The 72089-nt window shown below is 40.5% G+C and overlaps 1 protein-coding gene and 1 long non-coding RNA gene across 3 annotated transcripts; one reads left to right on the top strand and one right to left on the bottom strand.

The window, feature by feature from the left end:
* The first annotated feature begins 29340 nt into the window (after positions 1–29340).
* On the top strand, positions 29341–29682 carry LOC120401182 (histone H2B 8-like). Its single transcript, XM_039530837.1, has one exon. The coding sequence runs from the start codon at positions 29341–29343 to the stop codon at positions 29680–29682; it is 342 nt and encodes a 113-aa protein (XP_039386771.1).
* Positions 29683–40491: 10809 nt separating this feature from the next.
* LOC120402114 lies at positions 40492–61843 on the bottom strand. 2 transcript variants are annotated; one of them, XR_005596988.1, is made up of 4 exons: positions 61738–61843; positions 60863–61021; positions 41644–41794; positions 40492–41162 (listed from the first exon to the last, which is right to left on the bottom strand). It is a non-coding gene; the product is annotated as an uncharacterized LOC120402114 (long non-coding RNA). The 2 variants fall into 2 exon arrangements; XR_005596987.1 differs by lacking the exons at positions 40492–41162; positions 41644–41794 and adding an exon at positions 49133–49310.
* Positions 61844–72089: the final 10246 nt, after the last annotated feature.

The raw sequence follows: 72089 nt of genomic DNA, 5'->3' as shown, positions 1-72089 counted from the left end.
TCGAATTAAATGGCTTCCTGGTGTGGACGGTTGAGCGGTTAGTTCGAAATAACGCTGCTAAATTCGACTTAAAGTCCAAGTGTAGACCAGGCCTTAATGTATTAAGCTTAGACTTGCATGTTTTTGCTTTATTTTGCTTGGTGACTTTGTTCTGTATGTTATTACTTGAAACCACTTAAATCCTACTTTTTATACTTAATGAAATCATTTTTGTTTATTAATAAACCCAGAGTAAGTGATTGATACCCAGGGGAGCAAACTCTCTCTATCAATGATATAGAGGGTGAACAATTTATGAATGTACCCTGTATAAGCTTTATACGGAGTAAAACAGATTTATTTGGGGTTTAGATTCCACTGGGCTGGGTGCTGGAGATAGGTAACCTGCTGAGTGGTTTTCAGTTAAAGCCTGCAGGTTTGGGGGCATGGTTCAGACCCTGGGTCTGTGTTTCAGCAGGCTAGCGTGTCTGGCTCAACAAGACAGGGTTCTGAAGTCCCAAGCTATCAGAGCTCAGAGGTAATTTCAGCACATCAGGTGATCGACCCAAGTGGATCTCTGTGACCGAATCCGTCACATAAACTTTGAAAGTGGTATTGTCAGATATTTTTGAAATTAGAACTAAACATTGGTGCTATGCACTAGATGCCATCTAGGGAAGTTAAAAGAAACTGCAATTTCTCTCTTGATTTCTGTTTTTTACTAAAAAGCAACTGTGCCACCTCCACAAAAAAATTGGACTTTTTGAACTCTGATAAATGCCTCTGTATTTAGCATGTTGTAATTCAGCTACCTCTACTCCAGTTCATTTCAATTTTGTAGAAAAACTCAGCCCAAGGGCTAATGTTGCAGTTTTAGGCAAATATAACTTTTTGGGGGGATGTGGGGGTGGGGAAGGAATTTAGAGGAGAGAAGAAAAAGATCTGTTCTTTTTATTGTTATCTCATCCTCCCAACATGCTTCCACACTGTTTGTCTATTTTGTCCTCCTGTCCCATCTTATGACACAAAGATTGTAAACTTTCTGAGGTGAGGACTATCTTCTTTGTTGCTTTTCTGTTCAACACCTACCACAATGGGCCCCTGAACCTGGACTGGGACTCATATCTTACAGTAATAAGAATAATGGAAAATCTAGAAAGTACACTTACAGGTTTAACTATGGACTCTCTGTTGTTGCTCCCTAACATATAGAAAGAGAAAAGGAGTTTCAATGAATTTAGACTATACTTGTCCTCAGCATGTGTAAAAAAAGTTGGTGACAAGGAGTTTAGTACTGGGGAATTTCGGGGCCATGGTTGCTTTTTCAGAAAGGTGGGTATAATCAAAACAAAATGAGAATGGTGCCAATGAAAATGAAGGTTTGGGGGATTATTTTTAGTAGGAACTGGAAATAGACTGTATATGTTGAGGACTAATGAATCAACTATGGAAAATAAGATTATGGGCCAGATTCAATGGATCTATGCTAACATACCACCTGAGGATCTGGACAGTGGCAGAGATAATGAGGGGGTGAAGAGGGTGACCGTCTCCCCTGGTGCTCTTCAGATATACGTGTTGCATCTTTTCAAGTACATTATGCAATTGACAAAAGCAGGGGTATGACACAAATTTTCACATAGGGCTTGAGTGCAAGTCCACCTCTCACTCACTAGTGGCAGTTCCTGTCTCACAGGGCTTGGCCTGGCTTCCTGCTCCAGGCATTGCTGGGTGCACCGGGCAGTATGGTGTTGTGACCCCTTGTACCATGTCATAATGCCCGGATGCATCTCCATCGTAACCTGACAATAAAGAAAGTGGCTGACAAACATGTTCATTTCAGGCCGAAAGCAAATCACAATCCAGATGTTTACATACTGTTAGCAGTGCAAAGTGATAAATATAACCTAAGGGTCAAATTCTGCACCACTGCTCATCCTAAGTAACTTCACTAAATTCAGCATTATTATTGTTAGAGCTGCTCATAATTTTGTATGAAATTCCCATTGGAAATCTTTCACCAAAATCAAAAATTTCTATGGGGAAACATCAGTTTTGATGAAACATTTCAATTTTCTGATCAGGAGACTCCAAATGAAAACTGTCATTTTGAATTCATGTTTTGAAAAGACACTGCATTCATTGTTCAAAAATGTTGATTTGGAGTGACATTTTTCATTTCAAAATGTTGATTTAAAACAAAATCTTGTTTTGAAATGTCATTTCAAAATGCCAACTGATTTTGTTTAAACCAAAAATGTAGAAATTTTGACATTTCCCATTTGTAACTTTTCAGAACTTTCTGTTCTGGGAAATTTTTTAGGTATTCAGAGTGTTTTCTTCCACTTCACAACAGAAAGTAATTTCAAAATGTCAAAATTTCCTGTGAAAACAAAATCCCATTTTTGACCAGTTATAATTATCTCATTGTTATTCTCTGATGTACCCCAGAACAGCAGTCCCAAAGCACAAGGAAATTGAAGCAGGACCCACAGGTGGGTGGTCAGTCAAAACATGTAATAACCATGAACCAGTTAAGTCAGCAACAGTCTGAACAAAACATAACAGTCCAAATGATGGTGCTGTATCAACATGCCCTGAGTAACTCTACACACCCAACACTATGAACACATAGGAACAGAAACTCTAACACTGAGTTTAAGAAGTAGAACCAGGAAACAAACAGGAACAGGAAGCAATAAGCAGGAAGGCAACACATAGACACAAGTCATCACACTTATATTACAGTAGAACCTAGCTATCCCGAGTGAGGTAAAGGCCCTATTGTGCTACATAGATTCATAGATTCTAGGGCTGGAAGGGACCTCGAAAGGTCATCGAGTCCAGTCCCCTGTCCTCATGGCAGGACCAAATACTGTCGAGACCATCCCTGATAGACATTTATCTAACCTACTCTTAAATATCTCCAGAGATGGAGAATCCACAACCACCCCAGGCAGTTTATTCCAGTGCTTAACCACCCTGACAATTAGGAACTTTTTCCTAATGTCCAACCTAAACCTCCCTCGCTGTAGTTTAAGCCCATTGCTTCTTGTTCTATCCTTAGAGGCTAAGGTGAACAAGTTTTCTCCTTCCTCCTTATGACACCCTTTTAGATGTCATAAGGAGGAGGGAGACTATACTGTACATATATGTATGCTGTACATATACACAGAAGAGGACAGTCCCTGCCCCAGACAGGTGGCAATCTATGTAGAAAAGGAGTAGTATGTATAGTCCCACTTTATAGATGTAGATCTGAGACATTACCTGACTTCTGAAGGGCACACAAGACCTTTGCAGCAGAAGCCGGAATTGAACCCAGATTGCCCAACCCCTTGTGCAGAGCTTTAACTGCACTAGGTTAGATGGAGTGTAAATCACAGTAGAATTGGATTGTGTTTACTTTGATTATGAATACCATTATTATGTTTTACAGTTATTTTTGTTATGCCCAATTGCACAGCCATTGGTGGCTACTTGTTTTCTAACGAGACCCAGTTTCTTGGACCACTTTGAACAGAAACTTCCTAATGCATAGTTAAATGCATGATACTGAATGAGGTCATTTCCAAATACTTTCTACCTCCTGATAACAGTCTTTATAGATGCATTCTTTTATAAACCTCAGATTCACTTCTGGTGGTTCCCTGGTTTTCTGTCTTTTTTTATAAGCTGACTGTGGCTCAATTGAGGAACTGGAGCCCTGTTTATCAATTCTTACATATAAAAAAAATTGTCAGCAAACATATTTTTCAAGTGTTATAATAGTCTAAAAAAAGAAGCCTCTTTCCCATAAAAACAGCAGTGCTTGGCAGTGCCTGGTGTGGGAAACCACATCTCGACTCCAAGTCCAAAATGCTGACCTGACACCATTAGGGTGTAGCCTGTACTCAGTCTCTGGTTTGTTTCATATGAAGATTTTAACTCTCTCACTTCTAACTGGAGCTGTGTGAATAAATGGATTTTTTTTTGGGGTCACTGGCTGTTTCAAAAAATCAAAGCACAATATTGATTCATATTGAGCCAAACCAACATTTTCCAGATTTTTTGGTGAATTGAAGAAATTGGAAAAAACTTCATTTTGGGTTGACCAAAACATTTATCTTTGGTATTTTTTATTAAAATCAAATGAAATGAAGGGCTAGATTAACAAAACTGGAGAGTAAACTTGGGTTCAAGTCCCTGCTCTAGAGTGGGGATTTGAACCTTGGTTGCTCATATCCCTTGTATGTACCTTAACTAATGGGCTATTAGCTATGAGGGGCCCACCACCTCCGTCTCTGGTTTTGTAAATGCTGCCTAAATCCCCTTGTGAATCTAGCCCCCCAAAATCAAAAGTTTTATGATGACAGTGCTGAATAGGGTTGTTTTGACATTTCCAATCTTTTTTCCAGCCATTGAAATCGACATAAATTCACAAAATGTTTTGGTTGACCTGAATCTCCTTTTATTTTAGTTTTAAAAAATTGTGTGAAAAATGTCACCCAGCTCTGCTTTTGACATTATGACAGACCAAATTTTACATTTCTTACTCAGGACCAGATTCTACCATTTTTACTCAGCCTGACCCCGAGTTGGGAAAGCATTTAAGTACAGGCTTTACTTTGAATACACATTTGGGATGGAAGCAATATCTACAGTTAACCATGGCCCGAAATGGTTGCTGGGCTATTGAGAAGCATCTTACTCTTCAATTTATTGTATTAAAATTAACTGAACAACTCACAGGAGTAAACTACTGATCAGTGTGAGTATTGTAGAGATGGAAGAATTCTAGCTCTTAGTTCTTGTTATCTATTACGTAGGCAAATTTTCCAATGAACTCAGAGTTTGCCCAAGTATAAATTGTGTAGAGTCATCAGACTTTGCTGCCATCTTTGTATTGTATTCAAAGAGATGCTATGTCTCCTTTATGCTTTTGAAGGAGTCTTCATTACTATTAGAAATTCTGAACTTCTGGGATTTGTAAATCATCACTTTTAAATAATAAAACTGATACTTAATATTTACATAACACATTTCACTTTCAAATCACTATCCAAACATCAGCAAAGTAATCCTCTCAATTTCCCTGTAAGTATTAGTACAAAACATAATCTCATCAAGTTGAAGTTTGGTATAAATGTTAGAGCCTAAAATATTTAAATTGCACCCTCACCCACACACAGGTTAAGTCACCTGTGAGTTCTTTGACCATCAGACAAAGTGGTATAAATAAGAGTAAATCCACTGAGGCCTAAAGAAAGAAAATAAGAATGGCCATACTGGGTCAAACCAGTGGTCCATGTAGCCCAGTATCCTATCTCTGACTGGCCAGTATCAGATGTTTCTGATAGCTGGAGGTTTAGGGATACCCGGATCATGGGATTGCATCTCTGACCATCTTGGCTAATAGCCACTGATGGACCTATCCTCCTTGAATTTATATAATTCTTTTTTGAAGCAGTTATACTTTTGGCCTTCATATCTTCTCCTGGAAATGAGTTCCACAGATTGACTGTGCATTGTGTAAAGAAGTACGTCTTTTTATTTGTTTTTAAATGAAGTGACTTCTATTTCTTGTGTTACGTGAAGGGGTAAATAACACTTTCTCCACACCATTCATGATTTTATAGATCTCTATCATATTTCCTCTTAGTCATCTCTTTTCTAAGATGAACAGTTCCAGTCTTTTGAATCTCTTCTTGTCTGGAAACCGTTTTATACCCCTAATCATTTTCTCATAACCTTCTTTGAACATTTTCAAGTTCTAATATATCTTTTTTGGGATGGCGATCAGAACAGCACTCAATATTCAAGCAGTGGGCATACCATGGTTTTATGTAGTGGCATTATGATATTTTCTGTTTTATAATCTATCCCTTTCCTAATGGTTCCTAACATTCTGTTAGCTTTTTTGCCTGTTGCTGCACACTGAGCAGATGTTTTCAGAGAACTATCCAGGATGATGATGGTAACAGATAATTTAGACCCCCATCATTTTGTATGTACAGTTGAGATTATGTTTCTCAATGTGCATCACTTTGCACTTATCAACATTGAATTTCATCTGCCATTTTGTTGCCCACTCACCTAGGCTTGTGAGATCCTTTTGTAATTCTTCACAGTCAGCTTTGAATTTAACCATCCTGGGCAATTTTTTATTGTCTGCAAATTTTGTCTTCTTGTTGGACACCCCCATTTTCCATATCATTTATGAATATGTTGAATTGCACAGGTTCCAGTATAGAACTTTGGAGGATCCCGCTATTTACCTGTCTCCATGGTGAAAACAGACCATTTATGCCTACATTTTGTTTCCTATCTTTTAACCAGTTACTGATTTTTGTGTAGTTCCCCTTTTTCAAGTGAAATGCAACTGTGGTGGGTTTCTCTGGCATTTTCCCTCCTACAAGGATGTTAAATTTAATTACATTACAGTATTATTGAGTAGATCAGCTATATTCACATCCTGGAGCAGAAACTGTGTTCCACTTACGGCTAAATCAATAATTGCTAGAGCTGTCAAGCGAATAAAAAAATTAATCGCATTAATCGTGATTATTCATGCAATTAATACCATTTATTTAAATATATTTGGATGTTTTCTACATTTTCAAATATGCTGATTTCAATTACAGCACAGAATACAAAGTGTGCAGTGCTCACTTTATATTTTTTTATTACAAATACTTGCACTGTAAAAAACAAAATAAATTGTATTTTTCAATTCACCTAATACAAATACTGTAGTGCAATTTCTTTATCATGAAAGTTGAACTTACAAATGTAGAATTATGTACAATAAATAACTGTATTCAAAAATAAAACAATGTGAAACTTGAGAGCCTAAAAGTCCACTCTGTCCTACTTCTTGTTCAACCAATTGCTCAGACAAACAAGTTTGGTTACAATTTGAAGAAGATGAATGTTCATTTTCATCATCTGAGTCAGATGCCACCAGCAGAAGATTGATTTTCTCTTTTGGTGGTTCAGGTTCTGTAGTTTCTGCATTGGAGTGTTGCTCATTTAAAACTTCTGAAAGCATGCTCCACACCTCGTCCCTCTCAGATTTTGGACGGCACTTCAGATTCTTAACCTTGGGTCGAGTGCTGCAGCTATCTCTAGAAATCTCACATTGGTACCATTTTATCAAATCTGCTGTTAAACGAACATGTGCTGGGTCATCATCCAATACTGCTATAACATGAAATATATGGCAGAATGTGGGTAAAATAGAACAGGAGACATACAATTCTCTCCCCAAGGAGTTCAGTCAAATTTAATTAAAGCATTATTTTTTTAACGAGCATCAGCAGCATGGAAGCATGTCCTCTGGAATAGTGGCCGAAGCATGAAGGGGTATAAGAATGTTTAGCATATCTAGCTCATAAATATCTGGCACCACTAGCTACAAAAGTGCCATGTGAATTCCTGTTCTCACTTTCAGGTGACATTGTAAATAAGAAGCGGGCAGCATTATCTCCCATAAATGTAAATAAGCTTGCCTGTCTTAGCAATTGGCTGAACAAGAAGCTGGACTGAGTGGACTTCTAGGCTCTAAAGTTTTACACTGTTTTGTTTTTGAGTGCAGTTGTGTAACAAAAAACCCTACATTTGTAAATTACACTTTCACGATAAAGAGATTGCACTACAGTACTTGTATGAGGTGAATTGAAAAATACTATTTCTTGGTTTATCCTTTTTACAGTGCATATATTGTAACAAAAAATAATATAAAGTGAGCACTGTACAATTTGTATTCTGTGTTGTAATAGAAATCAATATATTTAAAAATGTAGAAAAACATCCACAAATATTTAATACATTTCAATTGGTATTCTATTGTTTAACAGTGTGATTAATCATGAGTAAAAAAATTAAACACGATTAATTTTTTGAGTTAATCGCGTGAGTTAACTGAGATTAATCGACAGCCTTAATAATTACCTCTCCCCTTATGGGTTCCAGGACAAGCTGCTCCATGAAACAGTCATTTATAGTGTCAAGAAATTTTCTCTCTTCCTGTCTTCCTGAGGTGACATATACTGAGGCATTATGAGGATAGTTGAAATCCCCCATTATTACTGCATTTTCTGCCTTTGCAAAATTCAAAAGCAATTTTTAGAGGCATCCTCTTTTTTGGTAAACATAAATAAAAATAGCTTATTTTTTAAAATGTTATGAATTATTCACAACTGAAATAGAGGTATTATTTTGCTAGTAAGATATGTCTGTGCATAACAAGATATTGTCCCTGCTCCAAAAAGCTTATGATCTAAATAGACAAGAGGTGGGAGAATGGAAGTATTCTTATTCCCATTTCACAGATTGGTAACTGAGGTGCAGGAAGATTGAATGATGTGGACAAGGTTATACAAGATGGCTATGTTAGAGCTGAGAATTCATTACAGCTGTCTTGAGTAAAAGTCCAGTGCATTAACTACAAGTCTATACTTCTTCTGGGTTAGTTATTCCTGTGTTGCTATGTAAAGTATCTTTTTCATTTAAAATATTTTAATTTGATATTCACAGTGGAACTGAGCTTGCCGTTTCTGCCTGCATGGAACTCTTATTGAATTAAACATGAAAAGAAATAATCACACAGTATTAATAATAAACTTAGTTGCCCTTGTGTTATTTAACTTGCTATTAAATTCAATGCATTTTATGCATTGTCCTCACATTGTCAGTGTTTATTATGGCAAATATATATATATATATTAGGGCTGTCAATGAATTGCCATTCACTCAAGTGATTAATGCAAAACAAATTAACTAGATTAAAATAGTCATGATTAATCATAGTTTTAATCACGTTATTCAACAATAGAATACCATTATAAATATATATTATTTTTATTACAAATATTTGTACTGTAAAAAGATAAAGAAATAGTATTTTTCAATTCACCTCATACAAGTACTGTAGTGCAATCTCTTTATCATGAAAGTGCAACTTGCAAATGTATAATTATTTTTTTTAAGATAACTACACTCAAAAACAAAACAATGTAAAACTTTAGAGCCTACAAGTCCACTCAGCCCTACTTCTTGTTCAGCCAATCGCTAAAGCAAACAAGTTTGTTTACATTTACAGGAGATAATGCTGCCCTCTTCTTATTTACGTCACCTGAAAGTGAGAATAGGCATTCGCCTGGCACTATTGCAGCTGGTGTTGCAAGGTATTTACATGCTAGCTATGCTAAACATTCATATACCCCTTCATGCGTCTTTTGTTTTCCTTTTTTACAGTGCAAATATTTGTAATAATAATGTAAAGTCAGCACTCTAAACTTTGTATTCTGCATTGTAATTGAAATCAATATATTTGAAAATGTAGAAAAACATCCAAAAATATTTATAATAAATTTAAATTGGTATTCTATTATTGTTCAAAAGAGTGATTAAAACTGTTATTAGTCACAATTATTTTTTTAAATTGTGCAATTAATTGTGATTTTTAATAGTTTTTTAACACACACACAGCTATCCATAACTGCACCATGCAGGTTATCGGGGTGACGCAGAAACCTTTGACAACTGGGTGGGGAACTTTTGTGGCCTTTGACACAAAGAGGCAATTTAGCATTGTAGGATGAGCACATGAGCTCAATGATTCTGCTAAAGCAGGGGTAGGCAACCTATGGCACGGGTGCCAAAGGCGACACGCAAGCTGATTTTCAGTGGCACTCACACTGCCCGGGTCCTGGCCACCGGTCTGGGGGGCTCTGCGTTTTAATTTAATTTTAAATGAAGCTTCTTAAACATTTTAAAAAACCTTATTTACTTTACATACAATAGTTTAGTTATATATTATAGACGTATAGAAAGAGACCTTCTAAAAACGTTAAAATGTATTACTGGCACACGAAACCTTTAATTAGAGAGAATAAATGAAGACTCGGCACACCACTTCTGAAAGGTTGCCGACCCCTGTGCTAAAGTGATTAACAGCAAAATAACAATATTCATATTTAAACTATCATGTTTAGGTTTCAGATTTAATAATCCATTGGGGGCACTTTCAGGTCACTTGTTTTTGGCTGTCTGCAAGCTCAGGAAGATAACACTGCATTGGTGTAAACAGTGTCCATGTTTTCAAAGTTTTCTTTGCATCCAGAAGCGCTAAGAGTGGAATCAATGGGAAATGGCATGACTAGATTACATCAGCTGTGAACACTACTTATACAAAAATAAATGGCATTAGTAATTATACTGAGATTATATATCATAATACTCAAAAACTATTTTGTTTCTTATCTGCAAAACAAATTAACTTTGGGCAAATTATTTTATTCATTATGGTTACACTAATCCAGCCAATGTACTGTAAATTGAATTGAAGCAGTTTAAATAGAAATGTATCAACAATAATGTTCAAAGAAGAGGTTAAAGAAAAAGTTTCAGGGACCAGTGAATTTACTGAGAATTCCTGGGACCACTGAATTTACTGAGAATTTTGTTATTGACTTCAAAGGGGCCAGGATTTCACCCTTCTAATTAATACAGGCCCTGAATTTGCAAGCCTCACACTGACGTTAATAATGGGAGTTTGCCTAGTGAGTAAAGCTGGCAGAATCAGGCTTGTGTGCTCTCTCTTTATCTTTATTAGGCTGTCTCAGATCAATAGTGGTTTACGACTGTGCTCACTTGTATGGGGAGAACAGTTGTGCAGTCCTGTGAGGTCACTTTTTCAGTGTTAGTCACTTTCTATGTTGAAAGGGATCAAAGTAAGTTTATAGGTTGACCCAGGCACTCAGCAACAATCACATATCATTCAGATTTTCATCTTACACAAAAGTAATTTCTTCAAACAAAACACATGCAGGATCTATTCCTAGGGTTTTGTTTTTGTTTTTTATTAAATTCTTCACAGATGGAAGGTGATATGTGCTTTGGGTGCAAAAAAACAGTAACAATTACCATCGCTAATGTATTTTTCCATGTGATCTCTTCTTTTTCAGCATGCAGATGTGTTATATATACAATGTATGTATGTGTGTTTCTTTGATTACAAATGGAATGCATATAGAAAGCATGCAACATGCACAAGCACACTGTCATTTCTTTAAAAGCTATTTATCCTCAGCTGTATCTCGTGAGTGGGCTGTGTGGGAAAATCACTTGAGGCAAGGATCAGAGGGAGTCTGTTAGCTTCCTAAACTTATTTAGCTATGTGGAGATAATTAAAAAATAAACAAGAGATTCTAACTCTATATTTAGGTTTGCAAAAATTGCATGAGAAATTTTAAAATGTATAGTAAAAGTAAGCACTGTGTTAATTGGATCCAAATGCTCCTTAGATCAGCCCAATGATTCTCTGATCAGCAGATATTTTGAACAGCAGCTATTGAAAAGATACTATATTACCTTCCATGGTTGGAGTGTTCTTAGTATAAATATTCAAATAGCCATTTCAAGGTGCTATTTTTTTCAGTCCCGCATATGAAGAATTTGATATACACAGCAATGGGAATTGTGTTTCTCATTCCTTATGCAGTGCGGTAAAAATGACCACTTTAGGTTTTAGAGGGAGACAGACAGATTTAATTTAACATATTACCTCATTCTCTTGTAAAGGCCTAGAGGTTATGCTGCATATGAATCAACCGCCCAGTGAATGATCCCATCTCCTTAAGGGTTTCTTACTTTATACCACTATAAATACACCTACAAATCATATCACACACAAAAATTGCATTAACACAGACTAGAAATGTGTGTCATGAAACAAACCTTGTAAGACTTAAGCATAACAAGGCCATCCTTGTACCTTATAAAGAAAGAGAAAACAAGGGGTCTACCCAGGTCTTCTCACCTGATGCAAATAAACCTAGAAGCCAATAGATAACCATTCCTAGATATGCTGCTTGCAATGTACTCTGCATTCTGAACATCACAGCACGGATACACACTATGGTATAATGTTCTCAATTCTGACATGTGATCTATTGTAGGAGCGTATAATTTTATTACAACAAACATGCACTTGATTCCCTATCCTATGCTGTCTGTTAGCCTTTCAAGGGTTAAACTGAGACACAAATACAATAAGCGAGACCAAGCACCATCCTCCTTGCTGCCTGCAGTAAGCTAAGAAACCAGGATTTAACTAGTGGAAAGCGTGGAAAAAGAGGTGTGTCTTGCAGCTCTTTTTACAGAAGCCAAGTGCACACTCAATTGCATTTCTGCAGGGAATGAATTCCAGAAATGTGGGCTTGCTACCAAGGAAATTCTGTCAGCAGCCGGATTGTCGTGTGGTTAAGGCAGTGGACTGAGACTCAGACTATCCAGGTGCAAATCACAGCTCTGCCATAGACTTCCCGTGTGACTGTGGGCCAATTACTCTCTCTCGGTATCTCAGTTCTCCATCAGTAAATGGGGCAATAATTCTCCCGTCTTTCAGGGATGTAGTGAGGATATAAAGTCATCAGTGTTTGTAAGATGCGTAAATTTTTAGATAAGCTCTTTGGGGCAGCCATGTTACTGTACGTATTTATATAGCACCTAGCAAAATGGGGGATCTCGGAGTGCATCTGTGTGATGGAGTCACAGGTCCAATGCTCTGGAACTGCTCTGTATGACGCCAGCCAGGACTCTCAGGTGCCCTCAGGGCATGCTGTCCAGGGCAAAAAGCCTCCTCAGTTATGGCCTTCCTGGTCTGACCTCGGGGCATTCAGAATCCCTGTTCACACTGTACACTTCCCCTTGGCGGGTTCACCTGGATGGGACCCTTGGGGAAGCCAGAGAGCCCTGCACCCCAACTCCACAGTCAGCCATGATTCATAGAATCAGAGAACATCCGGGTTGGAAGGGACCTTAGGAGATCATCTGGTCCACCCTCTTGCTCAAAGCAGGACCAATCTTCAACTAAGTCCCGGTATTGCAAAACAGAAGGGTTTATTAGTTGACAGGAACACAGCATAGAACAGCTTGTTAGCACTGAAATCAGTGACTTTCAGCAAAGTCTATCCAGGCCGACTGGAAGACTGCCCAGCTGCCAGTGACCCAACCGCTGACATGCCTGTTGCCCCTCCTCCTCGTCTTTGTCTCACTTCCCGGGCAAAGTGTCACCTGGTTGCATCCCCATCCTGGTTCTCAGGTTACGAAGGGCATCGGCCATCACTTACTTGAAGGCATCTGGAGCCTCCTCACCTGCCCCCAAGGGTCTCAGCAAAAGTCACACACCCTTATTCCCACTACCCAGGCATTGGTACAATACACAGGGAAACTGAGGCACACACAGTATTCATGCAAAACAGTAAGGCTCACATAGGCTCACATACAGTATAACAAGGGAAAAACCCCACTTCATCACATTCTGTAATAAAAAAATATTAAATAAAAATAAAAATCTTAGAAAATACATATAAATAAAGCTTCAGCCAGTCTCATGCTATTAGTTAGACTGGGTCATGGGCAGCTCTAAAGAAAGGAAAAAGGGAGAGAAAAAAAACCTTTGGATTCCTGTAAGCCATTTCACTGTCCTTAATCAGACCCACAGACTTTCATCAAGTATTAGCTGAGGACGAAGAAGACTTATTTGGATGAGTTTTTGACAATCCCTGCTTCGTGTTTGACCATTAAGAAGGAGTGGAAGCTAGTGCTGGTCTAATCGGCAGGACCCCAAGCCACAACGGGGAGACTCAAGAAGTAAGCTGATTTCCCCCTGCTACTGTAAAATGGGGATTGGGCCATGAGCTGTGGAAAGTGTGTTGAGCCTGCAAAAGTATAAGGCCCCAAATGGTCTGCCACCTTGCTTGTGCTTAAGGCTGGCCCTATTGACAGCTCAATTCAAAAGGCTCTGTTTATACTGGTGCCTATTTTTTTTTTGTACAGGTGCTGTATAGATGTGCTACACTGGTATAAAACAGGCTTGCCATGGCGTGGCTGGCTACTGCAAAATACTGGGATAAGTTACAACAGCACAAGCCCTATTTTACACCCATGCTATGTGTCTTCATTAGGAGTCCGCACTTCCTGTAACTGCATCAGTGTATCAAGATCACTGAAAATGTCCTTAGTCTAGACAAGATCTTAGCTGGAGCAAATGGGAGTGTTTTTGTGAATGTCCTATAAATTCTAATGCACACAAATTATTTTGCTCACATGCATAGTCCCACAGGAACAAATGCTGCAGAGCTGAATTACTCTAGTATGAAAGTGATCTGAGCTCTGGATATCCAGCGTGGAAGCTGTGGCAGATAAACTCACAGGCCCATGCCCACGGGCCCCAGCCAATTTCATAAAATCATAGAAGATTAGGGTTGGAAGAGACCTCAGGAGGTCATCTAGTCCAACTCCCTGCTCAAAGCAGGATCAATCCCAACTAAATCATCAATTTAGGAGCTTAAGCCTAGCCTTAAGGAGTGCTGGAAACTGGGTAGAAGAGGGGGGCCACCGGGACCAGAACTGTGGTCCTGCCCCCTTCTCCTCCTCTTTCCCCTGGGGCCCTGTTCCCCTAGCCAGGCTGGAAGCCGGAGCTATGCAGTGGTAAGAGCCACCCCAGGAGCCCAGGGCTGCTGTGGGGAGCTGGAGACCCTCTGCCTGCTGTGGGTGGGGGTCAGGGTGCCCAAGAGCAGCCCCTGGCCTTTCTTCCCACCCCCTGAGGCACGCCGCTGCTGGTGGGACCCAGGAGTGTGGGCTCTGGTCCAGGATCCTGTCCCCACCCTGGGGCCTGCAGACACACCTGCTCTGCAGGGAAAGGAGGCCCTGCCCCAGTTGGGAGGTGGCAGGTAGGCTTGGGAAGGTCACAGGCAGTGAGGAGCCAGGCAGGGAAGGCTCCTCCAGCGCAGCTCCCACTGCTACTGGTCCAGCCTGAGTGGCCGCCACACTCTACCCAGGCTTGCTGCGCCCGGCTATCGCTGCCAGGCTGCCCTCGCCAGGTCCCTTCTGCTCCTGCTGCCACGTGGGTTTTGTGCCCAAAGCAACAACCACATGTGGCACCGTTCCTCCTGTTGCCTCTGGCCATTGCTTCTGCTGCTGTGTACCTGCCCAAGACTACTACGCCCATGTTAAAAAGTGGGGGGCATGGTCCCCTTGCCCTCCGGCCACAGTTCTGGTGCCCTTGGACCCCTGGACCCCCAGGATGTGGGGGGCCCAAATGTTCTTTGTGCCCAGGACCCCAATAAATCTTAATTCGTCTCTGTAGTGGAAAGGTGTGAAATTATCTGGAGTAGTTTGCATTTGTAGCACTATGAATAAAGCTCTCTTAAAACTATTCTGACGGGTTGAATCACAGAAACCCCCTTGGAAGCTGTCACCTGATGTGCCAAGAGTAAAGACTACCTCTGCTCCTGCCTTCCCTGCCAGCTCGGAAGCAGACACTCCGAGCTGAGCCAGACACTCCCGTCTGCTCCAGCACAGACCCAGGGTCTGAATTACTTGCCCCAAAGCTGCAGGTTTACCTGAAAGCAGCTAACAGAAGTGTGCTTGTCTTTAGCACTCAGATGTCCAACTCCCAATGGGGTCTAAACCCAAATAAATCCGTTTTACCCTGTATAAAGTGTGTACAGGGTAAACTCATAAATTGTTCGCCCTCTATAACACTGATAGAGAGATATGCACAGCTGTTTTCCCCCCCAAGTATTAATACATACTCTGAGTTAATTAATAAGTAAAAAGTGATTTTATTAAATACAGAAAGCAGGATTTAAGTGGTTCCAGGTAACAGACAGAACAAAGTAAGTTACCAAGCAAAATAAAATAAAATGCGCAAATCTATGTCTATTCAAACTGAATACAGATAATCTCACCCTCAGTAAATTTTTTCCTCAGACTGGACACCTTCCAGGCCTGGGCACAATTCTTTCCCCTGGTACAGCTCTTGTCCCAGCTCAGGTGGTAGCTAGGGGATTCTTCATGATGGCGCCTCTCCCTCCTTCGTTCTCTTCCACCCCTTTATATATCTTTTGCATAAGGCGGGAATTCTTTGTCCCTGTCTGGGTTCCCACCCCCTCCTTCTCAATGGAAAGACACCAGGTTAAAGATGGATTCCAGTTCAGGTGACATGATCTGCAAGACTTGCCCACTTGCCAGCACAATTACAGGTATAAAGGAAGACTCACAGGTAAAACACAGCCATTTGCAGAAAATTGTCCTGGTTAATGGGAGTCATCAAGATTCCAAACCACCATTAATGGCCCACACTTTGCATAATTACAATAGGACCTCAGAGTTACATTTCATATTTCTAGTTTCAGACACAAGAGTGATACATTTATACAAAAAGGATGATCACACTCAGTAGATTATAAGCTTTGTAATGATACCTTACAAGAGACCTTTTGCATGAAGCATATTCCAGTTATGTTATATTCACTCATTAGCATATTTTTATAAAACTATATAGACTGCAGCGTCACAACTATATCGCACTCTAATAATTTTAAGTGCAGTAACTCAGGCTCTGTAAGAAACCATACTAAGACCCCCTTAAAACCAAATCTGCTGTTTTTAACAAACATTACTGCAGATCTGCACAATGCTGTAGCTGCAAAGTATGTCTTCCTGCATAGGTATTACATTTTCTAGCTCATTCGCTTTTCGGGGCTGGGTTCTGAAACCTTTACTCCTAAAGTAGCATCACTGATTTTAATGGGGCTACTTGAGGTGCAATAGACTATGCAACCTGCACAAGGGTGTCAGAATCTGAGCTTAGAAGAAATTAAACTAACAGATTCCTGATAAAATTTCCTACTCCAACATCTCTTCTGTTCACAGGAGTCAGAAGTTTTTGAGAAGCAGAACATTGTCTGATATGTTGTTGTTATTATTAATTTCTATGACCATAACATGTAGGAGCCCTGGTCATGGGCCCGGACCCCATCGTGCTAGGTGCTGTACAAACAGGACAAAGATGTGCCCTGCCACAGAGCTTCCAATCCAAATATAAGCCAAGAGAGAATGGATGAGGCAGAGAGTTGGAGAGTACAAGGAAACAATGAGACAATATGTGTCAGTGTGATAGAGGCCTCAGCGCACCAGCTGCCTGGCCATCATCAAGGGGCATTTTGGGATGTGAAGAGAGACAAGGTAGTTGCAGATGCTTATGGGAATCCCCTTCTGAATCTGAGGGGCAGCATAGGAAAAGGCTAGACGGTGCTTGTTTGAAAATTTAAACAAGTGTACAATGAAGATTGGTGCCATTACCAGAGCAGAGGCGGCCACGGAGTCAATCTCTCAATTCCTATGCCCACACGCCTTAGTCAAAGCAATGAGACAAGAAAATAGAATGGTCTGAAGAAAATACAAATTAAGCCAGTTCATTCTTTCTTTGGGGGGGAGCGGGGAAGGAGTGTGGAGGCAAATGTACCTCCTTTCCCCTTAAAGTTTGTAACCTTATCTGAAATGGCAGCATTAAACAACCCAATGTGAACTGTTAATTAATTTTTACATTGTCATTTCACTATACAATACAAAACTATTATTCATACATGCATATAAAAAAAAGCTGTAAAGAAGTATGTATGACTGAGTGTTTGAATTTTCAAACACCTTGTGGGCTTGGATTTGATTGTTTCTCACCAGATGGTTAAGCATATGTTTAGTAGTTTTAAAGAAAAACACATGTAATATATAGTTAATACTTTAAAGCTACAGGCAGAAGTTTATTAGCTTCCAGCTCTAACCTGATGTTAAAAATGGTCCGGTGTTTAGGGAACTAGCCTGAAACTTGGGAGACCTGTATTCATTCCCTGCTCTGCCACAGATTCACTGTCACTTTGGGCCAGATTTTTAAAAATCACACTGGGCACCTACCTGTGGTCCTTGGGCATGTAAGGACTTTTTTACATGGGGAATTCACAGGGTTGTTAGTGGAAAATAGCTAGGGTGTGACTTTAAAGTGCAACAGCTATTCCATGCTAACTCCCCGCGTGAACACTCATTATGCACTAACAGTGCTTTGTGTGGTTTAGGTAATCTGAAGAGTGTCCACATGGGAAGCTAGTGTGGAACAGCTGTTCCATACTAGCTATTCCGGGCACCCCCCTGAAGTAGACAAGTTCTAAATACCTTTGAAAATCTGGCCTACTGTGCCTCAGTTCCCCAAGTGTAGAAAGAGGATAATAGCACTTCCCTGTCTTTTCATGGTCTCTGTATGTGTATATATATTTCCTTACTATATGTTCCATTCTATGCATCCAATGAAGTGAGCTGTAGCCCACGAAAGCTTATGCTCAAATAAATTTGTTAGTCTCTAAGGTGCCACAAGTACTCCAGTTTTTTTTGCGGATACAAACTAATACGGCTGCTACTCTGGAACTAGATTAAAGATTGTGAGGTTCTCAGATACTACAGCCCTATAAGTAGAGAGACAGAAAATCTATGTTGGAGCATGATTACTGTGTAACTATGTGTATATCTACAGTGGCTGCCATTAAAAAAGTCACCAGATGCCACATAATTGTCCCAAAAGAGAGCAGAGACTCTCCATTGACAGAAATAATATATTGCGTTGTACAGAAAAGTCAAAAGGGCCTCTTCAATTGGTTCTGCTTATGGCTCTGAGTTGATAACCATGTAGAATCTTCTTTGAAGCTATGAAAGCCTTGATCTGAGAGCTTGTCTACACATGGAGTTATTTCTGAAAAGCTATTGCACTCAAAATTCACACGCACAATTATTCCAGAATCATTTTCATGTGTAGACAAGCCCCTTAATGTAATCAGCTTTTATGAGTGGTGCTTAACTTTTCAAGAACTGCTCAACAACAAAAAATGTTTCATATTTTTTAAATAATTTCTTCTCCTGCTTTGGTATATTTACAATGCCTGGATATATTGAAGCCTATGGATGCAAGAGACTGCGAGCAGAAGCAAAGATATTGAGAAGGAGGTAGTTAAAGCACTAATCTGGATAGTGAGAGAGTGGGATTCAGTTCTTGCTCTGACACATCCTGGTTACTCTGGGTAAACCACTAAGGTCACGTCTATACTACAGACTTCTGCTGGCATAGCTATGCTGGCAAAAGATACAGGCAGGAGTGTGCTTTTGCTGGTATAGCTTATTGCACTTGAAGGTGCAGGAGAGGGGCACACTGGAATAAGCCTATAAAAGTGAAGTTTTGCCGGTATAAACTGCATCCACATTAGGAACTCTTTGCCAGTATAATTTTCCAGCACACATATAGTGGCAAAGCGCATCTAGTAATATTTATAACACCTAGCTTTTATATAGAGCTTTTCATTAGTCGATCTCAAAGCACTTGACAAAGGGAGGTCAGTACCATTATCCCCATTTTACAGATAGGGAAATGGAGGCAGAGGGCTGGAATGATTTGTCCACGGTCACCCAAAAGGCTAGGGGCAGAGTCCCAGCCCTGTCTGCTATCCTCTAGGCCACACTGCCTCCCTTGTAGATAGGGCCTCAGTCTCTGTGTGTCTGAGTTCCTCATCTCTAAAATGGGGATAACAGTATTTTCCTACTTCAGTGATGTTGCAAGGAACTACATTAAAGATGTGAGGTTTTCATATACTATGGTGATGGGGGCCATATAAGTCCCAGAGATAGATAGGCAAGAACCACTGAAAGTTGAGATAGGAGTTGTTAAAATTTCTTTATGTAGATCTGTCCATGACATACCTCCATCTTAGCATGGAAAAACTCCCCATAGCTGAGAGGGTGGGACCTTCCAAACTGCCAGATAATTTGTGATTTGGACACATGACCACCAGGGACTAGGATCAGGCCATCAGACCTACATTTAAAGTTTAGGTTGACATCCACACACCTGAGTGATGTAGCTAAGCCAACCTACATTTTAAATGTAGACACAGCTAGGCCAATGGAAGAATGCTTGTCAGCCTAGCTACTGTCACTTGGGGAGATTAAGTCCCTACAGAGATGAAAAAAACCTTCTATTGCTGTCGGCTGTTTACACTACAAGGTTATGTCAGGATAAGTATGGCACTGTAGCTATGCAGATATAGCTCCCGTAGTGTAGACATGGCCTTAGACTAGATTTAATGTTGGTTTCCAAACAGTTGAAGGCAACCCATTACACCCCCTAACCCTTCAGTTTAATAGTATTTCCTTCTTTGACATGTATTTCCTCTTTTTTTTCATGGACATATGCTAATTTCCTTTAAGAAAGTACAATAGATGAGCAGTTACACTTTAAGGTTAAGTCTACACTTTAAGCAGGAGATGCGATTCCCAGCTTGAGGAGATATACCCGTGCTAGCTCTTATTAAGCTAGCATGCCAAAAATAGAATGTGGCTGCAGCTGTGTGAGTGGTAGGAAGGGCAAGCCACCCCAAGCGTGTGCCTGTCCAAGGCATTAAATACTTACTCAGGGCAGCTAGCCCCTCCTGTCACAGCTACATTCTAATTTTGAGTAGGCTAGCTCAAAGAGAGCTAGCATCGGTATAAGCTTGTCTTCATGTACAGCACTACAATGGTGAAGACGCTTCTACGCCGATGAGAGAGCTTCCCGCAGTTAACCCACCTTCCCGAGAGGCAGTAACTATGTTGGTGAGAGAATCTCTTCCATCCCCATAGCGCTGTCTATATGGGGGATTAGGTAGTGTGGCAAAGTTCCTCCTCTCCTCTAGCAGGTCCTGCGCTTATTGGCGGATTTCTTCCCCTCAGTGGTTTTCCCCTTGGATGAAACCCATAGTCTGGATCAACTACTCCTATGTCTGATTAGGAGTAGCGGGGCTAGGGGGGAAACCCGGGCCCACCCTCTACTCCGGGTTCCAGCCCAGGGCCCTGTGAATTGCAGCAGTCTCTATAGTGCTACTTGTAACCGCTACTTGACTGCTACAGCTCCCTGGGCTACTTCCCCATAGCCTCCTTTAAACACCTTCTTTATCCTCACCACAGGATCCTCCTGGTGTCTGATGTTGCTTGATTGTATGGTGTTTTCCTCAATCCTCCAGTAGTACCCCCTCTCAGTTCTTAGTTCCTTGTGTCTCTTGCTCCCAGCTCCTCATGCACACTTCTTTCCTCTGGCTCCTCCTCTCTAGACTGGAGTGAGCTCCCCTTTTTATACCAGGTGCCTTGATTAGCCTGTCCTGATTGGCTGCAGCTGCTCCAATCAATGTAGCTCTCTCCGGTGCCTTCTATAAAGTTCTTAATTGGTCCCAGGTGCCTTGATTAACCTGCCCTGATTGGCTGCAGGTGCTCCAATCAATGTAGCTCTCTCCGGTGCCTTCTAGAAAGTTCTTAATTGGCCCCAGGTGCCTTGATTACCCTGGAGCAACTGCCATTTTGGTTCCCATGGTACTAGGGATTTGCTTAGCCTGGGACTAACATACCTGTTGCTCAGTACTTTCCTGTAGCCATCCGGCCTTGCTCCATCACAGTAGGTATAATTACTTTGCTCAGGGGGGTGGATTTTTCACACCCCTGAGCCACATTTTTATACCAACATACATCTGTAGGGTAGACCTGGCCTAGGTCTCAGAGCTGGGGGAGATGATTGCCAGCTCAAAGTGCAGACAAAGTCTATGATGGCTGCCCGGGACAATGGGAACACCTCCTCCTAAGGGCCAGTTACCCTCCAACAGCATTTGCTCTTAGTGTGGGAAAGCAGCAAAGGAAGGGTCTTTATATCTCAATGAATTAGGTCTTCGTACTTAGTGCTTAGTACTTTCACAGAGGAAAAGAAGGTGTTTCCCCATGCCCATGTATGATTGTGCACTCATCCAAACACCACCTACGGTTTAACCTGCAGGGTTTAATGTGGGCAGTTAGAGATTCCAACTGGTGATTAACACCCACTCAGAAATTTTGCAGTTAAATCATACAACTCTAATGTCACTCATCTGTTATTAAATACTGCTGTTTATATACAAAACAACCCAACAGAACACGTAAAATAGATTATGTATTGTAGCTGTGTTGCTGTTCTTTACTATGCAATGGTTTTAAATGGTTTGGAGACAGGGAGCTCTATTCAATAATCATGTGACAGGTCACCCAGTGGATTAATCAAGAATTAAAGTGTATTTTGGGATAAACATAAAGAAGGAAATTGGGAGGCATTCTGTCTGGTATGTTCAAGCCCAAATGAATCCTTTCCCTTTTAGCATACAGATAAAAGTTAAAGCTTCATGCCAACACTCAGCCATCAGGAATGTGCCATCCACAACTGATAAGCAACAGTTTCTGTTTGAAACAAGTATGAAAGCTCAGCCTGCCCTCTTTAAACACTTGTGGTTTTGAGCCTGCAGTGAAGCCCTTGAAAATTACTAAACAAAATACTTAGAAATGCATCATAATGAGAATTACTGAAAATCCTGGCTGGCTTCCAAAAACTTGGTTTCACCAAGAAACAAATATTACAGACTCAGTGTATACTCAAACAGAGAGAGCGGGAGGGAGACTTTCTGAACAAATGAAATTAAGCTTGTTTGATAATAAGCACTGCAGGTGGTGAAACTGACTTTACATTTAAAAATATTTAACATTTTACTGCACACAAAAACTTTCATAAAATGTGTGTGTGTGCGCGTGTGTGTGTGCATGTGCGTGTACAGTGAACAGAAATCTATTGAGTTCCACCAGACCAGACGTCTGCATTCTGGAAGGCACATTGCAGCCAATAAATTTGACTAAAACTTTTTTATTTTATGAATTCTGCTGTAAAAGCAAATCCTCCTTTCTAGACTTCGTATAATTGCAAGACACTACTGTGAGTGCCAAAAATGTCAACTGTAAGTTGCAAACATGGACACATTTAAACAGAACCATATGTCAGAATGGGAGGAAAGACCTGAAGTAAGCCAATCAGTTTACCTTTTCCTGAAGAGTCAATTTATAATGCAACCTTAGTACTAAGAAATAATAATGTAGCCAGTGATAAATTACATTGCTCAATCATTTATTAATAATTTTCACTGGAAAGAAAGATTTTATCGGTGCACCACGTTCACTAAGTTATAAGATCACAGATGTTCAGGGTAGTGGAGCCAGAACCTTAATATTAATGAAGCCTCATTAATACCTAATCAACTGGTGATATTTTGATTCTAGGAGAAAATTGATCGCCAATAAAAATAAACCAAACATTCTTCCTATCTGAAAAAAAAAGTACCATAATAAAAAACAGGAATGCGCACAGTAACCAACATGCAGTAACTCAGGTTAAGCAATAGGAAGCTAATTTTGATTTTTTTTCCCCATTAGATGGATTTATCCTGTCACCTAGGCAATTTCAGAGTCTTACTTTGTAGATTTATACAGGCATTCAGCTTCAGCAGATGCACTCACGTGCGGTACATTAACAATGCAAAACTACTTTCCAAAATACTCTGGATTATGGTTTTAAGAAACAGATCTCTCTGGAAATTAAATCCCTGTTCAGCTCCGAATGTGATTCTGCTACACTTCAAGTGTGAAATCCACTTAAACATATGTGGCATCTGAAATTATATCATATGCTTTTCTGTGTAAAACAAATAAGCTGGGGTTTAGTCTTGCACTGATGACAAAATAGGAATGAAAGTGTATTTTAGACTTTAACAAGGAAAGTAGGAATTGCCATACCAGATCCGAGCAGTGATCCATCTAGTCTAGTATTCTTCCTTCAACAGTGACAAGTACCAGATGCTTCAGCGAGAGGCACTACAGTATGCATAATGGACAATTATGGAATAACCTGTCTTTAGGGAATTTTTCTTTAATTTGTCAGTTTATGCCCTGGAAGATGATGGTGTAGATCATGTGTGTGTGTATGTGAATGTGAGAGAGAGTGTGTGAGCATGTGAATAATGTAAACTATGGATGTTCTTATTATTCTTAAAAAACTAATTAGATAAGTTAATAGACTCAGTATCTTGTAGCAGTAAGTTCCACAAGCTAATTATGTGTTATGTAAAATATCACTTTCACACGGGCTGCTTTTAACCTTCATTAAATGTCCCCTTGTTCTTGTGGGTAACTTGGGATATGCGACTTACCTTCCCTGCACCACTGAATATTGTATATACCTCTTTCATATCCAGTCTTGTTTATTTCCTCTGTGCAAAATCGTAATCATTTAACTCTCTTTATGTGGAAATCTTTCCATGCTGCTAATTATTTATGTCACCCATATCTAGATCCTTTCTATTTATGATATATCTTCTTTTGCAGATGGAATGGTTAGAACAGAACAAAGTATTTGAAACGAAGGCATACTTATTGATTTATATAAAACAGCATTATAGCATTTTCAGTATTTTTTTTCTGTCACGTTTCTTATACATCTTAACATTCTGTTGTTTTTTTCCTTTTTTAACCTCTGCTGTATGTTGAGCAGATTTTCTCATAGAGCCATCCACAGTGACACCCAGGTCTTTTCCCCTGAATGGGTTACAGTTAATTTAAAACCCAGCAATATGTCTGAATATCTGGGTTTCTCAGTTTCTGACATCACAAATGATCCTTCATGCACAAAGTTGGATGAACTAATGTAGCTGAAATGATCACATGCAGTAGGTGCAGAAATACAGAAGTGGAAGATTAATGCCCTCGCTCATTAGGATAAAAAAAGGTGGCAAATGCTACCTTTGCAATTGAATTAGAGGATGATGCTGTGACTACTGATCTAAAAAAAATGATTATAGGTTTCCTGAATTTTATGATAACCTATATCAATCTCAGGTATCCTTGGATGAGAGCAGATATAAAGCACTCTCAGGACTTTGACCTTGAAATATTAAATTAAATAGATTCATTTTCAAAGTGGCTTTAAGAACTGAAGATAAAACCTAACAGTGTTGTGACAACTGCGTGAAAGTAAAATTGGATCCACCAGCTAGCACAGCTGGCTGGGCAACATGTGGTGAGCATATGCTTCAGGAGAGTTTCAAGAGGAACTTTGCCTCCCTGAAACAGGATTTGTGTGAGGACTCTGTTCATGCAGTGCAACTCTTCTCTGCCTCCAAAGTCGGGCTGTGCCTGTTTGGTACAATAGAGCCCCAAAGGGAATTTGTATTACATGGTATTCATAAATAAACTGGTGTACCAACAGCCAAGGCCGGAAAATGACTCTGATTCAATATGAGAATACCACCACCAGGTACCTGAGAACTCTCTTTTGTGCTTAAATGTACTATAAGTGAACAAGATGATTATACAGCTAGATTATCATCACCCATCGCAATTGAACCTTTGACTGTTTGTCAGAATAGATCCTCGGGGTTTTGTCAGTTTAACTTGTAGCTGGAGATCTATTCCGCCAGATCCTCTGAATCCTCTCCAGTGAATTTGAACCAGTTCTGATGTTTTACAACAGAGCAGTAGCTTGTAAATGCTTTTGTTTCTGAACATACTGAGGGGAGCGCCAAATGATGCTTATTGTAAAATGTAAGAGTGCTTCAGAACGTTGGGGAACACAAGAGTGGCTGTTGATGTGACATTGATTAACGGCTGAAGTGTTGGAATGAGATAATGTAAAAGCCAGGACTACATGTGAACTAATATAACCAACAGCTATACCTTGCAGGGATAATCTAGTTTCTAACTACATGCAAAAAAGTGGTTTCAGGTGTGCAGTATTTTGTTAACTACTCTGGGAAAAGAAAAGAAAATGAGATGGAAAACAGCAAAGCAGAGAACAGAATGGTAACATGGTCTACTAGGTAGAGTATTGGAATGGAAGCAAAGAGCACAATTTTGTCTTGCTGGTAACCATACACAGCTATTTCATATGTCTTTGTTATAGGTTTCCTATCTGTAAAATGGATTAATAAATTAGCTTATGTTTCATAGTGCTGTAAAGTTACAAACTACTATGAAAGCACTTTCATATACCTTTATATGTTTTAAAAAAATCTGAATAAAATTAAAAATTGACCTTTTTTCTTCTATCGTTCAGACTGATGCTACTATAGCAAGGTGAGATAAGAGACTGGAAGAGAACACTTTCATTTGATATCTTGGAGCAGATTTTTTCAGTCCTCCAATTTCTGTAGCTGACAAGGGGAGGCGTATGGGGGAAGGTATGACCTGGGTCCTAGTGCCCCCAGAGTAGGGTAGGTGCACATTTGCAGGTGCATGCATATAACAATTTTTAGCGGATGTTTGCACATATGAAGTACAGGAACAGGAGTGTGTACAAGTGAAGGCTAGCTAGAGGCCCAGCAGAAAATGTATCAATTTTTTTGTATTCTTAAAATCAGCTAAGACGTGAACTACTAACTGGGGCATCCAGGAACTGAGTCTTTCAATTCTGTTCTGTGTTCAACACCAATAGCAAGAGTGTGAGATACCGGTAATTGTTAGTCATGTTAACTTACTTGCAGTCTACTAATTCAGTCCTCCTTTTCATCCTCTTAAATATAAAGAGAAATGTGTCAGGCTGAGGAATTTATGGAGAGAACAATTTTTAAAGGTAAATAAATGCACCCTGCATTAAATTATTTAATTAGCACCAGTGTTTCTGGCAACAATGGATAACTGTAAGGAGTCAATTGTTTCTTCTAATGGTCAGTTAAATATAATTACTACTACATATTGTTCATCTTCACGTTATACCTGCATATACATTTTTCCTGCATAACAACCAGCTTGGAAGTCTCACTTGAGGTAAGGAGCAGAATAAATTACTTTGCATGAGACAATTTAGGAAGAGAAACCCCTTCAACATTTGGATAATAAGATATGAATTAAGCACTGATATGTTAGTGAGTGGCTGTTTTGGGAGGGATCGGCAGAGAAAATGGTAATGTTTTTGTGGATTAACTAATAGTTATTTTACAGCATCACTTCTGACATGCTCTGAGCTGACAAGATACTTGGTTTTATATGTGACTGTAAACTAGCTAATTATTCTTTGGATGGATCGTAGACCAGAAGATGTGAAAAGATGCTCATAAGGATGAAAGATTTACATTTCTCAGGAAGAAAAAAAACCCTGCATTAATTGAGCCACAGGTTTGCCTTAATCACCCAACTAATTCTCAGGTGTGCTTTGAAAAGGGTGATGGAGTGAGTTGCAAGGAGTCTGAGACACCATTCTAGATGGTAGCGACACTATGGAAGTAATATCTAAGTAAACTGGAAAGGCAGGAAGTGAAGGAAGAGTCTCTATTTGCTGTGCTTATCAAACAGCAGAATAGGAAGGGGTGAGGTCCTGGAACTGTGATAGGCAGGGAAAGTCCACAAAAGATCTGGAAGATGAAGAGGGGGTTATTGTCCTGGAATGTGAAAGGAAGGAAGCAGAAATTTTGGAGAATGAAAATAATACATTCCTCTGTCTATGATTCCTTTAAAATACTATACAGCAAATGCCTTAAAAAGGGGAATCATGTGCTCTAAGGATCTTCTATGATGTACAGTCTGCTGCTTGGCTAAGAAAACATGGTGGCCCTGGAACCACATAGAGATGCCTCTCTGCCAAGAACCAGTCCGGTCTAAGGGATTATTTTGGACCACAGCTTGAATCTGTGCCTGAAAGATGCTGTAGTCATAAATAAATGAGATGCCCTGAGTTCTGCTGTCCATAGGGCAAAAGTAAGAGGACTGCGTTATAAATGAAAGATAGAATTTCACGTGTGCTGAAACAGGGTGGGTGAACTAGTATCTTTTAGTGGACCAGCTGCTGCTAGTGAAAGATACAAGCGTTCAAGCTTACACAGAGATCTTCTTCAGCTTTGTGTAGCTTGAAAGCTTGTCTCTTTCATCAACAGAAGTTAGTCCAATAAAACATATTACCTCACCCACCTTGTCTCCAGTATCCTTATACCAACACAGCAAACAACACATGAGCTGGACAAACTCAGTGATTCACTACATTTTGTTAGTAGCATTTGAGACAAAGAATTTAGATGCAGTGCTATGGAGGTGTAGGATGGAGAGTACGCTCCTGTAACCATCTCTTAGCACAGGAAGCAATGGAGAGTACGCTCCTGTAACCATCTCTTAGCACAGGAAGCAATGGAGGATATCTTGCTCTGCTCTCTGGACCCTTAGCTCTTATTAGTAACAAAATAACTGCTTTAAAAGGCCTTCAATTTCACTGAGTTTGAAAGAGCACAAAACACTACAAAATTCTACAGAAAAAACCCTCTAATCCATGTGAACCATTATTTGCTTTTTCAACCAAGTCTGCACATAAACACAAACTGATGGACTGACAGATTTATTCCCATAATTCGTTTTGGCCCAAGAAGAATTCACATTTCTTAGCCAGTCAAGCAATCTATAATAACATTTTTTGTTTCAGCACCCTGGTTTTACTTTCATTTATATTAAAACAGCAGTAGTTGGAATATCTTTTAATGTCATTTTCATTCAACAAGCATTTCTTGGCAAAATATCAGGATCTTTGTTTCTTAGTAGTTTTTTGGGTTTTTTTTAAATGGGCATTTAAAAGCTAATTTTGAATTCCATACAGATTTTCAAACAAACGGCTGCTTCAAATTTAAAGGGGGTTTAAAAATCGTAGATGCTCATTTTCATATCATGTATTATGATATGGGACTGATTTTTCATTTAAATTATACTACCTCTGTTTTTGTGATGTGGGGAATACAAATACAGCCTCAGAAGTGGGGGAAAGTTACCTTAAAGGCACATGGAAAAGAAAAGGGCCAGATCCTCATCTGGTGTAAAGCAGACTTCAGTGAAGCTATGCTATATACACCAGCTAAAGATCTGGCCCTAAATCTGCTAGAACAGTGACACAGCATTGGCCTGTCATCATCACAGTCCCTTTTAGGGACTTCCAGCCTCATATCAATGGAGACTAGAGAACAGGGTCTCTTACACTGGTGTATATCCAGAACACACCTCTGTTGAAGTCAGTGAAGTTACACTGGTATACCCATGAGCAGAATTTGGCCCTACTTGTCTCCAGGGGTGATGTGGTTCCCAGAGGGACAGAGTATTGTTCCAGCCGCCCCTCACTTCACCCTACCTGTCAAAACAAGAGCAATCTAAACAAGGCTCAGAGGGGAAAAAGAAAAGGAATTACAGATGTCATTTATCTTTTCACTCCAGCTGCTTAGCAATGGAATTAAAATAGAGTTGAAATGCCTGGTTGCTAGTGTGCATCTGCTTCTTCCACCAATAGATAACAAAAGTTAAAGATGGTATAAAAAAAAAGATGGAGGAAGTTAGCAACAATTTTTTAAACATTTTTTTCTTGAAATTTGATTTTTTTCACCAGAATTTTGAAAAATGCCAACCAGCTCTATTGATCAAAGCAGAGAGACAAAGGGAATTTAAATTAGTTTTATCCACCAAGAGATTCTGGTCACAAATTCTCCAAGTGACCCAGCAATTGTATCTGCCTCAATATTCTACTTGCCCAGTTCTGCCACAAATGTCTTCAGACTTCCTTCCATGTTGCCCTTTGTGTACATAACAACCTCCCCAAACTAATATGTAAACTTGATATGTGAAAGGAGTCACCAGTACAAAAGTTTGAGAACCCCTGGTATAATGGCTCACTCAGCACCTGGACAGACTCAGAAGAAAGGGGGTAAGAAATGCAGAAAGACCAGGAAGGAGAGTTACTCTATCTCCACGTACAACGTACTGAAGCAAGTTCATCAAGACGCCGGTATTTACTCCAGGGTCATGGGTATCATGAACTCCTTCGTCAATTATATCTTCAAGCACTTGGCCCGAGAAGCCTCTCATTTAGTGCATTATAACAAGCGCTCAGCCATCACTTTCTGGGAGATCCAGACCACTGTGCACTTGCTGCAGCCAGGAGAGCTGGCCAAACATGCTGTGTCTAAGTGTACTAAGGCCGTCACAAAATATACTAGTTCCAAGTAAACTCTCCAGTTATTTTGAACTATAACTGGGGCAGCGTTGCTGGGAGGCAGAGAGCAGCATGTCTTTGAGCTAGGGCCAGCTCAACTGGCTGACAGGCAAGGTGGCAAAAGGGAGTGGGGGAGAGAATGTTTCAAATCCCTCCCCATACAGTATGCTGTAGAGAGGGGTGACCTTCCAAAGATTTGGAGGTTCAATTTGGTTCTGTTCAGCGCAGTACTGAAAAGCTCACACTTTCGGTTCTGCATTACTATTCTGGAATCTCATAGAAGCAGGTCCTCTCTCCTCACCCCCTGACATTTCTGGTATTTCCTGCTTAAGCCATAAATTGATATTTATTATTTTTACAGCACCCACACATGTGCAGGGTACCTCACACCACAAGTTAGAAGACATGGTTTTGAAAACAGCTTCTCTGGTGCTTCCATTCCTAGTTTAGGATTAGAAAGTAATTTCCTCAAATAATGACCCCCTAATCCAGTGGTTCTCAAACTTTTGCATTGGTGACTCCTTTCACACAGCAAGCCTCTGGAAGTGAAGCGCAGTTTTGGGGTGGAGGCTGATAGCTCATGCCTCCCATGTAATAACCTTGCTATCCTCTGAGGGGTCATGACCCCCAGTTTGAGAACCCCTGCCCTAATCTTTCTATGACATTTTTGTTACTCCCTACCTGCAATTATACATTTCCCTTATTGTACAGAACTCACTTTGTAGGTGCTGTTGGCTATATTTAGCAAATTCATTGCTGTTGCCATAAGTATTCCCCCCCCCAATATAATATTTATCCTCATTTACATTATGACATGTCAAAAGAATTTTCAGGGGGTCACATATCCTCCAAACCCCCTCTCTTATAGGCTATAACTTTTGGACTGTAATAGAGGCAGTGACTTTCCAGAGGTCCGGGTCCCATAGTGCTAGGCATTGTATACGCACATAATAAGAGAGACAGGTCCTGCCCTGAAGAGTTTAGGGGCTGATCTTGAGGTGCTGAGCATTCCCAGCTTGCTCTGCAATCAGTGGGATTTGCAGATGCTCAGCAACTCTGAGGATCAGTCTAAACAGCACATTTCTACTGTGTTCAATCTACTGCAATTTTGGGATCATCCAGAGAGTTCTTGTGCAAATGGTATTGCTTAGTGGTGCACAAACACTGTTAACATGCAGCTTCCTGACAGTAACGTTGATTATCTTCCCAAATTATTCTTTTAGTTTATTATTAGTTGTGTGCTGACAGTACACTTGGCTCTCTTCAGAACAAAAATTCTGGACACATGCAGAACCTTCCAAGAAGACATAACATCTCAATCTGATAGGAATGTTGGTTTCCAGGTCCCCCATGGTATATTTTCATTCTATACTTTCATCTCTCTCTGGGAAGATACGTACCTCCGCTTGCTCAGAGGTGGTTCCCACTTTTCTGACTTTGCATTCAGTGTATTGTACAGACCTTGCAATAGTTTTTGTTTGACATTGGAATGCCAAAAAAAATGAGCAATATTTGAACATTAGGTCCATTTTAAAAATAAAGAGCAGTACAGCAAACACTAATATTTTATGTTTAAAAGAAAATTAAACATCTTTCCTTGCTACTACCCATAGATACTGTCAAAAAAAAAAAGAAAAAAAAAAGCCACAATTCATTTTTTTGGCCCCAAATCAACAAATCTGTTAAGAGGTGCTTAAAGTTAAGCATGTTCTTAAGTTCTATTGAAGTACACTGTCAGCACTCAAATATCAATAACAACACTGGAAACTAACCCACTTTCATCAGAAAACTATATGTTAATATCAGAGTAAATATCGTATAAGCATGAAAAATACTTCCTTTTAAAGCAAGTCAATGGGACTTCAGCATGGGCTTAAATGCTTTGCTGAACCAGGGCCTCTAACCCATTTATATAACATAATAAGAGCAGAATATGGGCCTGATCGTGCAAACTCTTAGGTGAGTAATTTAATTAGTCAGCAGAGCACTGCTGTGAACTAGAGTTGAACTCGGGGGGTGAAGTTAACAAATCCCATTAAGACAAATATAATAAATATGGGCTGATACTGCATGGAGCTGAGTGCCTGCTGAGAGATGTTGACTTCAAGGGAATAGAGAATGCTCAGCATTTCTCAGGAGGTTTTTGCTTACTGAAGAATAAGAATCATGCAAATTGCTATTCTAGTCCCCAATCCAATAAATAGAGAGTTTATTGTTCTAAAAGCAGCAAAGGGTCCTGTGGCACCTTATAGACTAACAGACGTCAGCTAGTCTATAACGTGCCACAGGACTCTTTGCTGCTTTTACAGATCCAGACTAACACGCCTACCCCTCTGATATTGTTCTAAAGAGTATGTGTCAAAATTACATTTGCCATCCTTCTGGCTCCTTTGACAACAATGTAAAGAGAAGTGAATATACTCATTAAAAATGCTGGATATTTGCTTTCTTATGGCTTATGAAGGCTAGATGACGCTCTCACTCGTCAATGTAAAGGGTGCTGTTGATGGTGTTATGAAGCCCCTGCCCCCATCCTGGGAAGCTGCTACAAGGACCAGTATTTACTGCTGCTTCAGAAGAGAGTTTGCTTGGCTCCTTTTCCTGTCCAGCTGCTCATGGTGCGTGGTTGCGACTGTGTGCGTACAAGTATTTGTTGGGGCATTTGAAAAATGGCAGTCTGCAATGCTACGAAAGTCTCATGACCTTCCACGTTTACACTTGCTAAAGGAAACCGTCTGCATTGAATCCCAAGAGTTTTTACCACCAAAGATAAGTTAATGGGGATGTTGGGGGAAATCAAACCCGACGGAAGTGTTCTAGTGTAATCATCATTTACTTTTTAACAGCAATAGGAAAACTATAGGAAAGCTGAACGTTTGGCTCTTCTGAAAGATCAATTGAATTAGGAGCCGAGGTCCATTTTGTGCCTTGGTGGATGCCATGAGGACACAATAAACCTTGATTTAAGAGGCGTTCCATCTTCATTCTCCTACCCCAATGCCCTTGCACAGCAGCCTGAAATAACTGTGTTGCCGTACTCCCCGGAGCACAGAGGCTACTCTCTCACAGCACTCCCTGGGGTATGGAAAAGCAGAAACCTGTTCTCTCCCCTCTTCGCCCCCCACATGCACCAGCCAGCAATGTCTTTCAGGTGTGCAGGTGGGACTGGAGTCTGCTGCATCCTCTGAAGGGGTGTAGCAGAAGGTGTATGCTCCTGCTCCCTTCCAGTAGCTCCCCCAGGGCAGCCAACTTTTCACCTCCCCCGCCTCAGGCTAGTGCCCCCAAGGCATGATTGAACCTCAAATAATCTGAATGAAATACTAGCTAGTTAGAGGGCTAGACTAGGCTCCTAGAGAAGATTGTTCCTGGATTCTTCTACATTTTTAATGACACAAGACAGCAAAAAAATGTCAATCATATCCCTGAGTCTCTACTGTGCAGGGGCGGCAGCTATTCCTTGCCCTGGAGTATAATCTAGGAATGCAGCTACACCCTTCCTGGAAGTAAGCGTTAGGACATGCTGTGTCAGCTGTGGCCCAGCACTGTCTCTTTATTTAGCATTAGTGCATTGTCTTACAGCCTCCAGACACGCTGAGCATTTCTGCAAATGTGGGTATGGCTGCCTAAGAAAAGCTCCAGAGAAGGAGGTTACAGCAAGTAATTAATACCTGTTCCTGAGTGTGTATGTCAATATAGATACATATTACACACATAAAAGCTATGTTAAAAAATGATTAAGGTGGTAAAGTCAAGCACTGAAAAGTTAAGAAATGCCAGGAATGCCAGAGTGGAGGGAGCATGCTCTGTTTCTCTGTGGGAATGGCACATGTACACTGGGAGCTGAGAGAGACTCAAACACGCTGCACGAGGATGGAATCCTCAGCGATTTTAGCTGCTAAAATAAAAAAAGTCTCTACTGAGCACGTGCAAACTGCAGTTTTTCAAAGGCATATAATTATACCTGGTCAGGAATTTTTTGATTAAAGAATTTTCTTCAGAAAATGCTGATTCAACATAACTGAAACCAGCACAGAAATGTATCCTCTGACAAAATTTTCACCAGGAAAGTTTTTCAAGTCCAGGATGGAATATCTGGACAGAACCAGAAACCAGGAAATCCACCCTAGAATCGCCACATCCTATAGAATCAGTCTCTGTCTTTTGCCCAATGAATATTAAATTATTTATAAAAGTGGAACAGGTCCACAGGAGAAATTGAGACTAAATCAGGCAGAGCAGGAGCTTTAACATGGCTCTCCCATGTGCTAAGTGACTCCCGTAGCCACTGGGGTATTAGCTAGCGGGCAAATGCCCTCTCTTGTTTTTCATCAGACTTATAATGGTCTAATTTTCATTCTAACATGGAATGAAACAATTTTTGGAACATTGAAATTTTTCATGAAACAAAATTCTTGCTTCTGGCCAGCCTTATTTATAACTTGGCCAAATTTGGTAGAGTTTCATGAGGATGGCAAAAAGCAGATCCCTGACACAAAGGCAACCCACCTGTCACATTTCAACTCCCTGCTATAAATCATGAGGGCATGAGAACTGTTTAAAGAGGTGGTCTCTAGAACTTAACAAGGACAAAACAATGTATTTTTTTCTACCATAGTTCTCAGAAACAGCTGAACTGTTTTGGATTAAATTTAAGGGGAGGGATAGCTCAGTGGTTTGAGCATTGACCTGTTAAACCCCAGGTTATGAGCTCAATCCTTGAGGGGGCCATTTGGGGAACTGGGGTAAAAATCTGGAGAGTGGCCCTGCTTTGAGCAGGGGGTTGGACTAGATGACCTCCTGAGGTCCCTTCTAATTCTATGACTTGTTTCTTTATTAAAAATTCACCCTGAGGCAGACACCTCAGCCCAAACGGTTAAAGTCTGGCAAAGTTATAAGCAACTGAAAACATAGTCTTACAATAGGAAGTGTTGGGCAACCTTAGTAACCTGTAGCATGAAGAACGTATTTTCCCATACAGCAAATGCATGAAGCTGAATCCACGGAATTTCCCTCCCCCGTTTCTTGTGTGGACTTAATGATGCCATTAGAGATGCCTGTCTACCAAGCATTTTTAGCTGTGGGTAACCTCTCTGGCTTTCAAAATAAGAGAAGTGAAAATATGAATCTAAGAGACATTTTTAAGCCACAACCACAGCATATCTCCTTCTTACCCATCCCTCCTGAAACTATGTGAAATGTTTTGTCATGTCACATTGCGTGCCGTCAGACTTAAGGCAGGAGAAAGGCATAAGCTTCTATTGTAGCATCAAAGTGCAAGCTCCTCTTCTTCAAAGAGTCAGTACAGTTTTAGATTTACCAGTTCAACCACGACTGGATTTTAAGAGGATAAAGTATAACCAAGGAATAGTTTAGAAATGTGTCCAAAGCCATCAGAGTACAGTAAAACCACACTTTGGGGTAGGAACTATCTTTTTGTTCAGTGCTTGTGCAGCCCCTAGCACAATGGGGTGCTAGTCCAGGACAGCACTACTACAGTACAAATAATAATTTCCACTAATAACTGGGAGAGCTAATGCAAATTACTGCATTTAGGTAATCAGTGAATAATTGAGAATAATTTAAAAAAGCAAGGACAATATCGTGCACAATTCTATTCATCTTTTTAAATTGTGCCCATCTCACTGTATGCTCAGGTACAACATGGTTACTTCATCTGTTCAGCACATATTTAGTTTTAATCTTTATTATAATATTTCCTAGTATATTAATAAATGTTCTATAGCTTTTTTTTGTTAAAGTGATGAAGCTTTTGAAAGTCAAATCCTCAGCCCCAGATTGTGCTGCTGAGGCCTGGAGAGAGTCCATTTTATGTGGGAAAATTATGAAGTGTGTGAATTAGTGAAGTGCGAAAGTGTGAGGTTCCTCTCTATACCCATGGCTAAGCATTAACCTCAGACACAATGTTCATAACTACTACATTTGTGGTGAGTTCTGTACATCTTTAGCAAAGGGAAATATTTAGATTAATGTTGTCAATATATCCAGAAGCCTGGATTCAGAGCTCTCAATTCATGGTCCTTTTAAACCCTCAATTGCAAATGAGGGATTACTCTGCCTGTGCAATCTCAGCCGGGTGGAAGCAACGGCTGAATGGCCTATTCCCTGATGGTGTTTTTTACATGTAATTAAATAAAATGCAGCAGATAGGTGGAAGGAAATTCTCAACAATCTTTAAAAGAACACCTCTTCAGGCTATGTGTGTATCTTTACTGCTCTTTCTTAGCTGACAGGACTATTTCTGGTATCAGCCAGTGAATGCTGTTTATGCCAATGATTTGGTCTCTGTGCCCCTCAGTAATTCAAGGCATTAAACAGTTTATACTTTAACCTTTTCATTTATTTAATTTGAAAGATCAACTGGGTTTACAGTTTATAATTAAGTTTACAATTAAGCTCCTCAAACTATGGGTAAAAAATGAAAAGAAAAAAACAAACTAGTGCTGTGCAGAGGATGAAAATTCCATATTGTGAAGGATTTCAAGATTTTGACCTTTTTTTCAGTTCAATTTGGAGCAAAAATCCAAAATGTTGATGTTATCTACAAAAGAAAATTATAAAAAAAAAAGATAAAAAAATGGTGGGTGAACAAGTTATTTCTGTTTAGACCTATTTTATATAATGAAACATTAAAAACATTGAAACAAAATATTATTTCAAGATGAAAAAAATAAAATATTTTGTTCAAGTATTGTCACAATTTTGCTCCATTTTTTCCAAAATAGAGATTTTGTAAAAAATTACATGATTTCAAAAAGTGTTTTGATTTTGACAGCACTGCATTTTCCAGACACACTTGAGTCATCTTTTAATAGCACAACCAGGTCTGCCATAGAATTTGATGATCCATATTTCTGGCAGCATCCACCATCTCCCTGGCTGCAAGTGAAAGCTACCCTCCTCTTTCGAAACCGTAGGAATGAGGCCAAGTTGCAAATGCCACCTGCCTTCTGTCAATGGTGACTCCCCCATCCACTGAAGCTAGCCATTTGCAAAAGCAGTGGTGAATCAAGCCTATAAGGTATGTAGTGACCTGAAGAGAGTCTAGTACAGTCAATGTCTTATTAAGTGATTTTGAAGTAGAGTGAGTTGGATTTTTCTCCCACACAAAACATTTGTTTTGAACACTTGTACTGAAGTTTGAAACTGGATTCTTTCCAGTTTCCAAATTCTCTTGGTTCAACGTATAGCCCAAGTAAACTATTATTAGCATTTGACTCACAACTTTGGTTTCATACGGATTATTTAATTTAAAACCGTTATTCAGGAAATGAAAAACTTTAATAACATTTTCCAGCAGTCAAGAGGTGTATGTATTACTTTAACCTACACTTTCTTGAAGGATCTACTGAAGGGTCTTATGAACTTTCATTGACTTTTGTAGCATTAAATGTTATATCTAATAGAATTTAAGGGCAGAATAACAACCACCAAGGACTGCAGTGCGGAATCAGGAGAGAAAGTGTCCATCAACTGACAAGTGCTGCATGCAGGGAATATGCATGGTATAATGAGGTACAGGAGATAACAGGGCTGCTGTGGTAAATAGAGAAGAGATGGACCTGATCTACAAGTTCAAATACAAACTTATCCAAAGTTTGAGGCTGTTTAGATTTGGGGTTCTGAAATAATCCTGAGCCAGGAAATTTAGATGGATTCCAGATCTAAACCCCAATTTTTCCCATGTTCGACACTACAGAGGCTTGCTCAGCTGCAAAACTAATGTGATAAAAATGCCATTCACCCAACTTTCTTATAAAAAGATGCACAAATTAACAGACAATGCCCACTTGTAAAATCACAATGTTATTTCTTTCAAAGATCTTTTTCAAGATATTAAATTCAAACTAGCACATTTTGCCATGAAACTGATGGAGTCAATAATGACCTCTTAAAGCAACTAAACAGTCTCAAGTAAAAGTATTCTAAAACCGCCACAAGCTTATGGAATGGATTTAGGATGATTCCCGTTAAAGCCTAAGGTTCAAGGCTGGATAGAGAGGTTCTTAAGGTCAGCTGTTTCATAGAGCTCCATAACTGTCTTTGTACAAAGCACAATAGCTTTGTTTTTCCATTCACAGATATGATTAGCATATGCAGAGTGTCAGCTGTATTTCTGAACTTGTCAGCTGGAGCTTCTCTGCCTGTAGGACTCCAGTGGAGCACTCCAGTAAGACATGCCCTCAGTGACAGAACAGTAGGCTGCTTGAGAATGAATACTAAAATATGATTGATTTCCCCTGGTGAGTCTGGCATGTCTTTAGATGTCTGGAATACATTGTACATTATTATTAGGGCTCAACAGTTTGCTTTAATAATCACCTAGGAAACAGCTAAAGAGGGGGGAAATAACCATAATTGTCTAAAGACAAGTATATACAAATTACAAAGCATTTTGTTAATAGAATGCAAGCAGCTCTAATTATAATGAAGCATAAATTCAATGGTAGGGCTGTCAGACCTTTTGGAAATAACAGGATTTTGACGTCCAAGAAAAAAAGTTGTGCTCAGTGGTTTCTGATCCCTTTACTTATTTTACTTGAGTGCAGGAAGTGTATGAACAAATCCCATTCATATATAAAGGGATTTGTCTGCCTACCTATCCCCCCTCACGCACACTTTGAAAGTGTGCCCTTTTAAGTATAGATAACATGAAAGGAAATTGGTAAACTGTGTTAATTACTCCAGGGTAGAAAAGATGTTTTGATTCAAACGGAATTTCATGTTATGTTAATAACTGAAACCCATCTGGGACACTCAAAAGAGCTGGTAAAGTGATCCCTTTTTCCTTTGCCCTTGTACACTTTTGAATCACATAAAAAAAAAAAACCAGCAGCAGCAAACACCCTAAGAAAAACAATACATTAAGGAAAGAATTCCTCACATCTCCAGCCAAATAAGGGAAGACAATGCCAACTTTTCCCAGTGCTACTGAGCTAATTTAAACTCATTTCAAGGCTCATAAACCAGGGCATAAGGTCATAAAATATCCATGGACTGATCAAAAAGCCTACAAGTAAATCATTTTAACTTTAAATGATTGTTGAGGATCGTTTTAGCAAGACAGTCATTGTTCCAATCCTGCTCACTTTACACACCCAAGCTGGATTCTGCTGCTCTGATGCTGAATAGCACCTTATTGCATGGGCAGGCCCATCGAGGCCAGGAGGACAACTCAGAGAGCAAGGTTTTGAAAACTGTCTAGGGGATTTGGACACTCAACTCCCATTCATTTCTAATGGCAGTTGGGAGTCCAAATCCTTCAGGTGGCTTTGAAAATCTCAGCCAGAAGATACTACAGTGGGTAAAGTGAGCAGGCTGTGCTTGTGGCCCTCAGAGCCCCTCAATGCCAACTGGCAAAGAGTCCACTGTCATGTAACACCAACTCTTACCAAGCCTGATAAACACCTAACTCATTGCTGTCATAGGATCGCTCTATAAAGAGAGTCTCATGTAAGTTATGGAATGACAGCCGGTAATGCACTGGTCTTTAATATCATCATGAAATGTATGTTTTAATAGTGTATGAGGAATTATGGCTACTTACTGATATTAGGCTTTAAAGTCTGTAACCAAACAACAGGGAGAAGCAGATCTTCTTCCAGCCAGGAGGGAAGTAGCGATCTCCCTGTCTCTAATGTAAATTGAACATTGTGGAGCCAAATGCAATAGGACCTGTGTTTGCATGGAAGTCTACAGGAAACACCAGGCTGGCGGGGAGCAAGAAATCAGCATGGGAAGACACAGAAGTCTAAATCCCAGGCATTCATCCTGACTTCGGAAATAAAGACAATAAACTTTGGGAAATATAAGGAGAAGCAAAAGGGCATTTCATTATCCATTTACTGAGGAGACTCCTGGTAGAGCATAATAAACTCATGAAAACCTGGATCTTGATTTAACAGGAAATCAGAAAACTCTACAAAAACCTATGAGGATGAGAAAATGGCTTTAGCAAAAGGATTGTAACTTGCTAAAGTTATGTTTAGTCTCTCAGAAGCATGTTATACTTTTGTTTCTTTTGCAACCAATTCTGTTTCCATTATCCTTGCTTTATATCACTTCAATCTCTTTCTTAATAAACTTCTCTTTGTTTTATCATAAGTAGCCTCAGTGCTTTAATATTAAGTAAAGTGTGAATTCTTAGCTGACTCAAACAAGCAGGTGTTTGCACTGTCTCTTTGGAGATAGTGACCTTGTAATTGCTGTGCTTGTCCAGTGAAAGGGGCTGAATGCTCCAGGGGAACGTTTTTCCAGGGAGCTAGGAACGGGTGCAGCAAGTGTTACTCACAAGGCAAAGTAAGGGCTAGCAGAGTCCTGAGATGTTTGTCTGGGGTAGCTATCAGACTGGGGTGACAGGGAATTGTCACCCAGTTTAGCATCAGCAAATCTCTCTCTTGATGTTACATGATGACCTAGGTTTTTGGGTACCCTGAGAAATCACATCACAGTGCTGTATAATGCACACTTAAAACCTAATTCAGGAAAGCACATGCTAAATTTTAAGCACATGCCTAGTGCTTAAAATTCAGCACATGCTTAGTGCTTTCCTGAATAGAGATTCTCTCCTTATTCAGGGCCTTATATGGCAACATATGATATTTCAGGGGAAACACTAAAAACAAACACAATTCATCATAAACTGACAGAAAAAAAAATCTACAAATCTACTTTGAAACACCTGGTCTGTTATCCTATCAATAGTCCAGCAAGGAGGGATAAAGATTTAACAGAATACCCCCTTTCCTCCCAAATAGTCATCTAGTCAGGTTTATTTAAAAAGCTGCTCCAAATCCCAGAGTTTTCTATAAATAGAAATTAATTCCTATTGCACTCAAGGAGAACAGTAAAGTTACCTACAGTATTTTATATGTCTTTTACATTATCTCACTGTACCAGAATTTTTATTTCCTCCCATCCTAATTATTGGTTTTGATCAGAACTGGTACATGAGATGGCATACGTAGAGGGTGGAAAGCTCCTCCCATGCCTTTGTATTCCCCTATTCATGAGCACAAGCCCATTGTGGATCACAGACACTGTTGTCTGCTAGCAATCCATGGAGACTAGATAACTAAAGGGGAGAGTATAAGGTTGAAGTAGGGGGAAACCATATCCCTCTCCACATTGATCAGTACTGCAGTCTGCTCCATCCCTCTCCAGCATCCTGCTGCCTGGGGTGGGGAGGCAGAGCAGGAGCATATAGTACCTGCATGCCCCAAAACTCAGGTTGTTCTGAGACTGCTAATGTGTGTCCCCTCAAACCTTGTGCAGCCATGAAGGGCCTTCCACATCCTAGCCCTGAATGTTTGGGATTGTTAGGATTCCCTATCAAGCTCAGATAACAGTGGTGTTCAGATCACTCGGGTGGAGTGCCAATACATTTTGGTTTGGTTCAAGAAACCAGTCATCTTTTAACATGTCCGTTCTTCCAGCTCCTTCAAGTGGTCACCACTTCTGCTTGTTGTGGTCACCCCTGCTAATAGAAGGAATCTCCAGTTAACAAGGCAGCCATCTTGCTTCTGAATCAGGCTTCCAATTATTTTCAACCCAAGAGCCAAACTGTCATTGAGGAGAACAGACAGCTTCTCAAATTATCATTATTATAGCACACATGTAACAAGAGACTAATTCTATTACTAAAAGTATTCCCCTGTGGCTTTTCCCATCCACATTTGAATTAAAGCAGGATAGGACACTGGAACTTTAAATTGCTTCCCTATATTTACTGGCTCTTTCTTTCCTTTGCTCAAGCCAGAAAGTCTACATGCTTATTTTTAGCCCCATAGCTCAAACCCAACTCTGTAGTGTTGGGCTCAGAGACCCACTGTTGCAGGTGTTTTTGCTGTGTAGACATACCCCATGAGTCCCACCCCTTCCAGGTGGACAATGTCCCAACTCAAAGGAATGAAAACTCTTCCACGCTTCCCAGGCTCAATCCTCCAAAGATTCTTCACCCTTCTTCTTCCTGGCGCTTCAGAGTTCTTCCTCACTCTGTTAGAGAGCACCACATCCAGGATGCCTGACGCCTCCTCAGGGCTTCTTCCCTGGAGTCTCTCTTCTCCCAAGTCTGCTTTAGGATTCTTCCTTGCCCCAGCTGTCCTTTCCCTTCAGAGAGACAAGGTGGGTGAGGTAATATCTTTTATTGGACTAACTTCTGTTGGTGAGAGACAAACTTTTGAGCTATACAGAGCTCTTCTTCAGGTCTCAGAAGTTGGTCAAATAAAAGATATGCCACCAACCTTGTCTCTAATAACCTGGGACTGAAATGGCTACAACTACACTGCATGCTTTCCCTTCAGAAACACTCCCAGGGTACAAACTCCTTCTTGAAAGCCCTTCTATGGTTCCTTTCACAGAGAGGAAACTCAACAGCTCCTCTCCTGGGTCTCTTCCCCCTATTGTCCTGTAGTCCTTCCTTTATAGGGACCACCCAGTCTGGTTCTCCCCAGATAGGTCTAATCTTTAATTACCTGTCTCCCCTCCCAATGCCAAACAATGGGGTAACTGGGCTCTCCAGCTCCCCTTATTCCTGTCACTGCCAGTGTGGCATATAGACCCTATCACAAACTCATTTTGGGGAGACTGTCTGAATTATAAGCCAGTTAGGGCAAAGATGTTTATGTTCTAGGAGCAAGGCCATATAAGCACTTCCCCCCTCCTTATTCCACATTTGATCACTGCTGTTACCTCAATGCATGTAAAAAAGGCATCAAACTTAGTTTAAGGGGTTTGAAGTCTGTTTTCAGTTACACCAACCTATCTTTACATTTCAGTTTGATTGATTTCACAATGGTATAGGTGTAACTGGGAGCAGAATTTGTGCTCCAGAGAATCTAGCTTTAACTGTCTTCACCTCTGAAATTGTCCCATTAGGTAGAAAAATATTAATTATGTGGTTTCTTAAACTATGCATTGTGCCTATGGTATGATTGCCTATCATACATAATTTAGCAAGACTTTATACTCTGAATGATCTCCAAACAATTAAAGAAAAGCAGAACAGGCTTCTTTATTCTCTTTCAGTGGTAAATACAGCGCGGGGGGGGGGGGGGGGGAGGAAACAACAAAAAATGGCATCTCCAGTAATGAAAGAAAAAGCTGGATATCCACAAGACTGTTGCCTAGGCAACTGAATGGAGGGACAATCAGAATCTCTCAGTTGCACCCCATTATAGATATTTTCTACATAGGCCAGTAAAAGGAAGGAAGAGGTGATTGGAAATCTTCTGCAGAAGTACTCGAACACTTCACAAGCATGCCGGTAGTGAGCAGACTGCAGATAATACACAAAATGGCTGCCTATATGAAGCTCCTGATTGCAATAATCTTCAAAGTATTATGAAGATGGATGACGGGGGGAAATCACACTGCATTCCCCAAAGGCCGCTGCCAGATTTCAACCCTGACTCCAAGGATGAAACAGCGCTGAAGATTATAGTTTGCAAATACATGTCACAAGTGGAGTTTGGCATCATACAGATAAGAATTATTCCAAAAATCTGCATTGTAAATTTCACTGCTTATGTGCTGCTCTGGCACCTTATCAGCTTAATGATCTAAGATTATTAATATGACTGGGTGAACTGGAGCAGGACCACATCCACTAATATCACACCTCTGAATAATTTATAGGATGCACAAACATAGTTGAAAGGAGCGAGCACTAAGGGAGTTCACTTCTTTATGCAGAGGGTAATTTCGTAGTACCAAAAGCAGCAATAGATGCTATAATCAGTAACATACTGAAAAAATAATCATACAAGCACTTAGAGGATAAAATATTACAGGGTATGAAAGCTAGAGAGATACATAGATGACTCTAGATGAGCCATATGGCTTTTTTCCATCCCAAAACGTTAATTTTATGTTACTAAGTATCATAATTACCCTGGCATTCTAAGGGGAAACATTATGGGTATAGCCCAGCTAACAAAAGCAAAGGATGCTGGTTACCATGTCTGCTACCCGTTTTGGGGGGTTGGCTTCTTTTTGCCCTATCTTTGAAGATATTTTTCTTCTTCATGCATTTTTTACTCCAAACCAGAGTCCTAATAAACATCAAAGCAGCTCTGCTGAGGCAGACCACATGAATGCAAAGTCTTCATTTCAACACAAATAGAACGGGTAAGTATAGTTTATCAAATGGAAGAGAACTGCATTTTCTAACTTGCCAATCCCTTTCTCACTTAACGTCTTTTCTTTAAAACCATCGCTTCGTCTCTAAAACCAAAACATAATATTTCCTGAACTTGAGCTGAGCAAGACAAAATATGTTACATCTTCCTGGAGCAAGTGTTTGCTGAATAAGTACAGAGATATTGCTGTCCATCCCAATCTGATTCCATTATCAGGGCTTAAAACTAGCTAAGAATAATGGGTGGAATGTAGTCAGTGAGAGCCCCTGAAAGGTTTTTTTGTTGCACTTTTTTTGTACTTTGCCGATTTTTATATTATGTTTTATTTGGCTGCTTTGATTTATTATGGAGGAAGCCTACTTGGCAAGGGATCAAGTTGACCCCTATATGCCCTGAGTCCGTCTGATATTCTCTTCCGTTATTTTCCATTGAAGATGATGTACTTTTTTTAAACACACATTTGTGGATTTTTATACTGTGTTTTACTTGGCTAGATTAATGTATCAGGAGGGCTCAGAGAACTTGACATGTTAGGAGTCAGTTTTTGGGGGTGGGGAGGGGAAACAGAAACAGTCTTATTCCACAGTTGTCTGTGGCTCACGCCATTGTATGGCCCATGGTCCTCTCCCATTTCCCTGGGGAAACTTGCACCACAAGGCACACTCAAGGAACAGTCTCTGCATTCCTTTGAGTGCAAGAACATTGACCGTCTCTGGCCTTTGCAAAGACGTGTGCATGGGGAGAAAGAAAGGTTTGCTGTGCTCACTTGTACAAGAGCCAGTGATCTATAATGTATTATAAAGATAGAGAATTCACTGCCACATGAATTTACAATGTATCTGGTTAGTTTTATGATTAGGGCCCTACCAAATGCACGGCTGTGAAAAAATGTTTCACAGACCGTGAAATAAGCCCTTCCCTGTGAAATCTGTTCTCCCCCATTCTGCTGAGAACGTCTCAGTTCGGGGGCGCCTATCTGGGAAAGGACTTGTCCTTCCCCTGCATGGCATCTCTTCAGGGGAAATCAGACCCATCTCTGAGTGCTTCCCCTTGCTGCAGGAAACTCTGGGGCTGGGCAGCAGCCCTGGAAGTTCCTGCAGCCAGAGAAGGCGAGTCTGATCTCCTGCTGCTGCTGGGAGCACCCCAGCCAGGTCGCTTCTAGCTGGGAGTCCAAGCCAGGCTGGGAAGGGACAGGATTTATCCTTCCCCTGCACAGCTGCTCTACGGGTGGAGAGAGAGCAGACCCATCTCCTAGTACCTTTTGGGATGGGTCTCCCAGTTACATCTGAAATGTCATGCTGTTGTAAACAGCTGAAAATGGGAAATTGACCAATTTTAAAATCCTCTGGCCCTATTTATGATCAGCAACAACATAGCTAGTCATACGTAGGAATAGACGTGATCTAACTTGATGTTTCATTGTGGATTCAGATCACACTGGCAGCCAGGAACCATTCCCCACATCCCACATAGCTGTCTATCCATGTTATAAAGGGGTGGGGAATAGACATCTTCCTCTGAAGCAATATTTATGAGTCACAGCTGGAGGCAGGATGCCAGACTTGATGGACAAACCAATGGTACTGTATGATCTAGAATGGCAAATTGTATGTTCTGGGACCATACAATGAGAGATCATCTTCTGAAGTGCATTTAGGATGTATGTACAATGTGTACTGTAGAACTCCAAGGAGAAAAAAATGTTCAGAAACAAAATAAAGGTAGCCAATTGCTAGTGTCCAGTTCAACTGTGTGTGCAAAGTTTCTGGCATCTTTTGAGTAGTGAAAAGCAGTTTTCGTGATTTAGAAAAAGCTTTCTCTGCCTTAAACACCTCCTACATCAGGTAGAAAAATTGGCTCTGTGGTAGCAATGCTATCAGCATCATATTATCTAGCAGAAACAGGCAACCCAGCCAAGACTGACTCTGAGATGAATCCTCCTCGCCTGCAGATACGCAAACTTTTGCCTACGATGGGGAGACACATCTGCAACATCCAATGTATTTAACCTCCCCCACCTTCATTCACTGATGTAGACTTGTAGACTTTAAAGTCAGAGGGACCATCGTGATCATCTAGTCTGACCTCCTGCACGTCACAGGTCACAGAACCTCACTCACTCTTGTACTAGGCACGTAACCTCTGGCTCAGTTACTGAAGTCATCAAATCTTGATTTAAAGACTTAAAATTACAGAGAATCAATCAATTACTCTAGTTCAAACCAGAAAGTGACCCATGCTCCATGATGCACAGGAAAGCAAAAAGACCCCAGGGTCTCTGCCAGTCTGACCTGGGGAAAAATTCCTTCCCTCTTCCAAATATGGCGATCAGTTAGACCCTAAGCATGTGGTGATACCCACCAGAGACACACCTGGGAGAGAATTCTCTGTAATAAATCAGTTCCATTCCCCTCTAGTGTCCCATCCCTGGCCATTGGAGATATTTGCTAATAGTCACAGGTGGACCATATGCCCATATAGGGAATTTTATCATACCATCCCTCCATAAATGTATCAAGCTCAGTCTTAAAACAAGTTAGTTTTTTTTGCCCCCAATATACCCCTTGAAAGGTTGTTTGAGAACTTTACTCCTTCAATGGTGAGAAACTTTGATCTAATTTCAAGCCAAAACTTATCAATGGCCAGTTTATAGCCATTTGTTCTTGTGCCACCATTGGCCCTTAAGTTAAATAACTCCTCACCCTCCTTTGATATATTTATAAAGCAATCATATCTCCCCTCAGCCTTCATTTTGTGAGGCTAAACAAGCCAGGCTCCATAAGTCTTCTCTGATAATAAGGCAGGTTCTCCATTCCCCTGTAGCTCTTCTCTGTACCTATTCCAGTTTGAATTAGTCTTTCCTAAACATGGGAGATTAGAATTGCACACAGTAATCCAGATGATGTTTTACCAGTGACATACATATTGGTAATAATACTTCCTTATTTCTACTGGAAATTCCTCATCTGATACATCCCAGAATTGCATTAGCCTTTTTCATAGCCACATCAGATTGGTGACTCAGTAATCCTGTGATCAACTATTGATCATACACCCAGCTCTTTGTCCTTCTCTGTTGTTTCCAACTGATATGTCCCAAGCTTATATGGAAAAGAATCTTGTTAGTCACTAAGTGCATGACCCTGCACTTTGCACTATTAAATTTCATCCCATTTCTATTAATCCAGTTTCCAAGATCATCCAAATCTTCTTGTATGATATTCGGGTCCTCTTCTGTTTGGCAATACCTCCTAACTTTGATTCATCTGCAAATTTTATTAACACACTCCCACTTTTTGTGCCAAGGTCATTACTGAAAGTGTTCTATAAAAGACTGCTCCCAAGACCAATCCTTGAGGAACTCTACTAGTAACCTCCCTTCAGTCTAACTGTTCACCTTTCAATATGACCCATTGTAGTCTCCCCTTTACTAACCAGTTCCTTACCCACCTTTTGAGTCTCGTATGAATCCCCATCTTCTCCAATTTTACCTCTAATTCCCTATGTAGAACTGTATCAAATGCTTTGCTGAAATCCAGATAGATTAGATATAGTGCATTTCCTTTGTCTAGAAAATCTATTACCTTCTCAAAGAAAGAGATCAGGTTGATCCGGCATGATCTACCTTTTGTAAACCAATATTGTATTTTATACTAGTTACCGTTTACCTTTACTTCTCTCTCTTTCAAAATGTATTGTAAGTCTTTGTGTACAATGGAGGTCAAATAAAAAGGGCCTGTAGTTTGGACCCAGTAAGCTGTTTGAATTGGACTTCCACCTCAGATGTGGTCATTTCTACTTCCGTATCCTTGTTCCCATTAGCCATCCTGCCACTGCCCCCAAGCTCTTCATTACCCTTATTAAAACCTGAAACAAATTCATACCATGGGCCATATCTGGATTATCTTTAATCTCTACCCCATCCCCGGTGTTTAGCAGTCCCGCTTCTTTTCTTGTTTTCTTTTTATTTATATGGCTAAAGAACCTTTTACTATTGGTTTTAATTTCCTTTGAAAGGTTCAACTCTGCTTGACTTTTGGCAGTTCTCACTTTATCCCTGCACGTTCTGACCTCCAAGAGGTAGCTCTCTTTGCTGATCCATCCCTTCTTCTATTACTTGTAGGCTGTTTTCTCTAAATGACCTGTTTGAGATGCTTATTTGTCCAGTTTGGTTTGCAGCCCTTCCATTCAATTGTTTGCCCCCTTGCTTGGGATACTGACTTAAAGTATCTGAAGCCTAAATTGCAGAAATTAATTACAAGCTTCCTCCATATTCATACCTTGAGTTCTTCAGTCCAGTCCACTTCCTTAACTAATTCCCTTAATTTTTTTAAGTTTCTCCTTTTGAAATCAAGGACCCAAATTATAGATCTAAACTAAATGGAAGGATAAACAAAAATAAACTGAATTAACTAATGATCAATTGAATCAAGGTTGTCCTCCACCTTGGAACATTTTTAATAGTGGGGATGCTGAAAGCCCACAACCTGACCCTATCCACTCCCCCAACCCCCCGAGCTGAGGCTGGGACCCCGGGTGCGCAGGGCCAGCAGCTGGGAGTGTTGCAGCACCCCCTGCACTGCTAGGTCCCATGCCTATATCCTCTACAACCAGTTCTTCTGTGAGGTCTTTGTTACTTGTGAATACTAAATCTAAAATGGAATCACCTCTTGTTGGTGAGAGAACAGGACTATGTGCACTTTCTCTGTAAATGAACAAGATTGCATCAAAAAATAATTTTACTCCATTACTAGGAACCATTTCTCCTCTTAACAGAAACAATCTGCAAGACCCCAAATATAGACTACCCACTCAGGTCAAAATGGGTAACATTATTAAAATAGAAGAAGGATGGATTTGTTCCCAGTATGCCTGGCATACAGGCTATTGCAGAGATCTGATCACATCCTTCACACTAGGACCACACACATTCATGCACATGTAGATGTAAAATCTGCTCAACAGCCAATAAATGTGGTTTATATCCTTTCCTCTCTCAGGAAGGAACCCAGCTATTTTTAAGTCTGAGTACACATACGGCGGAATATAACAATTTCTTATATAAAAGACAAAAGACTTTAAATGTCTTAAAATTCCTTACTGTTTCTCTTCCTTAATGTGCTCACCGATTCTTTCCCGGAGAGAATCAAAGCACTTTCAGGAACGCCTCTTATTTATAAAGTTTAGATCAACCAATCAGAGTACAGAGACAAAGCCACATATCTTCACCTACCGCAAAACTAATATACTTGTACCAGGCAGCTTTCAAACAACAAACAATCTACAGACTAAAATTTGTTCACTCAAATAATTAAACAGTAGTGAAGAGTGACATCACATCTTTCTCGCAGATCACTTGTAAAAAGGAGGCTAAAGTCTTGAAATAAATTGTTTGTTGCAATTTTTCCAGCCAGATCTAGTTACAGTAGAAACTATGACAAAGAACTTGAAAAACCATGATCCTCAGATTTCTCAGGAGCAACAATCTATGGAGGGAACATAAGGGAGGAAAGACACATTTGTTAGAAATTCCAGTCATTAGCATGCACTTTTCCAGTGCTGTTTTGATAGTAAAGCACAGTAGCACATACACCACAGGTGCTGACTTTCCAAAGGACCAGACAGTGCTTGGCCCCCAGCTCTGACCCAGACCCTGCCCCCACTCCATCCCGTCCCCCACGGCCCCACCCCATCCCCACTCCACCCCCACCCTGCCTCTTCCTGTCCAGTTCCACCCCCGCCCCCAAGCTGCATCCTTGCTTCTCCCTCACACTGCAAAACAGCTGTTCTTGGTGGGTGGGAGGTGTGGGAAGGGAGGAGGTTGCACCTATCTGCAGGGCCTGCCAGCCGGCGGGAGACCTGGGGGGGGGAGCTTATGGGGGGCTGCCAGTGCTCCAGCCCCAGACCACTCATGGAGTTGGCACCTATGACATACACTGACGAGGGAGTGGCTGCTAGTTCTCAATCAACTGTCTCTCAATGCAGTGTAAGTGTAGCCATGTTGGTCCCAGGATATTAGAGAGACAAGGTGGGTGAGGTCATATTTTACTGGAAGAACTTCTGTTGGTGAGAGACAAGCTTTTGAGGCACAGAGCTCTTCTTCAGGTCTGGGAAAGGTACTCCCAGTATCACAGCTAAATACAGGTGGAACAGATCATTTAGCATAAGTACTTAGCATATATTCTAATCTAAGGGTCCATTCAAGGTAGAGTGGCCTGTTAACACCTCTTCAGTCATAGGACAAAAGGAGGGGGTTAGTGGGTTACAGATAGTAAAAAAAAAACATAAATCCAGTGTCTCTGTTCAGTCCCTGGCTTTTAGTGTCTAGCAGAGCTATTAATTTAAGCTTCCAGACTCATCATTTGAAAGTGTTGTGCAGGTTTCTTTTGAGACTGAGAAGTCAGATATAGAGTGGTCACATTGTGAAAAGTGTTCACCCCCAGATGATATGGTGTTTTTGTCTTATTTTCCTGTGAGAGTTCATTTGAGAGTGTAGTGATTGTCTGGTTTCACCCACAGAGTTGCTTTTGGGACATTTAGTGCACTGGATCAAGTATATCACATGTTGTGATAGGCATGTGTAGGACCCCTGGATGTTAAAAGGTGTGTTGTGGAGGGTGTTGATTGGAAACCTGCACAACACTCTCTTGGGAGCTTAAATTCATAACTCTGTTCAGTCCATTCACTGTTGAGCAGACACACTGGATTTATGGTTTATTACAACAATCTGCAGAGCTGTCCCATCCATAGGATGGACTGGGGCAACTGCCCTGTGTCCCATGCTTTGGGGGACCCCACACTTCAGGGAGATGTGTGGTCCAGGGCGGCCTGGGGGGCTAGCGGGGACCTGGCGCCGGCAGCAGCAAGCGACCCAGATCCAGCCTGGCCCGCTCTGCCCCGCTGGTTCCTGGAGTTGCTTGTGGGAGGGGGTGGAAGCCAGAAAGAGGCGGGGCGGGGACTTGGGGGAAGTAGAGTGTGGGGGTTGTCCCAGGCCCCGCACTCCCCTAGGAAGAGTCCTGATAATCTGTAACCCACTAACCCCTTCCTTTTGTTTTATGGCTGCAGAGGTATTAACGGACCACTCTACCTTAAATGGTTCCTTATAATATGTGCTAATTACTTATGCTAAACTATCTGTTCGAGCTTGTATTTAGTTGCCACACTCAGAATACCTTTCCCAGATCTGAAGAAGAGCTCTGTGTGACTTGAAAGCTTGTCTCTCTCACCAACAGAAGTTGGTCCAATAAAAGATATTACCTCACCCACATTGTCTATCTCAACATTTGTCTCACTACTTTATATGATCCTAAGCAAGACAAATGCTGACAGGAAAAAAGAAAAAAACAAAAAACAGAGTGACACAAGCAGCTCATTTATAAAGACTAATAGTTTTGTAACATGAAAATCCAGATCCAATGCTTAATATAAGCTTGCTACAAAGGATGAGAATGATGGTGAGAGACTAAGCACTGCAACACAGCCTTCCACATAGTTTCCAAATTCCTGAAGAGATTTCAAAAAAGCATATGTGGCTATATAACAGGAGAGGCAAATCTGTGTTCCCTACTTCATTTCCCAAGTTCAGCCAGAATTTTCCAATGAAATACAGGTTTCTAGGCCTCAAAAGGTTTGGGTCACTTTGATTCATGTTAGTTTATTGCATTGCACCAGATTTTTTTTGTTAAATAAAATCACTTTCATATATTAATAAGTTATTATGGTTTTATATGTGGCAGAGGGTCCATGGTTCCCCACAGCTGCCCCAGCTGCTCTTACCCAGGGTAAGGGCCTCAGGAGGAAGAGGAGGAACAGGGAGCTTGGCCCTGGGCAAAAAAAGGATAGGCCAGGCCCAGCCACTTTCAAAAAGTGGGAGGGACGTGTCCTCTTGCCCCCTTTTCTCTCCCCCCCCAATTCCAGCACTTCTAGTGGAAGTCATAATAGGAGTGCTGATAAAAGACTGATCTATGTTTCTGGTCCTTGTTACATGACATGGGTCAGGTCTAGAAAAAGTCACATGGTGACATATCTACTGACTTCAGTGCCAACTTATTACTGTTTGTATATTTTACAGTACATTAGAACCTTAGAGTTACGAACACCTCGGGAATGGAGGTTGCTCATAACTCTAAAATATTCATAACTCTGAACAAAATGCAAAAGAAAAATGCTGCTTTTAACCATCTTAATTTAAATGAAAGAAAAACAGAAAGTTTCCTTTCCTTGTCAAATTTTTTAAGCTTCCCCCTGCCCCCCACCCTTTTTTAGTAGTTTACATTTAACATAGCACTGTGGTGTAAAGTATTCGCTTTTTGGTGTGTCTCTGCTGCCTGATTGTGTACTTCTGATTCCAAATGAGGTGTGTGGTTGACCAGTCAGTTTGTAACTCTGGTGTTCGTAACTTTGAGGTTCTACTGTATGTCAGAGCAGGCTCCATTAAACTTCTTGAAAAGACAGTCACTGCCCCAAAGAGCTTGCAATTTAGGTTTGCTGTTACTATGATAATGGTGATATTCAAGTGCTAAGCTTTGAAACAATGAACTAACTTGCATTTTGTCTGCACTTTCCCTTCTAATTAGAAATGAATGAAACTTTTTTGAAGAGTAGTTTATTTGCCGAAAAATACAGTTTCAAGTTTGTTACCGGATTTGCCCATTACTTTGGGGGGTGGGGTATGCACATTTATTAAGGTTACTCTTCAGAGTGTGTGTGTGTGGGGGGGGGGGGTCTGTACTTCTATCAATGTACTGCTTGTATCACTGGTGTTCTAATACAGAGCTCTCCTTCTCCCTTCTGCAATGGAGCTATCCTGCAGGATCTAGGTTCTTCCAGCCCCAGAATCAGACGAACATACACACACACTAACAGAGTGCATCTGAGAGGACCGGGTCAATCAGCATTCCCATGCTGACCCCTTATATGCCCATGGACTCAGTAGTCTGTGTCAAGCAGCACTACGAAGTTGCCACCCTCCTATGCCCCAGGTTCAGCACATCCCTATCCCCACTTTCAGGTTACAATTTTTCTGGTAGTACCCCAGTTGATGAGCAAGCCCCACAGGATTTTTGGGCGCCGCAGGGATCTTTATTTTAGGTACGAGGAGCGTTACTGCAGAGCAAATGGGGAAGTCAAAAAACACTCACGAGGGGTGGGGGGGGAAGAGAGAGACAGAAGCAACCAGCTTAACCATGAAAGTTATTTATTGTGAGGTAATAACCATACAAGGGGAGCCAAAACAAACAAAACAGTTATAATATAAAATCTAACTTAAAGTTGATTATAAAAGTCAGATCACACAAGTCAGGCTCAGAAGGCTATACCTAGAGAGGGAGAGAGAGAGAGCTTGGTTCTCACCACTCCATGAAGCTTGAATCAATTGGGGTTCCCAGGTGGTGGTGATGGTAGCTGAGGGTCTGGAATGCTGGAGACAAGCAGAGCCCCCAGCACGATCAGGCAGGAGAAGATGAAGTCCCAGTGGAACTGATGCAGATTTTGTATCCAGGCACTTACTTGAGCATGGGTAGGGGTTTCTGTAGGGAAAGAACAATGGTTCAAAGTAGAACACTGTATTTGTTTGTGGGTAAACTGACGGCTCAAGGCAGTGTACCAAAGTTGTTTTGTTCGGGCTAGACAACAGCAACTGATTATTCCTGGCTATGGGCAGTGTTGCTTCGAAGGAGCTCACAATGCAATTAGGCAGCTTCTGTATTTTGGATACCAATAAAGGATTCATTACAGAATTGGTCTGATAACTACTGAGCTGGGTGTGCAGGTGTGGGTTCATTAACATCTGGAGCAGAGATTCCCCATCATGCCGTGCTCCCCTGCTTTTCTGGTCCCAGAGTTCTATACAGTTCTTGCCTTGGAATTTCTGTTCTCCATTCTGTATGCTAATAGAGATGTCTCCCTGTCCCATCTTTGATGCAAATGAGGCTAGGGGAGTTTCCTTAATCCTGTTACCCTTGTCCGGAGGGGTTTAGGTGTGTCTTCCACTTTCTTTTCATTGCTTTTTGTAAGCCTTTCTTCTGACTGGCTTTGGTTCAAGCAGAGGCTGGCAGGGGGGAGAGGTCGTTAGTGAGTCAGACAGGCTGGGTACAACCCTGGTTTCCCAAGAACACAGAGATGATAGGTAACAAGTTGATCGAAACAAATGGGATGGGATTTCAGGAAGTCAAAACATTTTTACATTTTGAAAACTAAACCTTTTGACTTTTGCTTTTTTGTTTCAAAATGATGTTTTGTTCTGAAGTAGAGCCAGATTTATTTATTTTTCTCAAGAAAGGGTAAAAAACCCTACACCTGATTTTCAATTATTTGCTCAATCCCACTACTAATGAATCCCTGGTCTATTTCTAACATTCCCAAGCCTGAGCACCTTTCAAACAGCTGCCATTATTTTGTTTTATTACAGTCTGAGGTATCAGATTTTAAATGACATAATATATTTTATAGTTTTCCTATAAATCATAAATTGTGATATTCTGTTCCTCTCACCAGCCCAGTTACCTATGCAACCAAAAACTAAGAGACCTCAGTTTCCATTCATACACTCTATTTATTAGGCTCTTCTAATGTACTAAGTGTAAGGAATGTTGGTTTACAAACAAGCTCAGCTTTCTCATCAAGAAGAAGAATTGTAGGCCAATTTTTTTTTTAAATGTCCACTAGTTTTGGGTGGCTCAATTTCTGAGTGGTCATTTTGAGAAATCTGTGGCCTCACTTTCAGAAAGGCTCTGCACTCACAACTCCAAATAAAATAAATGGTAACAGCAGTTACTGAAATCAGATGCTAGGTATCTCAAGCTGCATATCCAAAACTTGAGATACCCAAAATCAGTAGATGTTTCTGAAAAACGTTGGCCTTAATGGCCAACTGTTTACATAAAAAACACCTACTACTTTTTATCTATACATACACACACCCCTACATGACTTCAAACATCCCATATTAATTAATTCTTCAGTAATCCTCCTGCCACTCCCTAAATCATTGTTCCTCTCGCTAGTTATTAGTTTAATATACTACGTAATTAATATTTGTTACATGTAACATTTTGTACATGTAACATGTACACATCCTCAGCTGGTGCAAATTTGTGGCACTTTCAAGTCAGAACAAATCTGACTATACACGCTGAGAATCTGACCCACATTAATATCAGAGTATTTATTTATGAATAAATATTTATTTATAGATTAAAGATAGGTTTGTACTATAGAAAAAAAAGTCTTCAACTTTTAGAAAGCTATGTTGATTCTTACATTAAGTGGACACAAAAGCTAGCCACATACCTGTCAGAATTTTGATTCTTAAGATGAGAGTAAAATGTGCAATTTCCTGAAAACTCGTCTAAACCTAGGATAGTACAGTACTGATGAAATGATGGTATGATATTCAATTCTATGACCAGATAGACTTCCAAGCCACCAAAGAACGCATTTGACTAGCTGGATGATGAGCAGTTCAACACAGCCAAGAATGTTGTACTTATATCACTCTATGAAAAACTACCAGTACAGAATTGGAAACTGGAAGAGGCGCAGTTTGGATCAGTCAAGAGAGAAAGAGAAAGTGAGTGAATCATTAAATAACATCCTGAAAACAAAGTAAATGAGCTAAGTCCAATCAGGAAGTGAAAACCTTAAGCAAGAATGATTTTTAATCACATTAGACTTAATTATACTGTCAAGGAAAGAAAACTATATACAACCAATCCTGGCACAGGAACTATACTTTGGAGTGTTTGGACCTGAAGATATCTGTATCGGGCTTGCAGTCATACCACCTTGGGTTGCAATCTTGTCAAATCTCCTAAACTAAACAGGGTTGGGGCTGGTCAGTACTTGGCTCGGTTATCCCCAAGAAAGCCCAGGCTTAACAGGAAATGCTTTTCTTAATGAGACTACTGAACCAGTGTCCCAGTGTGTAGCTATGTGGCACTCTGCTGCCAAAGATATCATCTTTGAGATGACAACTTAGGTTCTTACTCTATGTGATCATTAGAGATCCCACAGCATCTTTCAACAATCTTTCAAAATTCTAATTTGAATAATTGAAATCACCTTGTCTAAACTCCTTCTGATTATTTATATTAGAGGGGCTCCTCCAAGCCCCAGTCAAGATTAGGGCCCCATTTTGCTAGGTACTACACAAGCACATACTTAAAAAGATTCTCTAAATAGATAAGTCAGAGAGCAAACAGGCAGAGAGGGATGAAGTGACTTGATCACGGTCACACAGCAGGTCAGTGGTTGAGCTAGGAATAGATCCCATTTCTCCTGACTCCTAATACCATGTCCTATCCATCAGGCCACAGCTCTCGCCTTCTGAGGCCTTCCACAGTTCAGTAGGACAAGAATTATTCTTCACTTTTTATCCTGATCTCTCACATCATCTGTCTGTGTACTGTTCAGCCACTTCCAGGTTCCACCTCACCAGAGCTACATTTCAGTGGAAGACGAAGTGATCATTCTTCATGAAATGAACTACCTAAGTCTCCTGGTTTTTATTTCTAGGTACACTTATTGAATTGCCATGAAAGGCTAGAGTGGTTGAAGAATGCAAGGGCTTACAAGGATATTGTCTCCGTAGAAGCAGAGCACCACAGTGATATGTGTACCATTGTGCTCAGTGACAAACACCTAACCTATCACTGTATTCTGCAGACTGGCAACAAAGAAAAGTAATAGAAAATTCATAATCTCTTAAATTAAGATGTCTCACTAGAAAGCAATTCATAATCAGAGGATGAAGTTATTGACATTCAAACTGGGAAGGAACATGAAGATGACCTTATTTCAAAAAAATGTTGTTGTCATTATCTGCATAAGGATTGCGCCATTGATTTATACGGTAAATGGATCTAATTCAGATCTCACCTACAGACCACTTATGTTAGTAGAAACATAATACAGAGTTCTAATACCAAGTGTTTCATCAGTAAATCTCAAAGCACTTTACAAAAGTCAGTATAATTAGCCCCAATTTACAGATGGGGAAAACAACAGTAACATAGTTACATACCAGATCAAAGGTTCAGCATCATGTCTCGGGCCAATACTAGATGCCTTAGGGACAAGTGTAAAATCCCAATAATGGACAATACGCTTCCCATGAGAACAATTTTCTTTAACTCAACGTACATAGCATTTAGCTCATATCATGGAGTATAAGGGTTATATTCTTTGTACTGTCTAATGTAATGGAGATGTAAAAACTCAATTAAGAAGAAAATTTGCTCAGAATTGCTGCAAAATTTTGAAAAATATGACACTATAAACAATAGACTGACTTTTCACAGCTGTTTCCTCAGACATATGCCTGTCAGTTTCATTTAAAATTAATCTTTTCATACAGGTGCATCTGGAAAACTCCCATTCTTGTGTGCCCATCCTTTTTTTTATAAATTAAACCAAGAAAACTAATTGCAATACCCAGAACCCTCCGTAAGTCCAAGACAACATCCTATGGAAAGCAAAAGCATTAGCATGCTATTTAAGGAGGACAGAAAATCTGGGGAGAACCAAAAATAGTGTGTGAATTATTAGTCAAATAATTAGTTAAAGCAGTTTTTCGTTCACCCATTTAAACACACAATATATTTATGCAACATTTAATCATCTTCATTTCACAATTTGCCCTCACTCCTGTATTTTTTTCCCAGTGATCACACCTTTGTCTGCAGGGCAACTTCTCAAATGTGGGGCACTCAAGAGGATGTCCAAATGCAAGATCTGGATATTCTAATTGGCACTTACATGAATAAGGTCTAAATTTAGCAGTCTTATCCAGTACCCATAGTAGTCACTAGAAAGTTTCATGGAAACCGGCATAAGCGTGATGTGAGTATCCAAACATGGTTTTGCAACCTGCTAAGATTCTCATAATGGAAAATAAAGTGTTTAGTCTTACCTGAATGTAAATTTCATTTCTGTTCACATTGCTTATCCTTAATGCCCCTAAAAAGGGTTTGCATATTCCTCCTTTAATTCAAAGGAAGTACTAGCTAGTGGGTCCACATTAGGCAGTTGTTTACAACTCTTAGCTATCAATGCTCATTTCTGAATAAAGAACACTCAGAAATAATGTTTCTAAGAGCGCAAGCCTAGGTGATTTTGGTTAAAATATAACAGGCCATACAGAGGGCTAGATGGGGATATGGGATACAATGTATGTTTACAAACAGATACATACACACACACACACGCATACATAAGCAATTATCCCTCTCCCTGAATCGCCAAGCCTGTAAGCTCTTTGGATCTAGACCTTATAATCAAAGATTTGAAGGCCAGAATGAACTATTAGGATACTCTGCTTTTACATGAGCTGTAGAACGTAACCCAGTAATTCCCGTAGCAGTCTCATAACTGCTGCATGAGCTAGAGCATATCTTTTAAAAAGACATTCAGTCTTGATTCAAAGATCATATGTATACTGATACACTCCCTAGTGCAACTGGGCCCTGATCGTTGCTCCCAAAGGCCCCAAAACAAAAGAATTATGGCAGTAGTTAATACAGCAAACCTATTGGGAAACAGCTCGGGGGGGAGGGAGGGGAGGAAACCTATTGGGAAATCCCATCTCCCCAAAATCTAATGTTACCTGTCATTGATTTGAGGGGGGTGACATATCCCGAACAACAAATGTCATCCAGGCGTTGCCATACAACAGCTCAGTGGGACCATGGGCCTTCACAGCTTAACAGCAGAATAAAATAGTTACATCCATAATGATCATTGTCCCACATTGTTTGGACCTTCCCATCCTCTCTGCTCCAACTATTGTTCACAATGCACCATAGTATTTGCTTCTTCCTCTAGTAAAGTCATAAATGTCATTCCTGCTACAGAAGAAAAATATAACCTAATTGGGTAGATGAGGAGTCAAAACATAGTCTTTGAGGGTAGGAGGGAAAAACAAAAGACAACTGGGCAATGTATGCAGCACTCATTCTTTTATTTAGTCATCTTTCCCTCAGAAAAGTCAAGATTAATTGGTGCCGTGGGATTCATGTTCAGTGGGCTCTTTCTGAGTTTGTAGCCTCTCATCTTGAACTGACATTATACACTTCCCATCACTGTCAGTGGCATTAGCTATATAAGCATTTGCTCCATGGCGGCAGCATCTTCTGGATGAAAGTTAACCTTTAAAATGTCAGTCATTGAGCATTCCCAGTAGTCAAGCTTTCTTCATGGTTAATAGCATTCCAAGTTGTACTGATAATAAGTACTGGCAAGACAGCTGCTCAAATACAGCTACTTAACATATACTAGGTATAGCCAAGGCCAAGCGGGGAATGGAGCAATGGTCCAAGACAATACCTAGCTCAGAACACAACTTTGTGGCAAGCGCTCTGAAGTACTAGAGATAATTCCCAGGGGCTTCTTTACCTCATTGTTAAAATTCTGCCTCCCCACTAAAAAGAAGCTTGGGATGATTTCCCTGCCTCTGATAGTTCATCCTTGGCTCCGTTCCCCTTTCTACTCACCAGCCAGATTAGCTGGCTGGACACGCAGACTGGAGTAAGCTGCTCCATGAAAAAGAGTAAAGCTACTTACTTCCACTAGAGAAATGGGAAGCAGGGAAGGAATTTTGACTGAGTCACAATTCAATTTCTGGCCTGTTCACATAGCTATGCAGCTACATGCCACCCTTTCCCCAAGAAAGACTATAACATTACAATCTCGTTCTTTATCAGAGCTGCAAGATAACAGCCCAAGGCAGTATGAGGTAATGACAAGCATCAAATATTACTGTTCAGCTCCATGGTATCTAGCTATGCCAGGCTAGTTAGATTATGGTTGTTTTTAAGCTGATAAAAATGGTTTATTTTAAAAGAAATTAGCCATCCTTTTGATCTTGTTGATCATCCAGTTGGTCTTATTTCCCCTCTCATGCAAGAAGCAGACCACTGCCGCATCCATTAGCAAAATTAGTTTGTGCATCTTTGCATTGCTAAATTATTTGTTTCAGTTCTTGTGCATGTAGGATCTAACTCTCCTGCCACAAGTCATTAGAGCAGGCCTGCACAACTCAAAGCGTTGAGGGCCATATTACTCCAAAGAAAACAGCTGAGGCTGAACCCCCGCCCCGCCCGCCGAACCCCGCCCCAGTGCCGCCAAGCCCCCCCGAAACACAACATCCCCCAGCCCCCCCCAGCCCCCCTGAAATACTCCTCCCCCAGCACCACCCGCCCCACGGAAACAAATCCTCCTTCCCCAGCGCTGCTCCACCGATACAGAGGTATTGAACCTTGGTAATATGTTATAGCAAGCCCCTAAGGTAGTATAATTAAGGTAAAAGAAAAATGTCTTTTTGCTAGAAGTAGAATAAGATCTTCCCCCAACTTTGTAATCAATTGCCCTGTTGAATAAATGAGGTGTGAATGAGGAAGGCATGGAAGGCAGCACCTCCAGACAGCTGCTACCCTTGGAGAGGGGATGGGAGCCAGACCAGATCAGTAGAACAGGTCAGCCACTGACTCCTCGCTCGCCTACTCACCCCCTGCCACTGCCCGCCCACTCACCTCCTCAGCCTCCCACACCCTCGGTTCGCCTCCTCACCCCCCGTGGGCCGCACAGTGAGCCCACACAGGCCGCATGCGGCCCCCAAGGCCGCATGTTGTGCAGGCCTGCATTAGAGGCTTCAGTGAAGTCATGGAGTTACACCAGTGTAAAAGTGGGCAGAATCAAACCTTAGTTACAATATCATTCGCATGATCTGTGGTACTGAAGGCTGCTGTTAGAGTCCCATCCCACTCCCATCAAAGTCACTGGAAAGGCCCCATTTATTTCAGTGGGAGCCGATCTGGGCCTCATGCTCTTCTGTGCTTACAAATGAGAGCACCATTAGTTGAGATCACAGCACAACAAGGAACATTCCAATTCATGCAACAAACTCCTAATGCTGTTCTCACCCCATTCCACCCTTTGAAGACATTAATGTTAGTCAAAGGTGGTTGCTACAATAACAAGCATACAATATATTGTCATAAGATACTGTAATATATTAAAACTAAAATTAAATTTTACAATTTACCTCTTTGTTCATCATATGTCATAGTCAGTGCCATTCATGGGCACTGGAAGTAGCTGAAGTTCAAAGGGATCTGTTCCTTTTATGATCAGTAATAATATTTGCAGTTAAGATAATTATAAGGATAGTCCAACTTCATGCCACATAGTGTGAGATGATCATCTGAAAGAAAGAGGCCAGAATGGACAGTTAGGAAAGGACCCAATCCTCTTCTTGAGGATAGTGCTGCACAGTTTACTGAATATATTATGGGCTTTCTGAAAAGCATTAGGTGCTGCCCACTGCTTTCAGCAGGATATAGTACAAGAAGGATAAGTGGCGTTGATTTTAATCATGCTGTGCCTGCTCACATCAGGGCTGAACTTGGTCAGAAGAGCCTTCCTTGACATGTGGAATTGCAGGGGAATGCAAGGACTATTCAGTCCCTGAAGCCCACAGAACCCCAAAGGAAGTCTGTAGAGGGGTCACTCATTGGTTAGTGCACCCCCTCCTGGCCAAGTGCGCTATATCAGCACTTCCATTATACTTTGACTCTAGTATTCCTCTGTCAATAGCCATTGCAAGCCTTTGGTGGTTTGCCCCTTCTCACAGCTAAGCCCTCCAGCCAGATCACTTATAATTTCACCCATTCCAGGTGACAGAGAGTACAACAAAATAGCTGTCTTGTGATCTTTTCCCAGGCCTTCAGCCCCATGCTGGGCTCAACAGTCCTTGACCTCTCTTTGTATCAGGGGACTTTTACACCCCTTTCTAGGGGGTAGGTAGGGGAACCCAGGCCCTTCCTTCACTCTGGGTGCCAGCACAGGGTCCTTGTATTAAGTAGCTAAGGTCTCCTTCCTCAGGCTCACTGCTGTATGTCTGAGCCATTTCCTATCCACATCTGCCTCCAGGCCCCTTTCACAAATCAACTCCTCCTAGGGCTTTCTCCCTGGGGCCTAGCTTCTTGTACTGCTTCCTGCCAGTCTCCTCAGGCTCCCTAGCAACAAAGCTCCTCCAGGGTAAACCTTCAGCAGATGTCTGGGAAGTCCCTCCCTAAGTACCTTTCTCTGGGATCACCTTCCCCCAGCTGAGATCTAGTAGCCTTTTATCAGGTTCAGGTGCTCATTAGCCAGTTAGCTGCCAACCAGCCAGCTAGGCAGGTATTTACCTCCAGATTGGCTGAGGTGGGGTCATTTTCTTAAAAGAAGCCCTCATCAGGGATAGACTGGGCCCCTTAATAGGCCAGGTATCCTATGGTGGGGGTGAGGGTGGAGAAGAAGAAGAAGCTAGATTTGAATAGCAGATTCCCACCACTGAGATGAGTGCCTTATCCACTAGGATATTCTTATGTGAGGCTGTCTTATTGAAGTCATTACACTTAATTCAATTATATTTGGGGCAGACACAGCATGAAAATAACTCTCTTCCCCCTTCTCCATGCAGCCATTTTGTGCAGAGTTGTAAGAATGGTTTAGGTGCCTAAGCAGCCTGACTCCAGGAAAGGGGTTCCTGGCTGTGGATCAGAAGCAGATTTAGATACCTCCCTGGAGCCTGTGAAAGGGTCAGTGCTCAGGATACACTCCTCTTATCAGCATCCCCCTTTGGCTAGCTTAGGCAGCTCCCTGCCTGGCATGCTTTTGAGGATCACATTCTTAGGTGCTTCTTTCTCCCTATTCATTGTATAGGGAGCTTAGGTGCCTGAGGCCTACACTACACTACCCTACCGCGTGCGGGTAGCGATCGATTTCAGGGGATGATATATCGGTCTCTCATCTGATACGATATAATCCGATCAACGCGCTTTCTATCGATTTCCCAACTCACCGCACGCGCGCGCGTGGCGCGATATGGAGAGGAGAGCATCGATCGCATCTGAGGACGAGGGGATTAGATGATAGATACTAGACTTTCAGCAGCGTTATTCACGAGCTGCTGAAGTTGCGATATATCGATTTTTCCCCTTAGTGTAGACCAGCCCTAACTCAGGCTTTGTGGATTCCAGTGATTTTCTAGGCACTTAAAAGTGAGTCCCTTTGTGGATCTGGGCCGAAATGCCTTCAGGTGTTCCCCCTTGGACAGTGCTCCCTGTACTCTGGACTGTGCCTAAAAGACACACTTTAGCCTTAAAAAATAAATAATCACAGACCATTATTTCTAATTAAGCAGCAGATTTCAACTGCTGGCACAGACTTTGGGTCAGGTTGCAGCTGTGCTCAAGATGTACATGGCCAAAGAATTGTGGCAAGGAGTGGAATCAAACAAATGCTCTGCCTCACTTCTGCCTTAATAAACTGCTGTAACACTCTACATGCATTCCATGGGCAGATTGCTAGAAGGTCATGGTATGGAAAAGCTTGGGTGTATGGGCCACACACTTAAGCATATAAGCACTCTGACCCAGTCCCACACACCTCCATCTCATGTAGGTCACTTCTGCCACTGGCAAGAGGTTTAATTAATGTGGCTTCGTGCCTGGAACCAGAAGGTAGCCTTTGGTGTCTGAGTTTCCTTACAGTTGTCAGGAAATTTCTGACATGTTCTGTAAACAGTTGTGCTTCATTTTTTTGTGATATTTTTTATAACATGCTTTAGGCAGACAAGTACATTTAAACATTTTTATTGTACTTTTTTCCCCCAGCTGCTACAGGAAGTAGGCTACTGATGTAAAAACAGGGACAGGAAAAATTAGAACAAGTCTGCTATTGTACTTTGTATATTATCTGACATGCAGCAAATTGAAAAAAGTAGCTCATGTTTAATTCCATACCTAACTGAATCATGTTAAGTGGTGGGTCATGCATGCCACAGTCTATTAAATATGGCAGTTCTTTTGTCCGTAAATTAGGGCAGTCAGAGGAGAATGGTTACAATAAAGTAAATTGTAAATACTCACCTTGTTGTAGTTCTTTTCAAAGCAATCAAAAGCAAAGTATGTCTTTGGATTCCTTCATGTATTTGTTAATTTTATCTTGAAGTGCTAAAAAGATTGCAAATAAACATTAAATAAGACTGGTGTGGGAGACACGAATGCCTGGGAAGAGGGGAGAGAAAAAAAAATCAGCACCATAAGATTTAAAACACTACTTAAAAATCGGTGAACTGTATCATTCAGCAGCTATTTGTTTGATGCATAAATGTGTGGGAAAAAGCCAGAGGGGGAGACTTTGAAATGCAATGCCCAACTCCCACTAATAGACAATGGGGGTTGGGTGCTTAATTCCCATTTATACCTTTGACAATCTCCCCCATAAAGTGCATGGGAAGGTCTAAAAGATCAACAACTGCTAGGCCTCTGCAGGATCTCATTAGATTGTCTCTGGAACAGGGACTTTGGGTTGAAATGTAACTTGGGCTAGCTGCCCATGTAGGGGAGTAACAGGAAATAAGAACCCGCCGATCCCCTCAGAGGGCTACTCAGGCTGTGGGTGCAGGTGCGGGAGAGAAAGAGGTGCTATTTTCATGAATAATGCTATGAAAAAAACCTATTGAATATCAGCAGTGGAATGATCTACGTGTTTGAAAAGTTTCCTATCAGTCCCTAGCAGACATGGGTCACAAGGTGAAAGCACACACACTTGGCACATACCATGCTGACTCCAAAGGGATGAACGGTTCTTACTCATCAATAAGTAGGGGAGAAGATATAGGAAGTACTAAAGAAAAAGATTCAGAAGGACCATCTGTAGCCCGGCTTTACAAAATTGTGATGCTTCCATTGAAAATCCAATACAATTTCACTGAGCCTGGATCAAAACCACTTTGGAGTTATTAGTGTAACACACACAACAACTCAGGCTTTCAATGTCTGAAGAAACCAGTGCAATTACAATAGCAAAATATTTGAATTCCATTCTTTAGACGCCTTTCTCAAAGGTGGGGAGGTTGTACTGCAGTTAAAGAAGACAGTTGTGAGAGAGAAATTGAATTATTTAATAATTTAATATGAGATTCTGCCACCATTATTCCTATTGAATTGTACTTTAATTCAAAGAAAGTCTATACAAGGAAATAAGGGTTTTAATAATTTTTAAAAGTGCTCGTGATTTTTGTATAGGAAATCTTATTGTGCTAAAATTCATAGTACAGTATAAGTAGACTATTGAAACTCCCTAGTCATAGAAATAAAATTAAGAGAAGTGAAACAAAATAAATACAATCCATGTAAAATGTAACTTTGCATCTTTCCAGCATCAGTGGATGCCTCAATTATTAGGGGTATTTTTTTTCTAACAGCTTGAACCAGTTGATAAATTCATTACATTAAAAAGCCAACATAACATATAGATTCCACTGCTTACTGTCCCTCTGAAAATCAAAGTGTTGTGATAACCCACCATTGACCAAAACATGCCTTTAGTGAAACATAAAAAGATTTAAGCAAAGTTCAAGTCAAATCCAGATTTTCACAAAAATATATATATATAAAAAGGAAGGTCTATTTGACCTGGTCAAATTCCTTCTTGATATCTAAGAAGCAGATCAGTGAATTTAACTGCATTGAGGTAGACAAGTGGATTTGATTAAATTTCCCTTTCATCATTATCAGCAAAGTGTCACCCTTTAATAAAAGCACACTGACCTGTTTATTATTTCCAGGAGTTACTTCTCCTTTCTTAGTGGCCAAATTTTTTGGCAGAATTTAGAATCTGCTTTTAAGTGAAAAATTTGGCCAGGAGGTAGAGCTGTACAAAATATTTGCATTACTAATGATAAATGAAACTGCCTGACTTTTCGCTAGAAAACATTTGCATTGTTTGACCACTTTTGTTAAAACTCCATTCTCCTCCTGATTCTGTGAGAGGTGGGAATGTTGTATTTGACTCTAGGGACAAGACTCTCAGATGGTATAAATCAGAATAGCACCACTGATGTCAGTGGAGTTACACCATATTGCACTAGCTGAGGGTCTGGCTCAACATCTGTAATGCCTAAATCTAAAAAGAATAATTGAAATAAAACTTTGAAGGTGCAGTTACTTACTTACATCCATTCTCTTCCTTGGTGACTAGTGGGTCAATTGATCAGGTAGCCAGGTGGGCCCACTCATCATCAGCATTACCACAAACACCATAAATTGATAAATACAAAAGTCCCATAAGCCACATTGTTCCAGCCCTGTAGTCTAATAGGTTCTGTATTCACTGGTACACTAGACAATAATCCCAAGTCTGGGATAAGAAAACAATGTACCCACTAACCAACCAGCAAAAAGAAATGAAAAGAATAGAAGACCACTGTAAAAGGCAGGTATGCCTCCTTATCTTCCCCATAGTCAAGAGGTCTGTTTCTAAAATGATTGGCCCTAAAAGGACTATGCAGTTGCACTCATGTGATGCCATTAAGCAGAGCTATTAGATAGAGCAGATCCAAGTAGCCAGCTGTGCAAAAGAGATACTTTTGGACTAAGATGAAAGGTGGGAATAGAGAAAAGCATGCTGTGGTAAGAGATAAGGGCCAAAGGGGGGTTATTTGTTTTGGGTGCCTTGATATTTAGGTGCCCAGCTTGAGACACAGAGCTTGATTTTCTTATGTGCTGATGAGCCAGACCTCTCATTGACTTCAGTTGGGATCATAGGTGCTCAGCATTTCTGAAAATCAGGACCAATTTGGGCTCTTGACAATTGAGTCTCTAAGATTCAGTTAATACTTTTGAGAATATTGGCCTTGGAATGTAGTTCATAGCTGAAGAAAGGAAAACACAAGGATTCCCCTTTCAAATTCTTGAATATGGATGTTACTGATGCCAAAATAATCATTTTCATTAGAAATTATTGTTGCTTGAATTTAAAGAGAATGCTTAATTATTTTTCCATATAATAAAGACTTTGGAAGTGTGTTTTTGATGTGCACAGACAGTAATAATTAGAGCTGGATTAGTGAGGATTTTTTTTGCAATTATTTTTGCAAATTCTGCATTGCATTTTCAATTCAGCCACATGTCTTTTCTTCCATGAATATTTTTGCAAATGGAATTCTACTCACAAAAATGTTGCAGTATGGTTGTTCTCTGTAAGACCACTTGTATTCACACAGGAACATGGGAATTCACAAGCAAATGTAAGTATTTGATGTCCACATGGAAAGTTCTTGGCTCTTTTTTATAACATTCAGTCCACAGACAGAAATAATTCCATCACTTAGATATCCAATCACATACTAAACATTAATAGACATATTTGAAACAAATAATATGCAAATGATCCATAGACTGCAATAGGCTTACATAAAGTTATTTATTATTATTATTGTATTGTGGTAGTGCCTAGGAGTCCCAGTCATGGACCAGGACCCCACTGTGCTAGGTGCTGTACAAACACAGAACAAAAGATGGTCCCTGCCCCAAAGAACTTACAATCTAAATATTCTAAGCTGTGATCGATGATCGTTGTGCAATTATGAATAACAAGCAAATCAAAGTCAGTTCATGAATAATTAATGAACTGAAACAAGAGCCAGAACAAATATTTTCAAATGTGGGTGCTTAACGGTGAGATTTTTAATAGGGTTTAAGTGACTTAGGAGCATAAGTCCCATTGAAAGTTAAGTCATAGTTATCAAGTTCCTAAGAGGGAGATTTGCAAAGACAGAAAATGGCGGTTTGGCAACTATCCCCCATTGGAAGTCTGCCTGTAAGAGGCACAGTCATGAGATGGTTTCCATTAGGACTTATACCTAATAGCTGGTGGAACACGTGTATTGAAAATGTTTCAAAACACTCTAATCAGCAGGGAATTGCTTCCAGTTACATAGCCATATAGGAATTAATTAAGTGGCCATCAGGCCCAAGGGCCTTATTCAACATTAGGCCCTTTAATAGCTTCCCGTACCTCAGACACTGCCACTGGGACTCTGACAGTGCTCTTCATCTGTTAGACTAAGAGTACAGATGATGATACAAATAGTTCATCATTTCACTCAATCTGGTTTGCAGAGTTTGAATTATATGGTGATTGACAGAAATCTTTAAAGACCTTTCTAATTGTTCATATTTTAGTGCAACCGATTTTCTTATACTTAATTTCACCAATAATTCTGTAGAAATTTTCCTCATTTGATAAGATAAGATTTTATCAGCTTAGCTAATATTTTCAAAAAGAGCTACTTTTGTATTCAGTATAAACCTGAAGCATGCTATGATTTTATGAACCATATGGAGAATAATAGTACCTAAATGGCCATGTACATATACACTACCCTTACCCTACATCCCTGTTCATCACTGAAATGTGCTGCAGCAAATCTTTTGGTCCCTTAGTGTACAATGTGCAAAGCTCAAGGGTTTAGGATGATGCTCAGCCTCACAGATGACAATACACTAGGCTCTTTCCTAATGAGAATAGGATCCTGTAAGATGCTGGCACTTCCAGATTTCTGAACTCCTTGAAACTTGGTTTGTGAGTATTATGACTGCTTTTGGTAGTTTTGGGCACCAAAGATAGCATTTATTTTCAGTCTTAAGTGAGTCTTTAGTAGCTTCTAGGAACAGTAGGAATTGTTATAATTGTTGAGGCTGCTGCACAAAAGTAGATCCTTTAATTTAATTCTTTAGAAAGCAATGTACACCTCAAAATGCATGTACTAACAACCTCAACAAATGCACAGTCCTATTGCAAGATCCCTTCTCTTTCCATTGAATACTCTCTCGTGGTTGTACCCATACCTTGCATGACTTGCGTAAACTTAAACTTAGATGGTGAGATTCTCAGAGAAAGGACACCATCGCTCATTTGTCTGTAAAGTGCTTAGAGACTTATTGTACTATAGAAATAATAGATATATTAATTGAACGACAATTCTCCAAATGTTTGTGGCAGAGTCCCTCTGAATATTGACATTTTAGATGAAGGCCCAGATCCTTAAGCATATTTAGGTGCCTAACTCCCATTGAAATCAGTGGGAATTAGGTACCTACATACCTTTGAGAATTTTGGGCTGAAGTGCCCTGGAAAACGAGCCCGAAAAGGGTTTACTCAGATTAATCTTCAGTAATAGTTTTCCTTCTTGCCTTTAAGAATACATATTGTTATTTTGGTGCTGCAGTATTTGTCTCCTCCCATTCGTACCTTTGCACTTTTTTATCTTGGAACAGCCTACCCTTCCCCATCAATCAACCTACCATTCTTTCTTCAAAACCCTCTTGATTCACTTACTTGCTTTCAAATGCCAATGATAATCTGTTCCCACTCTCATGCCTGAAATAGATGTTTGTTTTAATTGTCTAACTTTGGGCCTGATCCTGCAGGAACTACCAAGCTTAGGTGTTGATTAAGCAGGATTCTTGAGCCAGGGGCACCAGAAAGGAAAGGGTCAGGGGGCCATGGCCCCCCACTTTTTCCCAGCTGTAAGGGTGAGTAAGGGGAAAAGAGGGCAGAGAAGAGCAAGCAGGGGGCAGGGCCTCAGGGAGAAGGAGCAGCGTGGGGGTGGAGCCATGGTTCAGGTGCCAGTAGCCTCCCCCACATTTTAGGAAGCTTCCACTGCCCCTGTCCTGAGCGCTTGCTTAACTATAAGCCCATTAACTTCAGTGGAAATACTCATGCTTAAAATTATGTACATGCTAAAATGTCATGCTGAATCAGGGCCATGGTGCTTACAACTGTGAGTAGTCAGTTGTGTTGACTCCAGTAGCTTATTCATGATGCATTGACTTCAGTATGAATACTTAAGCAGTAGGCAGTGTGAGTTAGTGGCTAGTACACTGGACTGAATTCAGACCTAAATGTTAAAAAAGGTGCATTTTTTAACCTCAGGATGACTTACACGCATGATCTATCACAAGGTAAAAACACAGTAAACTGAGCACTTTAATTGTACTGTCAGGTAAACCTTCTAATTCCCCCTCTAGGGGCTGACCTGTGTGAGTGTACCTCATGATACAACTAAAGTGCCTGGTCTTCACTGTGGTTTTGCCTTGGGATAACTCCTGCACATTAGTTATCTGTAGGTAAAAAATGCACCTTTTTAAGGACTTACGACATGTCCTCAGAAGACCTGTGTTCTGTTCTTGGCTCTGTCACTGGTCTACCTGGTGATCCTGGGCAAGTCAATGTGCCTCATCTTTCCAACCTGTAAAATGGATACTTTGTAAAGCAGATATTTATATAATTACATCAGTAATATTACATTTGAGTCACTTCTGTGATCAAGGCAAAAGGAAATATGATTGAGATATTTTACATCTGAGGCTGGAATGTTAGAGTGGGCCCTGTCCTTACCGCTTGCACCTATTCCTTATTAACTATCCCTCTCTAGGGCAGCTATATGATAAAAGACTTTTACAACTATCATTAACAATCCGAGATTGGCATTCTACAGTTACAGCAGGAGGCAGAAAGTTGAAGGATAGTTATCAACTAAAGAATAATTCAACTAAGAATAGAACTGCCTGCTTTAAAAATAGTAAACCCATAAGCATCTAGATGAATTTTGAATCAAATCACTTAGTTATATTTACATTTTACAATCAATGTTATAGTTGAAGTCACTGGAGCTCTGCTGGTTAAATTAATTGAAAATGCATCTCCTTCTGTATACACTATTGGAGGAATTCAATTCAGAGAGATGTGGACATTGTAAATATGCTATATATTGTTTAATTAAAGCCACAGATATCTTTTTATCATAGAACTCACAGTAGCTCATATTGTTATGTAAACATTGAACAAAGTAACTGGAGAATCATTGCATCTTGGCAGGAATATAAAAATATCTTCCCTTTCTGTCATGTATAACCTTGATATTGAATGCTGAAAATGTGCTGAATGACTGAACAGAATTTCAACGTCCCACATCTTGGCAAAATATGAGACGGAGGAAAAAATCTCTTTAACCCATCTCTGTCCATGTTTAAAGTGTTCTCTTAAATACTTCTGAATGAAATGGAGAACATCTGCCCAGAAATGTTTGATATTTCAGGGTTGCTAATGTTAAAGGTGAAAAATATAATGGTAATAATCATAAAATGATGATCAGAGACTTAGTTAAAATGGATATAAACAACACAACACTTTTTTAGGAAAAACTAAAACACTTATTACAAGCTTTGTGGCTGCATCACAAGCTAGGATGGGCACAATAATGATAACAATCCTCAGATAAAAAGCAAAAAGTAGACTACATGTTTCTCTGATCACAGTAAATAAATATTGACTAAAGGATAAAACTCTACACAAAACCTGGGGTAAGTCTTGTGTTTAGTTTCCTGAAAAAAGGGACATTTGGATAGTATTAGGGAGAAGAGGAAAATGAATTATACTGTGCTTGCATCCGAAGAAGTGGGTATTCACCCACGAAAGCTCATGCTGCAAAACGTCTGTTAGTCTATAAGGTGCCACAGGATTCTTTGTTGCTTATACTGTGCTGTTTTTCATCTTGATCCAACTCCCCTTGAAATTAATAGAAGCTTTTCCATTGATTTCAATGGAATTTGGATCCAGGCCTTAGTGCATAGTAGGATTTTACATTTATTAGCACCAAATTTTGCCCCATTGCCTGCATCTCACATTGCTTTAATACTGAATCTCCCCTAGTCACTTTGTAATTAGGTTACACTCTCCTGCTTATTTGCAAAGTGGGGCTGTTTTCAACCTATATAACCTATGCTGTTCCATACAGTCCATCATTTCTAGAGGCCCCAAATCCCTTCCTGGCTTCCCACTGACTCTAGGGCATCAGTGGAAGCTGCAGACTCACAAACAGATCTGAAGGTCCTAGGGTGACCTGCTTTGAAGGAGGCAGGAGGGGGCCAAGGGATGTTGCTATGACATCTGTGGATAGAGCTCAGCACGTTATTTTACAAAGGGTCCCAGCAAAACCTATAGCAAGCTCCACTGCTATTGCTTCAGTTCTGCTTCAAATTTGTCACAAATTTGGTCACACTTGTGCTGATTTTGCACCAAAAGAATTGCCTGGTAAGGAAAGAAATGTAGCACTCCGTGGGGTGCTTTCATTGATGAATGAATTAATTAGTTAATTAAGATGGCAAAACATCTCTCTGAAAATGGCATCTTGAATAGGGCCAGAAAAAGCTTTACAGACTACAATTTGGAAACCACTGATTCATACTGCACTGCATGTATAAAATAAAAAATATTGTGACAAATTAGGTTCTCTCTTTCTGAAATTGGCTTATAATTTTTCAGAGCCTTATATAAAAGCAGCAACGTGGGAAATGGTTCTACAGGCATCTGGCTATCTTCTTTTAAATGTTTATTTTTTATTTTTCAGTCAGGGTCCCATCGGTGGCAGCAGTAAG

Source organism: Mauremys reevesii, linkage group 3 (assembly GCF_016161935.1).
Source record: "Mauremys reevesii isolate NIE-2019 linkage group 3, ASM1616193v1, whole genome shotgun sequence".
Classification (NCBI taxonomy): Eukaryota; Metazoa; Chordata; order Testudines; family Geoemydidae; genus Mauremys; species Mauremys reevesii.
The sequence above is the reverse complement of the archived record's forward strand: the minus strand, read 5'-3'. Positions and strand labels throughout refer to the sequence as shown.

Bases quoted from the DNA above. Each gene is read 5' to 3' on its own strand.
- LOC120401182 (XM_039530837.1), top strand. From the start codon at position 29,341: ATGGCTCACTCAGCACCTGGACAGACTCAGAAGAAAGGGGGTAAGAAA.